Here is a 66,876-nt window from a genome sequence, read left to right on the forward strand (position 1 = left end):
GAAAGAAAAATTCTCAAACTATTTAAGTAATAGAAAGAGTGAAAAACAAAGACTGATTTTATGCTGATCAGGAATTTAAATGTAAATGAACTTCAACATGTTACATCAAAGTTCTCATTCAGAAATAAATCACAATAGAGGCACCAAGGCACTGTCTGGAAGTGGTCATCCAAGATTTTTTTCAAATTTTATGCATCATATCTGACTTATCTGCTAATGCAAGTTGAAAGCCTTTGTTCTGATTTTTAAGTTTTTAATTATTATCTTGACGACTGTCTGGTATGGGGATTGTCCTGATTTTTTTTAAAATTTTATTGAATCGTATTGACTATACATATTTTGGGGGTTCAGCATTGACATATGTTAATCAAATCAATATTACTAGCATATGTATTGTTACAAAGAGTACTTATTCTTTCTTTCTTTTTTTTTTAAAAGATGACCGGTAAGGGGATCTTAACCCTTGGCTTGGTGTTGTCAGCACCACGCTCACCCAGTGAGCCAACCGGCCATCCCTATATGGGGATCCGAACCCGTGGCCTTGGTGTTATCAGCACCACACTCTCCCGAGTGAGCCACAGGCCGGCCCTCAAATCATACTTATTCTTTATGCCCCTTGTCCAATCTCTCCTCAGCTCCCTCTCTGTCCCCCACTACCCCCTTTAATTACCCTAGATTTCTTCTCTCCTTCTGAAAGAGTAATGGTTACTCTGTTGATTTGTTGCCTAGATGATCTGTCCAGTGCTGAGAGGTGTATTCAATATTATCGTAGAGCAGATGCTTCTTCTGTCACTCTGGAATGAGCTTTGTTGAGAGATCCTTTTCTTTAACATAAAGTATACCATCTTAACCATTTTAAGTGCACAATTCACTAGTGTTAATTATATTCACATTGTTGTGTAACCAATCTCTTTTGCAACATGCAAAACAGAAACTCTATTAAGCAGCCACTTCCTGTTTTCTCCTCCCCCCAGCTCTTGACAACCACCATTCTACTTTCTGCTTCTATGAATACGATCTAGAAATCTTCTGTGAATATGATCTTGATACCTAGTGGACTCATACAGTAATTGTCTCTTTGTGACTGGCTTACTTCACTTAACATCCTCAAGGTTCATCCATGTTTTAGTATGTCAGAATTATCCTTCCTTTTTAAGGCTGAATAATATTCCATTGTATGTACATGTGCATTCTGTTTATCTGTTCATCCATGGGTAGACATTTGGGTTGCTTAAACCTTTGGCTATTGTGAATAATGCTGCTATGAACATGGGTGTACATATATGTTTGAAACCCCTTCAATTCTTTTGGATATATACCCAGAAATGGAATTGCTGGATCATATGGTAATTCTATTTTTAATTTTTTGAGGACCCACAGAACTGTTTTCCACAGCAGACATACCATTTTACATTCCCACCAACAGTGCACATGGGTTCCAATTTCTCCACATCCTTGCCAACACTTATTTTCTATTTTTCATAATAGCTATCATAATGGATTTGAGTTTGTCTTGGATTTTAGGACTTATAAATAAGTGTGTTTAAATTAACCTAGTGTGGTTTGTGAACACACTTAGAATAGTTATCTGTACACAGGGTAAACTCTATGTTAACTCTGTTAAATAAATGCACAAATCAGTAAAATTTGCAAGTGGAAAATAGTCTTAATACTGTAAGTTATATGACCATATGGAAATTGGTTTAACAAAGCTTTGAATAAAATGCTGCATTAGTACCAAGAAGTGGCAACTCAAACTTTAAGGGTAGGCTTCCTGATAAAGAGTTTGGGTATGTTGCTTCCCCAAAGCTCATGTCAAAATCTGGTCAGCAGTGTGGCAGTATTAGGAGTTGTTTAGGTCATGGGGGGTGGATCTCTCATGAATTAATGTCCTCCCTGGGGGGAAAGGGGAGGGTAGTGAGTGAGTTCTTGTTCTGTTAGTTCCCATGAGAGCTGGTTGGTTAAAGGACCCTGGCAACTCCCTCTCTCCCTCTCTTGCTTCCTCTTGCCACGTGACCTTGCACCTGCAGGCTGCCTGCTGTTTTCCACCATGAATAGAAGCATCAGATGCAGATGCCCCAGAATCGTAAGCCAAATAAACCTCTGTTCTTTACATATTACCCAGTTTCAGGTATTGTTATAGCAACAGAAACGGACTGACACACTTCCCTTGACCTTTAAGCTTGACAGATGAGTAAGACTACCCAGGAAATGGCATTCCACATAGAAGAGGAAACAGCATGTTCAGAGGTTCAAAGTCATGGAGACAGAAAAAAGAAAATTTTTAAAAATTCAGTATTGCTGAAGGTGCCAGGCATTGAAGCTAGTGCCAATTATTCCAAGTGAAGGTGAGATTTTTTTTTTTTTTTGTCCTTTTTGAGACCGGCCGCACTGCGCTCAGCCAGTAAGTGCTGTGAGCGCACCGGTCATCCCTATATAGGATCCGAACCCACGGCGGTAGCGCTGCTGCGCTCCCAGCACCGCACTCTCCCGAGTGCGCCACGGGCTCAGCCCAAAGGTGAGATTTTGTCTAAAATATTTTCTTTATAATTTTTAAAAATGTGGTGGCTTCATTTCCTGTAATTGTTGAGTGATTATTAAGATTTATGCTGTTTCATGGTGGAGTTTAAAGACCTACTTTGACTCCCTCATTCATGTGAAGAAATGAAACACAAAGGTTGTAATGACATAACTCAAAATCCCACAGTTCAGAGGCAGACCTGGAAGTGAAACCTAAATCTAGGGTTTTCTCCACTATTCCCAGAACTTTACTAAGTCTCTTATCACCCACTTTCAGCCTTTTAGAGTTACAGGACTTGGGAAAAATATGGTATAGTTAGTTTTGTAGAGACTAAAAAATTCCCTTGCATTACTGTAGTATTTTATTTTTTCCAAAGTGCTTTCATGAGTATTATCTCCAGATGGTGTTACCATGTGCCTCCTCTGCCACACATCTTAATTTTCTTGAACAAGAGCACTTTTGTTCTAGTTCCAACAGTTTCTCTCACACTGCTCTCTAATAAAAACAGTCTGTAAAGTTTAAATAATCCCAAGTCCCAACCAAAAGTAACTAAAACTCAATTGGAAACAGATACACTATGAATGCGGGAACACCATATTTATTAGGTCAATAATTCATTTTTAGCAATACAAGTACAGAATATATCACAATGCTGTTTACAAACATACTTAGTATGGTTTAATAGTTACAAATAATGGCGGTACTACAAGTCGGTGAGAATGGTATGAAAAGGTCATTCTGACACAATGAATAACTGTCTTCAAAATTTTATTAACGACCTTAGATATTTCTATAGAAATTACTGTGGCACTATTAGTGGGGATTTTCATGTAAAGACTGTTAGTGATTTGCTTTTAATTGTTCCATTAAGAGCTTTTTATTTTGAGCCTATTAAGCTAAAATCCCCTGTTGCTTAATAAAGTATAAAAATAGTACTGACTTGGTAATATTTAATAAAATGTAGCATTCATTCACATCATAAAAGTAGAATTAAATTGAAAAGTTTTAGTTACCATGGCAACATATCTTCCCATAAAAGGAATATACAGAAATGAGTAATGTTACACAAATGGTACCTGCAATGGTTTTTTAGTGATCCAACACTTAACTATGCACTACAAACCAAGTTTTCTAGATACCTCTATATAGCATATATTTTTAATCTTAAATTTTACTTTTGAAAAACATGTGCACTTCAAGAAACTCACTAAGGCCACTCATGCTATAGATACCTACGGTTGCAATTAAAGAATAGTATTATTTAATAAATCCTAAAGCACACTCCTTCAGATCATCAACAGGGTAAAACCAGTTTTCTGCCTAAAACATTCCTGAGATTTCTGGACCAAAAAACCACTAGTGTTCAAGCTAGAGATTAATCCAAATGTCATATTAAAAAAATAAAAGAATTTCCTGGTAACTGAGGTTTTTCAAAGCCAAGAGGTGAAATATTTGTTAATCTTTAAAGCAAAAATAAAACTTTTTAAAACATTTGTACTTATAAATAAGTATTTTTCCAGTAGTAATTTTGCCATCTAGAAAAAGAAGTTTCAAAGCAGCAAAGCTACAAATCCTGGGGAAAACATAAAAATAAGAGGCGGTTAACAATACCTGTTACTTAGCAAATCATTCTCTCAATTTGTAAAGTTTTGGCCAAAAGCTTCAATCATGTTTTAGGCATGTGTTTACTATGAGCTTTCTATTTGCCCTATAAGGAGCAGCCTCTGCACTTAATTTTCATTAAACTATAAACTCCTCCTAATAGGATAGGAACAAAGGTCTTTGTCAAATCCTTTGTTTTCACTTATAACAGAATACCTGGGCAGGGGTTACTACAAAGCAATAGTGAGATCATTTTTAATCAAGCAGAAACAGATTTGATGGCAATAGGGCTCCTAATCCATTGGGCAAGTCAGCTTTGGGGACCTATACAGATTATGCTCTAAAAAACCCAACTGGCTCTATTAAACTGAATGCAGGAGTGACTAACCAGCTGTGTGTCACATGCAAGTGTTAACAAAGCTTCCTGATGCACCCAACTTGAGTAGAACCAAACTTAAGAAAAAGAGTGTGTAGAAGAGAAGAAAAAGTCAGGGAAGGTTGAGACCAAAGGCCTCTTATTTAACATTACTTCGCTGAACCTCCAGAAAAATCTTTAAGTTGGCTAGGGTTTCTTTACACACAACACCATTATATGCAAAAAGTTTCTGCAAGCTATTGGTTATTGCAAAGTAAATTTTATTTTTCTTCCTTTGAGTTTTTTTAACACCATAAATCATGGTGGCATGATTTCTCTCTAACTTATCCTAAACACCCCTACTAAAAGGATAAATCCCACACTTAAAATTATTAGGGTATTCTTCATTAGAACCAGAAATAATAGCATAGTAAGTCATATCATTAACAGAAAATGGCAATCTGTTTTCTTAAACTTTAGTGTATGTATTAAATCAAACTGTATGGATTTAGAGAAAACTACATTAAAGCAGTGGTGATAAGGAGAAACTGCCAATAATGATGTTAAAAAAATAAATAACTGGTTGCCATTTGACAACATCACCCTGTGATCTTAGGCTTCTAAATATCATGTTGCTTTATCACTGAGTGTGAGCTAAGTTCAGTTCAAATTGAATTAAGGAGAATAAGGCCTTAAGTCATTTGCTTGATTTTATCCTAGGAAATCTTATACATGCACAAAAACAAAAAATATATAAATTAAAAAAAAAAAAACTTCATATGGAAACATAAGTTTCAAAATATTTATTGAAAAACAACTTACCATACCACAAACATACCACAGGACTCTAAATAACCAATAAAAGTATACAAAGCCTATCCTGAAAATATCTTTGGAGGTATTAAATATACAGGCCCATGAGGATAGAGCTGAGTAATTTTAAAATGTTAGTCCTTGGTCACACAAACTATTTGGTAACTAATAAAGAGGTGCCACTTGGCATTAGATTGCAATTAACTGGAAGGGGGAACAGCTTTATAAACTGCGGGTGTGCCAACTTACTCTTTCCAAAATTTAAAAAGAAAACAATTAATTTGAGGAATAAACCCAGGTTTCTAAATCACATAGTTATCATTTTAGGGTGTGGACGTGTTTCATCTCTTTAGGTACATCCCCCAATCGATCCCTCCTGGGAACTTACATGCACTGGTTCATAACTAATAAGACTGCAAGTAACAATTTTAAACAAGGTGAGAGTTGGGGAAGTTCAAAAAAGTGTTAAGACAGCTTAGATTTCTCCCCCTCCCTACCAACATGCATGTCAAATGAAAACAAAATACAACACACATCCATTCACCCACACACTACCCCAAGCATCAGCCAGGAGCAACATCTTTAACAGCAAAGTCATGAACCCCTGAAAATAGGGGGGAAACCCAGGTTCTTAACTATAGAGGCGCCAGATGGGCCACTATAATAAGAATTGAGGTAACAGCAAAAGACCTTTTTATTTCGTGGATTGCTACATGTCACCCAACTTCTCAAATTTGATTATTACCTCAACATTAAATAACTGGACTGGCTTAAAAAAAAAAAAAGCAAAACTGAATAAATTCAAGTTGGTAAAATAGACATATCACTGGGGGATCTTTCCATTTGACTCCTGGATTTCAAACAAAATGACCCAGTTGTACTATTTTTTATTTACAATAAAAATGAAGGATTTTCTAAGAAGACTTATTTTTCAACATTAATCCCCACAAACCGTACAGTAACCTAAAATTTCCATCTGGACATGAGCTATTTCATGATTCTTAGCCAATATACTTGTTAATTGCATTGATTATTAGTGTAACATTTAAAACGAGGGGGATGGCTGCAGCAGATATTTATAGACTTGCTTATGGCATTTCCATCTGTGTACCTTTGACTAAAGATATGCCACTGAAATTGCCAAATTTCCCTAGTTTGGTATCTACTACATGAACATAATTTTTGCATTATCACTTTTCATTATACATCTACATGAAATATTCTACTGAGAAATGTATATGCAGGGGCTAAAATAATAATCTAAAGCCTCTGGTCCAAGTACCCACCTTCTACCTTAGGCTGGTCCTTTTTTGATCCTCCTGGTCCTGTTAGCAAATGCTATCAGAGCATCTTGCATTGTTGTACCAAAAAAAAAAAAAAAAAAAAAAGTTAAAACTGCTAGACTATCAGATTCTCTATTGCTTACAGATCAACACTGGTCCAGTTCAGATGAATCTGACAGTCCTTTAAGCCTTGTAATATAGTTCTGGAGTGGTTGTATCCACTTCTCTAGGTAAGGTAGCCAAACCTAAGTCAGAATGTCCCATTTTTCTCAGTACTTCTGATAACTTTTCTATACGGCATATAAAGATTTTCCCCATAAAATTTCTTTACAGTACAATATTGAATACCTCCACATGGAAGAATTATACGTTAAAAAAAGTTGTTGAAATCATCCTTACAGAATAAGAATGCAACTCTTTTAAAACTCTTAAATAGTTTTATTTAGGGTTCTTTTTTTCTTTCGGGCTTTCTGCAAAATGAGTTATTTTTTAAAAAGAAAAAAAAAATTTCCTGTTAGTTATACTAGGTTGAAAATGTGGGCCAGACTACTTATACATGCGGTACATGCTGAATATAAATGAATATATGCTTATTCCTACGGACACTCTGCAAGATAGGGATCACCCAAAATAGGGTCTTCAATGGACTGGACCAGTGTTTCAATATAAATTCCAGCCCCCCAAAAAACAACATGGTTTTGATTTCACAGTATGAATTCCCTGGAATCTGGGAAAAGATAATTGGATAACTGAGGTCCTCCCTCAGCAGCTCGGTCCCTCTACATTCTGAGAAATCAGGAAGGACTGCACGACTTCTTCAGTGGACTGGGGGCTGGTATTGACATCTTCAAGAGCATCGGTCACTGAATACTGTCGATCTCGCAACCGGTTCCAGTTAGACAGAACATTGTGATATTCAAACACTTTCTCATAATTTCCAATGGAGTTGTAAAGTTTAATGAGACCTCGGTAATCATATTCTAGTCCACTGTAGCCTTCACCAAAAAGCTTCTTCCCTGAAAGTAACCAAACAAAAAAAGAAAGAAAAAGTTCAAATAATGAAATAACAAGTGGTTTCTACAACACGAACAAAAGTTCAATTCTTTAAATAGGGTGGCTTGGTTTTATTTCCCTGAAAGTAGTAGATACAATTCTTGTATCAGTGCCCCCCAATCCTGTCCCACCCATGAACTATCTCTAAGACTTAAGAAAAAAATTTCTCGTCTAAAAAAGTTGGCCTTACTAGAACAGAATGACAAAACTTCATGGTTTATAGGGACTGATTTAAAGAGATCTCAAAGTAAAGAAAAATGGCAGCAACAACAATAGAAAAATAAATTTGCACAAGGCTATTCATTGCAGCAGTGTTTGTAACTGCAGAATAATACAAATGAATGAAAATACACAGGAGAATGGTTCAATCAACTGTGGCACGTTCACTCAATGGGCAGCTGTAAACTGAAAAGGAAACTGTCAGCTCTCTATGAACTGATATTAAGTGAATTACAAAAGAGTATCTATAGTATGCTACCTTTTGTATAAAAAAGGGAAAATAAGAAAATATTTGTTTGTTTGCTCATTTGTGCAAAAAGATATACAGAAAGGATAAAGCAGAAAGTAATGAGAGTGATTACCCATAGTGGATAGGTGAGAACTGGGTAGAAGAAATTAGGGAAAAATTATATATCTCTGAGCATATCTTTCTGCATAGTGCTGATTTCAGACTGTTAATATTTCACATCCTCAAAAAATTAACAAAACAAACAAAGATGGAGGGGGCAAAATGTAATACAAACAAACAAATGAACCTAATTTGTTTTTCAAATGAACAACACATGTAACCAACAAAGGGACTGTCATATCCACTGTCTATAAGTCAGTAACAAAATAACAAGATGGGGGCTGGCCTCTTACTCAGTTGGTTAGAGCACAGCCATATAACCCCAAGGTCAATGGTTTGGTTTCCCATACTGGCCAGCTGCCCGCCCCCTCCGCCAAAAAAAAAGAATATGACAAGATAATTCAACATAAAAATGGACAAGAGTTTTAACAGGTACTTCATAAGATGACGATCACAACATATTTTGTAATAGCCCTGAAATAGAAAAAACCCAAATGTTCCAAATGTCCATTAACAATGTAATAGATAAATAATGGTATACTCATCCAATAAAATGTTATACAGCACTAGAAATTAACAAGTGACACTGATACGCAACTACACAGATGTATTTCACAATAAATGTTCGGCAAAAGAAGCCAGACACATAAAAATATACATTATATTACTCCATTTATGTTAAAGTCAGGAGAAGGGAGGGGAAGGGAAGTGGGGGTAATAATTGCACAGTTTATAAAATAACTACTTTTGACTTCACCACTGACTTCAACATCAAAAAAGCACTTTTAGTGAAGGGTTCCAGATGGTTTTTGGGTGGTTCTTGGATATCTTTTACAGCTTTAAACCCATTTAAATCTTAGTAATAATAGTTCCCTTATACAACTTATAGACATGTTGACATATTGATCTCTAATCAATTGACTTAAGAAAATTTAAAAGTAACATACCAATTGCTATAGATCGCAAATAAAGTTTCTCAGCATTTTCATACTGATTCATGTCATAATTATATAAAGAAGCCAGATGTCCCACTGAAAGGGCTACTTCATAATCTTCTTGACCAAGAAGTTGCTCTTTAATCTGAATTGCTTTGATGTGCATTTCTTCAGCTTCCTGAAAAATAATTATGCCAAATCAATCATTAGATTATACTTATTCCTTATGTCAACAGTTCTTACCCAATAAGCAAGGTCCTTTTAAACGCCAAAGACATCTTATGATTGCCATGAGGTAATCACATCAAGGAACATATACTATGTTATTTTAAAAAGTGCCTATGGGAAGCCTTGCTGGTTTTTGAAAACTGCACATAGTTGATGGTAGTAATAGTGCCCTATGACAAAAGTGATAAAAGAAAACTTGTTCTGGTAATAAAAAATTGCTAGAAGAATTTAACAACATAGAAGAAATTAACAAAATTGTTAGAATTAACAAAACATTCTAAAATGAAATTATTTCTTTTAGTTGACACATTTCAAAATTTAATTGGACCTTGTTAAGAAACTCCATATCATATGTTAACTTATATAGGCATACACTTCATTTATTTTTTTTGAGTTTTGACAATTTTTATTCCAACAAACTAAAATTATGTTAATTAAGGGATACACATATAGAGTGATTTTCAGGTAAAAACGAACATCTTAGGCAGACTCATTCTTTCCTTACTGTGAATTGAAAATGGACAGTATTAAGAATTTATGACCCAAGGGGCAAGCTGGTTAGCTCAGATGGTTAGAGTGTAGTGAAGTTTAACACCAAGGTTAAGGGTTCGGATCCCCATAACAGAGAGAGAGAGAGAGAGAGAGAGAGAGAGAGAGACACACACACACACACACACACACAAATTTATAACCCAAAAGCCTAAAAGAGAATTAAAGTTAGTAATTTTTATTACTACAATTTATTACTACAATTAATAATACTTGCAATATCTGACATTTCTTGCATACCTACCAACTGCCGGGCATACTGCTAAGAGATGTACATACTTAACTTACCTAAGAACTATGTTTGAAGTCTAAGTAAAACAATCATATCAGCCTTTTCAGTTCGAAACGTTTTTTTTTTTCATGGTTCTGATTTTTAAATTTTATTTATATTTTGATTATGCTGTTTTATACTAGCTATTTTCTCAATTCATTTATGGAATAAGAAAGGAGTATAATAAATGTATACTTTACTATTTAAAATTACAGAAGATTTATTATTTCAGATTTATTATGTAAGATTTTACATTCATGCATCATTTAATGATGGGGATATGTTCTGAGAAATGCTTCATTAGGTGAATTCCTCTTTGAGTGATTATCATAGAGTGTAGTTACACAAATCTAGACTGTACAGCATACTACACACCTAGGGTATATGGTATAGACTATGGCTCTGAGGCTACAAACCTGTATAGCATGTTACTGTATTGAATACTGCAGGCAACTGTAACACAACGGTATCTGTGTATCTAAACAAATTTAAACATAGAAAAAGTACAGGAAAAATACAGCATTGTAATTTTATGGGATCACTGCCATATATGCAGGCCATCACTGACTGAAACACTGTTAAGCACCACATGACTGTACTTTTAAAAATTATTTAAGGTTATTTAGAGACAAAAATATAGTAAAACATGTTTCTACCTTAAATTTTCTCATTGACTGATAAAGCCTTCCAAGGTTTCCATAGTGTTTTGCAGTCTGTACATTAAATTCCCCAAAAGCTTTTTTAGCTAGTTGGAGTGAAGACAGGTGCAAATCATGAGCTTCTTGAAGCAGCCTCTGTTCAGTTTCCTTATTATGACAGTCGATTGCAATCTCCTCTAAAATAAGTGCTGAATAAAGAAAGTATTAAATCAGTGCACTTCAAACCATTCACTAAAACTAATCAAAACATTAATTTAAAATTAAATAATACAAATGTTTATTGAATACATGAGGGGACTTCAAAAAGTTTGCGGAAAAATGAATTAAAAGATAAAAATAAAAATATAAACTTTATTTCTTAGGATAAGTTCCATAATTTTAAGACACTTTTGTTAGTGATGATACCAGCCATTTAGTCCATCCCTAAAGAACTGAGGGTCCTGGGAATTTAACCATGTCAATGCAGTCTTTTTTTTACATTATTCACTGAAGAAAAATGGGTACCCTTTACAGATTTTTTTTTTCCTTTTTGTCTTTTTTCGTGTCCGGCAACGGATCGCAACCCTCAGTGTCGCGCCTGTCCTGGACCGGGACCGGCAATGGGATCGCAACCCTTGGTGTTGCGCCCGCACCTCGCTCAGCCAGTGAGTGGGAACGGTCTGTATGTGGGATCCGAACCCTCGGCCCGCCGCGCTCCCAAGCGGCGCACTGTAGCAGTGCGCCACCGGGCCGGCCCTACAGATTTTTTAAGATTAGAAAACACAAAGAAGTCAGAAGGAGCCAAATCAGGACTGTAAGGTGGATGCTTAATGATTTCCCACTGGAACTCTTGCAAAATTGCTCATTTGATGAAAGGAATGAGCAGGAGCACTGTTATGGTGGAGAAGCACTCTCTGGTGAAACTTTCCAGGGCATTTTTCTGCTAAAGCGTTGGCTGACTTTCTCCAAAGACTCTCATAATAAGCAATGTGATTGTTCTTTGGCCCTCCTGAAAGTCAACAGCCAAAGTGCCTTGACCATCCAAAAAAGTTGTTGCCATGACCTTTGCTCTTGACGATCTGATTTTTCTTTTTTTTTTTGGTGGCTGGCCTGTATAGGGATTGAACCCTGGACACTGGTGTTATTAGCACCACACTCTAATCAACTGAGCTAACTGGCCAGCCCCCTGCTTTTACTTTAACTATACATAGCACTTCCACCTCTGGGTAGCCACTGCTCTGATTGTGTTTTGTCTTTAGGATTGTACTGGCAAAACCATATTCACCTCCTGAAGAAATGCTTCAGGATCTTGACCCCACTTGTTTAAGATCAGCATTGATTCCTGTACAGGCCAGCCACCAAAAAAAAAAAAAAAAATTTCCAGTGAAAACTCTGCTTTCATCTGCAGCTGATCTGGGTGCAGCATTTCAGCACCCACTGGAGTGGAAAGTTTGCTCAACTTTAATTTTTCAGTTAGAATTGTGTAAACTGAATCAACTGAGATGTCTATGGTTCTATGTTCATGCTGTTAATCATCAATCCTCTTCAATTAGGGCATGAACAAGATTAAAAATTGATGTCTCTGCTACTGCAGGCTTCGTCTTCAATATCATTTCTTCCCTTCTTTTTTTTTTTTGTCTTTTTCCGTGTCCGGCAACGGATCGCAACCCTCAGTGTCGCCCCCATACCGGACCGGGACCGGCAATGGGACCGCAACCCTCGGTGTTGCTCCTGCACCTCGCTCAGCCAGTGAGCGGGAACCGGTCTGTATGTGGGATCCGAACCCTCGGACGGGAGTGCCGCCACACTTCCCAAGCGGCGCACTATCCAGTGCGCCACCGGGCTGGCCCCATTTCTTCCCTTCTTAAAAGGAATTATCCATTTGTAAATTGCTGATTGTTCTGGGGCACTGTCCCCATAAACTTTTCATAGAGCATCAATGATTTCACCATTCTTCCCTTCCACCCAAGCTTCATCATAAATTTAATGTTTGTTTTGCTTAAATTTTAGCAGAATTCATGTTGGTCTGATAGCTCTTTCCAAATTGTCTTATTCTTCTTAGTTCTTTAAACTAAATCTTGTTTAGACATGTTATAACAAGTTAGCACAAGTTAGTTTTGGTGCAAAAAAATTTTGTAACCCACACATAGTTTTTTTTCATAATATGTATTTTCCAAGAACGTTCTGAGGACCCCCGTAATATTTATATGTGAGTATGGTTTTTAATTGGTCAAGATCAGCCCTCCATATACATGGACTGGCATTCACCAATTCAACCAACGAACTAAGAATTGAAAATGTTTCGGGAAAAAACCACAAACAATAAAAACAAATAAAAATAACAAAATATATAGTATAACAACTATTTACTTAGTATTTACATTGTATTAGGTATTACAAGTAATCTAGAGATTATCTAAAGTATGTGGGGAGGATGTGCATACGTTGTATGTACTCACTACACCATCTTATATAGGGACTTGAGCATACATAGATTTTAGTATCCAAAGGGTGTCCTGAAACCAATCCCCTCCCCATACAGAGGATAATTATATTGTCCTTTACTTTTTTGGGGGGGGGGCATTCTATTTTGCATGGCATAATTAATTCCAATTTAAGAAAAACAATGGAATACATCAAATTATTTTCCAGAATTAGCTTCTACTTTAACAGGCTGCTATACTTTCATGACGTGAATTTGTTTTTTAAAGTAAATTGAAGAAGAGGTGAATTTTCTAAACTTATGAAACTGTGTCAAGGAGTACCTAAGTACTTTTGAAAGTTTTGCAACCACACTTTATAAAGCATGACCTTTAACCAAATACATCTAAAAGAACTGTTTTCCTTCTATTCACTTGACCAACCAAATCAGGAAAGAAGGCATTTCAATTTCAAAGATGCACTGAACACTTTCATTCCATCTAAAGCCTTAAAAACATGTTCTTTTACCAGTAATTTTATTTCATGGAAAATTGTCTATGTGCACAAATGTAAATAAGAGAGATATACTTCACTGTAGTGTTATATATAATAGTAATAATAATAATAAAGGTGAGGGTAAATACAATAGTAAAAAAATACCTACATGTATTGAAATAGAAAAATATTTGTTATATTAAGTGAAAAAATCATTTATCTTTTATTTTTATTATTTTATTCATTTATCTTATTTTAAAAAAGAAAAGTCTAGGACCAGCCCATGGCTCACTCAGGACAGTGTGGTGCTGATAACACCAAAGCCAAGGGTTCGGATCCCTATATAGTGATTGCTGGTTAGCTCACTTGGGAGAGAGCGTGGTGCTGACAACACTAAATCAAGGGTTAAGATTCCCTTACCGGTCACCTTTAAAAAAATAAAATAAAATAAAAAAGAAAAGTCTAAAATAATCTTCACCAAAATTTTGATTTGGGATTGGTGGGATTTGGGGTAGCTTAATTTATTTTTCTCTTTTGTATCTAACTTTTAATTTTTGACATTAATAACGTATTACTTGTATAACTTAAAAAATGCAAATCAAGAAGGAGAAAAAAAAGACAGTTCCAGAATTAAGGTAAAACTTACCCAAAATGCACAGAATTACTTTATGGGTAACTCAATCATGTTAGCAAACTAAATTCATTAAATAAAAGAGCCTTGGTGGTGGTGATTAGAAGAAAAGTTAAAATAAGAAAAGGAAAAAAGTATTTGAAAAGAGCCTTACAACATTTAGGATAATGTGATATGACACTCAGTTTAAGACCTGTGTGCAATAAAGCTGAAACTATAAAATTCATCTTCAGTTTTCTATCCATGTTATTGTGGAATCATTTGCATTATTCCTCCATGCCCTCCTCAAAAGAAATTAATGCATGCATGAATAAATGAAAGAAAGACAGAAGAGACACAAGAAAGAAATCCTGGTTTACTAAGCTTATATGATAGAAGCAAACCATCTTTCATTATGAACCACTGGAAACCCTTAAGTGGAGCTGCATGAATGGGCCATCTTAGTAATAATAGATATAGTCTAATCCTGTGCTACCATCTCTGAGAAAAGGAACACCCTTATTTTATACCACGTATCATTCAATTAAAAAATATCTGAGACTAGGTTACAAAAGGTACCTTTCACCCTCTTTGAGGAAGCCAAAAGAAGATGATCTTCAGGTAGGATGTGGGTAATGATACCAATAGCTCTTTCTGCATGAAATCTGCAATACAGATAGATATAGTCTGCCATTTCTTTTTAGTTACAAATGATTTAAGCATTTGAAAAAATCACAATATATAATATAGTATTTATAGAAAGTACTTCTAAAACTATCTGTGATAAAGGACCAGCTTTTTGTTAGTTTTAAATTTCCAATCTGTTGTGGAACAAACTTTTAACACCCAATGGATTCCCTCCCACCTCTCTCAGAATAAAATAGGAAGCCCTTATTATTGCCTACAAGGCTCAACATGATCTTTCACTCTGCTACCTCTCTGACATTATCTCCTGTCATTCTCAGATCACCCCCTCTCTTTCACACCTCCACAGGCTTAGCAGTTTTCTGAACATGCAAAGCATGCTCTCACCCTCATACTTGTTTTACCCTCTCTCTGCAATGCTCTTCCCCTGAATATCCACATGGCACATTGCTCATTGAACAGGCCTTTCCAGACTGGACTACATAAAAGTCTTTAAAGAAAAAAAAAAAAAAAAAGGGCTGGCCAGTTAGCTCAGTTGGTTACAGAGCAGGGTTGATAATAACACCAAGGTCTACGGTGCAGATCTCCATGCCAGCCACCAAAAAAAAAAAGTTCCTAAAAATATCTACCATCACTCTCTAAACTCTTAAACCTACTTTATTCTTCTTCTCAGATGTACTCTCGCCTGAGATGTTTGGTTATTTGTTTATGGCCCATCTCACCAAATTAAAAGTAAGTTATCTATTTTATCTGCCAGTACCTTTCAAACAACTCCAAAACCCCTACCCAGGAAATCATTAATTTTCTCAAATCTGTTTTCCAATTCACTAATAATTCTCTCTTTAGTTGTAACTAATCTGCTATTTAACTTGTCTACTGAGTTTTAATGTCAATGACTGTTTTTCATTTCTAGCTATTTACTTTATTTTTTATAAATACTCTTCTCTTACTAAGATGTAATTCACATAACCACACAATTCACCCATTTAAAGTGTACAATTCAATGGTTTTTAATATATTCACAAAGTTGTATACCCATCACTACAATTAATTTTACAATATTTCATCACCCCAAAAAGAAACCCATGCTCATTAACATTCACTCCCTATCATTTCCGTCCAACTCCCCAGCTAGGTAACATCAATTTACTTTCTGTTTCTATGGATTTGTCTATTCTGGATAAGTCACATAAATGGAATCATATAATATGTGATCCTCTGTGACTGGCTTCTTTCACTTAGCATAATGTTTTCAAGGCTCATTCATGTTGTAGCATGTATCAGCTGTTTTATTTTAGAATCTGCCTTTTTTCTTTATTTTCTCTCCAAAATACTACTGATTCTTTCTTTTATATAAGGGTTGGCAAACTTTTTCTGTAATGGGCCAGATAGTAAATATTTTAGTTTGTGCTGGCCACACATTCTCTGCCCCAACTATTCAACTCTGCTGTTAGAGTGTACAAGCAGAAATAGAAAATACATGAATGTATGAGCATGGCTATGTTTCGATAAAACTTTATTTATATTTTACTCAAACTATTTGCCAATCCATTTTATAATAGCTAATCATTTAAGAATATGTGCTTTATAGTATCAAACAAAGAAGTTTTGTTAGCTAAAGTTCTTAAGGCTTTAATAATGGTACTGTTCATTATGTCTGTTGACTCTCCTTACACATTTTGTAATTTCTGACAGTGAGTTCATTTTAGTTAGAGCTAGATCCATGAGATATCTGTATGGTCAGGATTGACAGTTCATTACTTCCAAGAGTTTTGCATTTTCTCCCATAAGGCATTCTAGGAGAACTGGCAGCCCCAAGGTATTTTTTAATGTTTTCCTCAGTCTGGGGGTTCCTGCATGCATGATTCCAAATCTCAAGAGTGGTACAGGTCTGTAGTTATAAATTTCCCTGTGAGGATCCTTTTTTTGTTCAACTGTTAGCCCAAGTTCAGATGGACAAGTTTCCTTGTCATCTCTCTGTCAATGGACAGATTTTTTTTTTCCCTAGTATGTCCTTTCCCTATTGGTGTAGTTTTGATCTTGGCTTCATGTGAAGGTTTCAGTTCTAACTCACAGCCTCCTGTGGGCTAAATGTCTCTTAAACTCAGGATTGTTGCTCAACCAAGGTTACAGAAACTTCTCAGCTTTCTCACAACCCCAGAGCAGTTTTACCATAGTTCATGCCTAACTCTTTGGATTTTAGTGTCAATTATTGGCCCTTGGGGATTTCCCCTCTCTCTTGCACACTCATTTATGCATTTAAAAAAGATGTAAAATGATATTTTTAATACCAATCACCTACCGTGCCAAATACACTGCATGCTTAATTAACTGTTCTGCCTTCTTAAATTCACGCTTTACTACACAAGCCTAAAGACAAAGTGAAAAATTGTTAAATAACTCTCAAACAGTTCATTAGTGTGCTAAAATAAGTATGTTCCAACTATGATAGTCAATAAGAAAAAAAAATCTTCAAACATAAACAGAAGTGTTCTACTTGTAATTTCTTTCCTTGGAAAATTATAAAGTTAAAAATTTTGAAAGTCCTTTCCAGTGCAAACCTGGATGGCCAGTTTGCTCACTGGCTGAGCGTGGTGCTGACAGCACCAAGCCAAGGGTTGAGATCCCCTTACCGGTCATCTTTAAAAAAAAATAAATAAATAAAATAAAATTAAAAAGATGATTGTTACATTTTTTCAGTATTTCTATGTTTTTTGAGGGATAAGTTTCCAAGTTATTATGTATGTCTGTTAGCCAGAGACTATTACTCAAAGAAACATTAATGAAGGAAATGTTCAAAAGATAAGTCATATTCTACATGAAAATATACAAATCCCAATATTAAACCCTACGTTAATTCTAAATAAATGGCCTATAAATTGTTATAATTTTAAGTGATTTCAAGAATATTTTAGGCATTCTGTTAAAGCTCCAGGAAGACCAATTTAATCCTTAAAATACATAAAGGACTATTAGGGGAAAACTAAAAAACAGTACTTAATCCTTCACTGGAAAGGAATGGAGAACTTACAGTGCATTGTCAAATTTCCCAGAGCTATACTGGTGAACATAAGAAGAATAAGCCAGGTCTTCATGAGCTGTTGCTACATGGATATTTTTGCCACCAAATACTGACTGTCGAATGTCAAGGGCTGCCTGAAACAGTAAAAAAAATTGATACTACTGTAAATCTTTACAAAATACCACCTAATTAAACATCCTAATAATTTAAACATATATTCTATACATCCAATCCCATAAATTTTGAAGCAAGAAAGTCCTGCTGCATTTAAATCATAGTAGAACATTACAGTCACCTGGAAGGCCTGATTTTCTGAAGATGGAGTCAGACTTAAAAGGTAATGGCTTAATAATAATTATTCCTATGTCTTGGGAATCACATCAGTGTTTTTTCTCTATGCCATTCTTTAAAAGTGAACTGTAAAATCAAAAATACCTCATCTAGAGCTACGGCATAATATGTTCATTTACCTAAGACTGATTACGATAAGGCCTAAAATGACTGCTATTTGCCCTCCTAGCTATTACAAACACAACTACAGTGACACTTACTACATCAACCACATAGACAAGCCATCATCTGAGCAAATGAAAAATGGAAAAGTACTCCTAAATATAAGCCCACAACCCAACAATTCCTTCCCAGAATGATTCTCTTTAATTCCTAAAACATTAACTTTTAAGCCTTCTAGGTTATATTTAGTAAAATAATGGTGTGCCCTATGGGGTGGGGGGAGGCCTCAAAGAGTTATTTTTAGAGACTGGTTTATATACTACAAACAAATACAGGTCAGCAAGTCAATTTAGGTTGAAAGAGAAAAAGGGTAACCATTAACATACCTGATAAATTGCCACAGACTGACAGATATTATCTACATTGAGTAAGTAGAACCCATAATCTAGCAGTGTATCAGAATATTTTGGGTGTTTGGATCCAAAATGATCCCTATAAAAGGATACAAAACTATTAGGATAAAAAGTAGAAAGACAATTTAAAATGATATTTTTAATACCAATCACCTACCGTGCCAAATACACTGCATGCTTAATTAACTGTTCTGCCTTCTTAAATTCACGCTTTACTACACAAGCCTAAAGACAAAGTGAAAAATTGTTAAATAACTCTCAAACAGTTCATTAGTGTGCTAAAATAAGTATGTTCCAACTATGATAGTCAATAAGAAAAAAAAATCTTCAAACATAAACAGAAGTGTTCTACTTGTAATTTCTTTCCTTGGAAAATTATAAAGTTAAAAATTTTGAAAGTCCTTTCCAGTGCAAACCTGTTATAACAAAGTTACCTTACAAAGACAGTATATTCCCATCCTTATCATTAAAATGAAATGGTGGAGGGAGGGTTTACTATAGTATTTTCTAGGGTACTGGAGTGGCTTACAACACTCTTTTGTAGTTTTTATTTAATAATTTTTAAAAGCATAGAATTTCAAGTCTTCCTATTATTTCTTAAAATATTTTGAAACATAAGGATAGCCAGTAGTTTTTTAAACTCTAAATATCATTTGCATATAAAAATATAAATATTGCATAAATATTATGCTGTCTGTATATTAATTCAGAATATTTGGATATTCATTTAACTAAAAACATACTAATGTCTCTTTTATAGCTCTGATGGTAACCCAAATATGGGGGTACTTTGAAAAATTCGTGGAAAAATAGAATTAATAGATAATATGAATTTTGCTGTTTACTTGCTCTAAAATGACTAATTTAATAAAAAGTTACAACAAGCTGTCTTGCTGTGAATGCAATACTATGACTGAAAGATTTAATACTACTCTATCCTTTAGGAGAAAAGTGATCAAATCCCACACAATTTTGGCATAAGAAATTCAGGCTGCTATATAAGTTTAAGTAAAACAAAAATAAACTCAAGTCAGAATAGCATCAAAGTACTACTTTGAACTGTACTTCAGTGAGCTGAAACAGTTATAGAAATGAATTATTTCACAGGTTTTCTTGGCAAAGGAAAATTACCTAAAGTCTATGGGAGATAGTTCTACTTAGAAACCAGGTTCCTAGGGCCAGCCCGTGGCTCACTCGGGAGAGTGCGGTGCTGATAACACCAAGGCCATGGGTTCAGATCCTATATAGGGATGGCCGGTTAGCTCACAGGCTGAGCGTGGTGCTGACAACACCAAGCCAAGGGTTGAGATCCCCTTACCGGTCATCTTTTAAAAAAAGAAACCAGGTTCCTAAAACGGAGCACAGAAACTTAGAAAACAGACCTTGTTAGTCTATGGAGTATACAGTAACTAATATGTTAAATAATTGGTTAACTATAACAAATTTAAAGCCTGACGATTTATATAATTCACTTAGTAATTTTAACATTATATTCACCTTAGAAGCTTGTCTTAAAACATCCACCACGACTTTGACTGGTAAGCCTGCTGTGATTTCTTTCATTGCTTCAATGCACCATTTATATGCCTAAAAAAATAAATATTACAGAAGAGACAGAACTGTGATAAATCAGATTGACAGTATTTAATGAAATGATTGCAGATTTTTCCTGCAAGCTTTCAAGTATTTAAATAACAACACACACAAAATATTTACACTTAAATTTTCTCTCAGAGGCTAAATTTTCATGCAAGTATAAATTTGTTACATCATTTTTTTCTCTTAATATCTACAGCTTGTCTGAATCAAACCTTGAGGATATGTAACACATGTTTGGGAAATCAGAAGCATGTTCTCTCTTGCCCAGAAGCCTTTGCACATAGTGTTCCCTCTGCTTAGAATACATCTCCCCTTCCTCCAGCGTCTTAACTCACATAACTTGTCTTTAGGTTTTAGCCCTAGATTAGGTTTCTTGTATTTTCCCATACTTTCCTTCCCCTACTGTAACACTTTTTTTTATATCTTGATTTTATATATCTTAATTTTTTATATCTTAATTGCCTGTTTGAGTTCTTACTTTGTGCTATTGTTCTAAGCACTTTATGTGCATTAACACATTTAATTTACACAACCGCTCTAAGAGATATGTACTGTTATGGGAAACTGAGGTGCAGAGAGGTTAAATGGCAGGCAATGTGCTAGCACATCAGATAGTAGTGGGAAACAAAACTGAAAATGTCCTTTCTCTCCTAGTGCTTAGTGGGAGAAAGGGAAAAAAAAGGGCAAAAGAAATTATTTTGGATAGTGATAACTGCTATAGAGAAACAATATTACAAAGGATCACAACGAATGGGGGGAGAATACATTAGACAATATGAGAAAATAAACATTTGCTCTTTTCTGTAACTTCCCTCTTGCATTTTACCTAAAAGATATTTAGAAACAATTCTGATGCAAAAATAAAATAAAAACTATTTACCCAACTCAGATTTAGGCCAAAAAACCTGGTTTGTGTTTCTAAGATACTAAATAAGCAGTTTTTGTTCCAAAGTAATAGGTATATAATCTTTAGAATTGTGGTAGACTGTAATGCTTTGCTTTTTTTTCTTTTTTTGATGACTGGCTGGTACAGGAATCCAAACCTGTGACCTTAGTGTTATAAAGCTGCATTCTAACCAACTGAGCTAACCAGCCAGCCCATATTTTAAAATATCTATTGCCCCCATCTCCCTTCCCACTTTGGGAAGGATATACTTCCCTTCCACATTAAAGAAAAACGTGTGGCCATGTGATTTCCTTCAGCCAATTAAAATATGAGCAGAAGTAAAATGTGCCATTTCTGGGAAAAGGTTCTAAAAGCCAGCATTATTTCCCCCATGATGTTTCTGCCTCTGCTCCAAAGCTGGTAATGTTCCAGAAGATGACCTAAACCACAACGGGTCTTAATCAAAGTGTAGATATAATGTTAAGTATAGCCACAGCTGTCCCAAGATAGGGATACAGCATGAGCAAGAAATAAACTTTTATTGTTCCAAGCCATTGCTATTTTGGGGCTGATATCACCTCAGCATAGCCTAGTTTATGCTGACTAGTATAAGAATATAGTAATATATCATCAAACTATATCCTCAAGATCTGTGTACTTTTCTGTAGACATCAATGAAAAGTTTATTTATAATTAAAAGAAACATCCACAGACTTAAACATTCCTCATGAATGTCCTGAGAGTAGCAAAGACCATGAATAAGGCATAGTATAAACCCCTCAATCCAAATGTAGAAAGAAAATAATTGTTAATTAAATTGTAACAGCCTAGTAAAGAAAGAAAAGTGGAAACTGGTAAGTAAAGGGTACTTTTTTTGTTTTTTTGGTGGCTGACCAGTGCGGGGAACTGAACCCTTGACCTTGGTATTAAAGGGCTGTATTTTAACCAACTGAGCTAACAGCCAGACCCTGAGTAAAGGGCACTTTTGTTCCACTGAGTACACTGGTGGGTCTGGACATATTAAGGTGGGCCTGGAGCTGAGCAGGGAGTAAAGAATGGCAAGATATGAATCACCCTATGTAACAGAAAGAAGAATATAGTTTCAGAGAGGAGTATGAGAAATAGGGGATAAAAAGAAATTATGAAAAGAGGAACCAGAGATGGCTAAAATGAGTTTCCATGCAGAGGTATAAAAAGATGGTGGGAGAGTGTGGTGCTGATAATACCAAAGTCAAGAGTTTGGATCCCCATACTGGCCAGCTGACCCCCCCCCCAAAAGGGGGTAGGGCACCTGAAGATTTTTTAAGACAGGCATTACTTAGTCAATTCAGTGTTGTTAACCTTACTCTAATTTTCAGTAAAGTTGGCTATCCGCACAAAGGCGTTCTATGAATGGGTTCTGTGTTTTCTGTGTGTGAAAATTACACAAAGGTGCCAGGTGCTATATCTGGGTTGATAAACTATGGAACAGTTATCACACACAAGGGGCAGCAAAACAATCCATCAACAGAATGAAATCAGTAGACATAGAAACTCAGCATCAAAAATAACAAGTACATACATAAACTTCCTGAAAAATTACAAGCATCCTGATAAGGATTTTACATTTTTTACATGTGGGTCTGATGCATTCTTAAATAAATATTATATGCAGGATGATCCTAGCATCTGGGCTGCACAAATTTCACTTTACAATTATTCTAAAATTTTCTGGTTTCACTTAAAATTATAATTTTCCTTTAAATGTGGAATATATATATTTATATTAAGGAGGCAAAAAACAAGATAGGAATAATTTTAAAATCTGAAGGCTAAATGAAAGCTATCTGACAACATGAAATAATCATGATATTCTTCCATAAATAAAAAAAGAAGCAAAGGAGTTAAACACACATAGATCACTTCTCGTCTATGTGTTTATTAGCACCAAAGCATTCATTTAATAGTATAAAAGCCAGGAATTAAGCTCTTTCTCATATGGCAAAGGAAAGAAAGGAGCAAAGCAATGCTATATGGTATAAATAAAATCTAGCTTCCCATTAAAATGAATGTCTTCAAGTTATGAGAGTTTACCCAGAGCTACACATCCAATCAAAAGTATCTGTTAGAGAGGTTCAGTTAACAGAGCATAGAGCATGCCCATCAAAACAGAGACATTTGGTCAAAAAACAAAATTGGTCCTAAAGTGCACACATACATATCTAAAATCCATCTCACAAATACTCCTTTTGTCTGATTTTAAATATTCCATTACAAATGTGTACTGCTTTAATTAAACCTACTATATGACAATGATATCTATAAGACAAATAACAGAAGAGTATTTGCTTTATCCTATTTCACTGGTACTTACTAGTCATAATTAAATGTACCTCAAAACACTTACTTCATCATAGTGACTTTTTGCAAATAAGAGTGCACATAGCTCTCCATAGAGTGCAGCTTTGTTTGCCTGCTGGCCATGTTTTGACAGTTTATCCATATACGTCTGAGCTAACTTAAATGTTTCTTCGCCCAAATGATATTTGCAGTTTCCATTTCGCACATGAAGCAACCTGCAAAAACACAAATAACAGTCCTCTATTTTTTATATTTCCAGCAAGGTGGACCAAATAACCTCTTATAGATCACTATGTAGCAACTAAGTGACTTAAGGTACCTAGGTGCAAGAAATGAAGACAGCATTGGAAAACAACTGTCTGGCCCAAACGGGTTGACTAATGCCCATAAGGAAGTACATGCTCTTCTCAGAATGCTTCTCATGATTAATCTCATCTAACTTTGATTCCCTATCTTCTCAAAATATTTTGTATACTTTGTGTTCTCAGCATGTGCTACAATTAAAAAAATAAAATTTATTTTTTGTTCCAACTCCAAAAGTAATACAATTTCAGTGTAAGAAATATGGAAAATAATGAAGAAAATAAAAATCAACATGATAAAGTATTACCTACCATTATCTTCCATTCTTATTTTTAATATATTTGATCAGTTACCACTGATTTCATGATGCTTCATAAATGCTCAATTTTTCTTATCTTTCTAATAAGATAACTGAAAATAATAGTAGTGTCAGTGACTTCTTTTTATCCTCTACAGTGGAAAATAGAGTTCTTTACACAAAGTAACTATACAACCATGCTGACTATTTAATAATATGCAAGAGTAGTAAAATGCTTTAGATCAGACTGAAGTCTAGATAGCACAGACTTACAACACAGAATAGTGTTACAACTGGACAAATATTTTTGTGTCTATTATAATGATGGCTAGAACATTAAGTCCATGTATGGGGCCAATACAATTCTCTGAAAATGCTCAGCCCCAGAAGGAACAGAGGTATAAAACCCCTTTAAAAGAAAACCAAGTATGGAGGGGTTTTTGCATTCTTCAGGAGTATAAAATCAACACATACTTAAAATTTATTTTTACACCAAAAACAACAACAAATCAATAACCTAAAACGAGAAAAAAAAAGAATCAGTCTTCTAATCCCTGTCATTCCTCTGTAGAGTCAGGGAAAACAGAGAAAATAACTTCAAAAGAACCAGGACTAATCAGTAACATGGTGAATACTATACAATGCCAGTGTGTATCCTCTCGACACTCACCATACAGTTATCTGTTTCTAGAAAAGAAAGTCCTCAAGCAAAGTAATATACTAAGGTTAATCCAAAATTCTGGCATATCCTTCATAATATCAAATTCCAATTTAAAGCTGAAATGAATACAATAATTTATAAGTTACTCTAGAATGATGAGTGGATTGGATTTATATTAGGGTACTTCAAAAGGTTCATGAAAAGATGGAATTAAAAAAGAATATGCTTACCAGCCACGTGCAAAAACAAACTAATCTTGGGCCGGCCCGGTGGCGCACTGGATAAGTGCGCCGCTTGGGAAGCGCGGCAGCGCTCCCGCCCGAGGGTTCGGATCCCACATACAGACCGGTTCCCGCTCACTGGCTGAGCGAGGCGCGGGAGCAACACCGAGGGTTGCGGTTCCGTTGCCGGTCCCCGGTCTGGTACGGGGGCAACACTGAGGGTTGCGATCCATTGCCAGACACGGAAAAAGACAAAAAAAAAAAAAAAAAAACCTAATCTTTCCATGAACTTTTAAGCACCCTCAAGTGGAAAAAATCACGTTTTAGTATACAGACTTTTCATGCTAACATAAGTATACTCACAAAGAAACAATGTCACCTGTCAAATTGCTAACCTGATGACCAAGTAGTAGTTTGTCATGACCTCCGTCAAAATGGAAAATAAGGGCTGGCCCAGTGGCGCACTGGAGAGTGCGCCGCTTGGGAGTGTAGCGGCGCTCCCGCCGAGGGTTCGGATCCCATGTGGAGACCAGTTCCCGCTCACTGGCTGAGCGCGGTGCGGGCGCAGCACCGAGGGTTGCGATCCCGTTGCCGGTCCCCGGTACAGGCGCAACACCAAGGGTTGCGATCCCGTTACCGGTCAGTAAAAAAAAAAAAGACAAAAAGGAAAAAAAAAAAAAAGGAAAATAAACCATACATAAGAAAACAGAACTCGGGGCCGGCCCGGTGGCGCACTGCTATAGTGCGCCGCTTGAGAAGTGCGGCGGCGCTCCCGCCGAGGGTTCGGATCCCACATACAGACCGGTTCCCGCTCACTGGCTGAGCGAGGCGCGGGAGCAGCACCAAGGGTTGCGATCCCGTTGCCGGTCCCGGTCCGGTACGGGCGCGACACTGAGGGTTGCGATCTGTTGCCGGACACGGAAAAAGACAAAAAAAAAAAAAAAAAAGAAAACAGAACTCAAATCTAGGAAAAGATTAGGAGTATGAAAAAATAAGGTAGTCCAGATGGTAATGATTTGAGAGACTCTGATAGTCCAGTATTGACTGAGCACCTACTATGTGCCAACCCGTTTTCTAGATGGAAAGGTGTGGTGGTGAACAAGAGAGAAAGAATCCATGACCATAAGAAGCTTACATTCCAGTAGGGAGAAGGGTGTTAGGGTAAGCAGACACACGTAACAAGTAAAATGTTCATTTAAGGATAAATGCTATGAAGATAATAAAAACAGGGTATAATACAGTCAAGAGCTTCTTAAAGGAGGTACTTAGGGTAGACAGGGAAGAATTCTCTTGAGGAGGGAACATTTGAGTTGACTCCTAAATAAGGATGACTCAGCCATCTAAAAATCTGGGGGGGAAGCATGTTCCAAATAGAAGAAACAAGAAGTGCAAGGGCCCTGAATAAGGGGGAAATAATCTTGTATAGTCAGAATGGAAAGAAGGCCAATGTATCCAGAATATAGTGAATAAAGAATTATGTAAAGAGAAGTGGGAAGGGAGAGATTTTTTAAAGAAAGACTGTATAGGACCTTGCTGGCCATGGAAAGAAGTTTTGGTTGTAAAAATAAGTGAGGTGATTTGATTTATGCTTTAAAACAATGCTAACAGAATCTCCTAGATGTTAGAAATGTTCTATACCTGTGTTGTTCAATTTGTGGCCACTAGCCACAAGTGGCTACTGAGTATTAGAAATACGCCTAGTTTGAGGAATCATTTTAAATTTTAACTAATTTAACTTTAATTAATTTAAATAGTCACCTATGGTTAATAGAAATCATATGGGATGGTGCAACTCTAGAAACATGCTCTGGCTGAGGTGTGCAGAATGAATTACAGCAAAGCCAAGAGTGGAAGCAAAGCAACCAGGACAGAAGATATTACAAAGGTCCAGGAAAAAAAAAAAAATCCTGGAGAAAAAAAAGCGTTAGTGTTAGAAATACAGACTTGGGAATTCCAGTCAAGATGGTGGAATAGGCAGTCCCCAGTGTCACTCTCTTCCACAAATCAACCAATTTACAACTATAAAAATGTAACATCAGCCAAGCTGGGGACACTAGAGCTTAGGGAAAGAGGAGGAGAGACCTAAGGAGTTCATGAAGGTGGGAAAAACCACGATGAGACAAAGAAAAAACTGCTCTGAGCATTTCAGGCCACTGCCGCTTTAAGGCTCGAGCTGCTGAGCGCCCAGAGCAGGAGCCGACAAAAGCCACAGCTGTGCCCTTCAGATGGACTTACTTGGAGGCGGCAGGGGAGAAGAGGACCTTGGTGGCCCCCAGGACAGCAAGACCACTAATAGGGTTCCTGTGGACCCACGCAGGAGCGAGGAGCTACAACAACTGAAAAAAAAGAGCCATTCAGAGGCCGGTGAGTCATTGCAAGGGACCAGCCCAGGGCCTGTCCCATGGAAAGTGTTTGGAGCATGGGTGGTGGGGGACATGGGCCAATCGGGAGAACACTGGGACACAGCAAGGACAGCTGATCTGCCCCCCAATCAGTGCAGGACCACTCAGAGGAGACTGGTCAGGAGTGCAGAATTGCATGGGGTGCAGTTTGATGAAAAGATTCAGGCCTAGATCAGAGTTTCTACACAACGCAGGTGCACCAAGTCTCTGGAGAGACAGAAGTACCTATAAGGTCAACCATTAAACCCTGAGCTACACAAAAAGCCTTCCCTAGGAAAACAGCAGCAAAACCATAATTTAGCCCAACCACTCAGCTAAAGTACTGGTTCCCACAGGAAGTTCCCCTGTTTTAGAAGTAAGCAAAGGACAAAAAATTAGTTCCAGCCCAGGAACACCACCAGCACCTTGGGGCCTGCCAGGGGACATGAGGCATGGAGCCAGGAATCGGACCCCTGCCCACAACCACTCACACTGCCAGCATTTTGGGGCCTGCCCAGGGACCTGAGGCATGGAGAAGGGGACTGGACCCCCCCTCCCACAACTGGGGACCTGAGGCATGGAGAAGGGGACCAGACCCCCCTCCCACAACCAGACACACCATGCCAGCACCTCAGGGCCCTGCCTGGGGACCCAAACCCCCTCCCACAACCAGGTACACCATGCCAGGGCCTTGGGGCCCGCCCAGGGACCTGAAGCAGGGATCTGGGGACCAGACACTCCTACAACCAGGAACACCACCAGCAGAAAGGAGCATGCCAAAAACATCACCTCTATGTCAGTGGCCCACCACAGCCACCACAATAACTATGGCTGCCGCGAAAGTGGCTAGACACCACAACTACCATGCAGATGGTCCACCAGCCACTGGAGAGCACTGACACAAGGAGAGTCACCAGCAGAGATAAAAGAGGACGTCACTCTCCACAAAGCCCATTTCAGAGTGACAGAAGAAGCATCTGCTCTATGATAACATTGGGGTACCTGATCACACCTCTCAGCATTGGACAGATTACCTAGGCAACAAATCAACAGAGTAACCATTATTGTTTCGGAAGGAAAGAAGAAATCTAGGGTAATGGGAGCGGGGAGAAAAAGGGGGATGGGGAGAGATTGGACAAGGGGAATAAAGAATAATTACGATCTGTAACAATGCATATGCTAGAAATATTGATTTGATCAACATATCTCAACGTTGAACCCAAAAAATATGATAATCAATTTTGATTCAATAAAAATTAAAAAAAAAAAAAAAGATATATGATTTGATAGTTTGCCAAATGGCTGAATGAGAAAAAGGAGAAACCCAGACAAAGGCTGTCAATTTAGAGAATGAAAAGAACAGTTCTTGCTTCTCATTTCCACAATGCTAAGAATTGTACTCCCAATAGCCTTCATTGTAAATATTCTCCTAAAATAACAAATTCTAGAAATTATTTAGTAATTGGCACATGATGAGGTAGCAAACTAAACATTTTATGCCAGAAAAGCACAGCCTGATATTTTCTCCAGTTCCTGCTGGTTGTCTATTGAAATAAAAGGGCAAATTAAACATATGGAGACTCTAGGGTTTGTGTGTCCATCTGGGCTGACACAAAGCAAGATGCAGGATCCAGGGAACTTTTGGTTCAACTGACAGTCTAATTTTGTCTCAGCACTCAGCCTAAGGAAAAGACAAGTTTTCAAGGTTCTTCAAATGTGGCGCTACCATGGAAGCATATTGTACTTTTATGACAATATAAAATCACATCTACTTGATCAACAGCTATTGTCAAAAACAAATACTATTTAATTGGATAAAATATTCATTCTTTGAAATGGAAAATATACAAATGTATAAGTCCTTAGTTTGCGAATATATTTACTAAAAGATTGAGCAAGATGACTAGTTAGATCCTCATTACACATGACAAAAATAAAATACACAAAAAGCAAACTTAAAGGAAACGAATCTTGGGCTGGCTGGTCAGCTCAGCTGGTTAGACCATGGTACTGATAACACCAAGGTCCAGGCTTCAACTCCTGTACGAGCCAGCTGACCAAAATAAAAAAGTAAATAAAAAAAGAATTTCTTTCCTTCTTAGAAGTGTCTTTTTCTAAGAACTAGTTAAAAATTTGGGGAATAAATGATAAATTGAAAGGGGAGGATTGGATAATGAAAATAAAGACTGGAACGGGTTTTTAAATTTTTTATTGTGGTGAAATGCATACAACATAAAATTTGTCATATTAACAGTTTTTAACTGTATAATTCAGTAGCATCAATTATATGCAGTATGTCATGCAACCATCACCACCACCCACTGCTAAAACTTTATCACCCCACACAGAAACTCTGTAACCAGTAACAACAGCTTCCCATTCCCCTTTACCTTCCAGTCCTTGGTAACCTCTTAATCTACTTTGTCTCTATAAATTTGCCTGTTCTAGATATTTCATATAAATGGAATCATAGGGCCTGCCCCGTGGCGCACTCAGGAGAGTGCGGCGCTGGGAGTGCAGCGACGCTCCCGCCACGTGTTCGGATCCTATATAGGACTGGCCGGTGCACTCACTGGCTGAGCGCGGTGCGGGCGACACCACACCAAGGGTTGCGATCCCCTTACTGGTCACGAAAAATGGAATCATAGAGCATTTATCCTTTTGTGTCTTACTTATCTCAGTTAACATAAAATTTTCAAGGTTCATCCATGTTGTATAGCATGTATCAGAACTGGCAGAATAACCGTATGTACATTGTATATATATGCCACATTTTGTTGATCTATTCATCTATTTTTCTACCTTTTGGCTCTCAGTGAATAATTCTGCAGTACATACGGGCGTACAAATAACTGAGTCCCTGTTTTCAATTCTTTTGAGCATACACCTTAGAGTAAAGCTGCTGGGTCATATGGTGATTCTGTTTAGTCTTTTGAGAAACTGCCAAACTATCACACAGCAGCTGCACCATTTTACATTCCCACTGTGTTCCCAATTTCTCCTCATCCTTGCCAACACTTATTTTCTATTTTTTGTTTTTGTTTTTTAATAGTAGCCATCCCAATAAGTGTGTAGTGGTATCTCATTGTATTTGATTTGCATTTCTCTAGTGACACTGAACATCTTTTCATGTGCTTATTGGCCATTTATATATCTTCTTCAGAAAAATGTCTATTCAAGTTCTTTGCCCATTTTAAAAATTGTGTTATTTGTTATTGACTTATAATGCTTGATACATTCTGGATACTAGATCCTTACCTCTGTGTAATTTGCAAATATTTTCTCCCATTCTGTAGGAGAAAATTGTCTTTTCACTTTCTTCATAACGTATTTTGAGGCACAAAAATTTTTTATTTTGATGAGGTCCAATTCATCCATGACTAGAGATAATTTTACTTCTTCCTTTCTAATACGGATGCTTTTAATTTCTTCTTGTCCAATTGCTTTAGCTAAGACATCCAGTACAATGTTGAATGCCATGAGTGAGAGCAGGCATCCTTGTCTTGTTCCTGATCCTGTGACAAAAGCTTCTAGTTTTTCACTGAGTATGATGCTAACTGTGGGTTTTTCATAAATGCTCTTTGTCATATTTAGGAAGTTCCTTTCTATTACTTGTTTTCTGTACATTTTTTATCACAAAAGGGTGTTGGATTCTGTTAAATGCCTTTTCTGTATTAACTGAGATAATCATGTATTTTCCTTCATTCTATTAATGTGGTGTATTACATCAAATGATTCTCTTATGTTGAACCACCCTTGCATTCCTGGGATAAATCTCATTTGGTCATGGTGTAAACTCCTTCTAATATTCTATCGGATATGAATTGCTAGTATTTTTTTTTTTTTTAAAGATGACCGGTAAGGGGATCTTAACCCTTGACTTGGTGTTGTCAGCACCACGCTCACCCAGTGAGTGAACCGGCCATCCCTATATGGGATCCGAACCCGTGGCCTTGGTGTTATCAACACCGCACTCTCTTGAGTGAGCCACGGGCCGGCCCGAATTGCTAGTATTTTGTTGAGGATTTTTGCATCTATATAATATTTGTAGGAGATATTGGTGCACAATTGTCTTCTTGTGATGTCTTTTTGGGCTTTGGTGTCAGGGTAATGGTGCCCTCATAAAATGCGTTAGGAAGTATTCATTCTTTTTCAACTTTCTGAAAGAGTTTGAGAAGAGCTAGTGCTAACTCTTCTTTAAATGCCTGGTAGAATTCACTAGTGAAGTCGTCTGGTCCTGGACTTTTCTTTGTTGGAAGGCTTTTGATTACTGATTCAATCTCTTTACTTGTTACAAGTCTTTTGAAATTTTCTATTTTGGCGGGGGAGGAGGGGAGGCCATCTAGGTAATTTGTGCATTTCTAGGAATTTGCCCATTTTACCTACACTATCTAATTTGTTGGTGTACAACTTTTCATAGGATTCATTTATAATTCTTTTTATTTCTGGAAGGTTGGTAGTAACATCCCAAGTTTCATTTCTGATTTTAGTTATTTACATCTTCCTTCTTTTTCTTTTTGACAGTCTCGTATGGTTTTAATTTTAGGTCTGGTAGGAAATCACTGTGAGATGTAGCATACATTGTTGGCTCCCTAACTGACAGCCATTCTCCCCTCCTCTTGTTTGTGGAAGAGCCCTGGTTTTGTTCAGGCATCGACTCCTTTCACATAGGACTCAGGAGTAAATCATGATTATTTTAAGGGGATCATAGTATAGGGATACCATTTTCCTTGCCAGCGACTAATTCAGAGGTCAGCAAATGACCTGGCTCTGACTAATAAGCCTCAAGGGTAGGTATGATAGATGGATTCTGAGAAAGTTTCCCTGTCTTTAAAGACAAAAAAATGATGATTCAGAAGAGAGTCTTTCTTCTGTTGGACAACATGGAATCTGCACCTGATACCTTAAACTACTGCAGCAACCTTAAAACCACTGGAGAGTGAGCCAAAAACAAAACCAGCTCACAGAGAATAGATAGCAGAGTTCCTTGATAATCTCTATGAATTCTGAATTAACCTGCCCTGCAGGCACTCGACATTGATTATCTTTTAGCAAATTCTTTGTATTTTTAGGGTATATTGTTTATTTAGGTGGTTCCTATCTTCTTTGCATAGGTTTAAGACCTTTTTGTGAATTATACATTCTATTATCAATATCCCTTTTGTATCAACTAATATTTTTAATTCTGAATTCTTCTTTATTGTTAAAATTATTGTTTTGGGTTGTTTCCTTTTAATAATATATAACTAGATTTAATCCTTTAACCCTCTTGGCAACTGCTATCTTTATGTAGAGGAATTGAGCCTATTTACATGTGTTGTGATAATAATTATATTGGTTTCAAACTTTTCATCTTATTTTTCATATCTCATTAATCAGTTTTTTTCCATTTATCATACTTAAATTATTTCCTCTATTCTTTCTGCTTATATCTAGCAAGGTCAGGTTTCCAATCACTCTTACCCCTACTCCCACCCTAACTTGGAAGTTCTATCTCACTTTTCCATTATACAAGTCATTATATATCCATCCAACGTGATAACATTTTAAAACTTTTAATATTTAAATCTTCTGTTATACATATTTTAAATCTAAGTTAAATTTTCAATATTGCTTTTTCTCTTCATAATTTACAAAACAACATTATTCAAACTATTCACCTGTATTTTAAACATTTGTCTTTATCATCACCATATCTGCTTACTGAGTCATCTGACAGCTCTTCAGAATAAAACATTTTCGCTGGTTTTAAAATCAGAACTTCTGAGGGGCTAGCCCACTGACTCAGCTGGTTACAGCACAGCTTTATAGCCCCAAGGTTACAGGTTCGGATCCCCGTACTGGCCAGCCACCAAAAAAAAAAAAAAATTCAGTACTTCTGAGTGTGTATGACATCACCAGAAATTTTATCCATAGCTACCAGAAACCACTGGCAAAGCACTAGGACTGCTGAGCTTTTCCATTCCTCCTAACCCACTTTTCCTGTATCACTTTTCAAAGTAATCTTTTACAGGCCAATTAATGAAGATATCCAATACTTAACAACTGTAAGGTCAGGACCTCCAGAATAATTCTAAATCTGTTAAATTTCATTACTTCTTTAAAAAGTAAATTCTCCAGGTGGTCTCTATGACGTTAACACTGACCAAAGTTTTAGGTCAACATTTTTCTTCCAAATAGTACTTTGTTGTTCAAAATAATAGACTTCTAAAGACATCATATAACAAAATAACTCTCCGTACTGAGATGATTTTGGGGGGAAAAACACTCAACCTTATCTTACATTTATGAATATATGGTAGGCTGGCTGGTTAGCTCAGTTGGTTAGAGAGTGGTGTTGATAACACCAAGGTCAAGGGTTCAGATCCCTGTACCAAGAATATGTGGTGACTAAGATTTTCTGTTTTATGTTATTTCTAAAATTTTTATTTCATCTCAATTTAGGGGGAAAAAAATCCTTATTTAAGACCTATTACAAATTCCCACAGTTTGTTCTTCATTCTCTTCCTACCCCATTTACATGTAAAATATATATTACAATATTTGTTACTTATCACTGTTTCCAGACAGCCTTTTCCTATTCTGAGACCTGTTACTGTTGATCTTTTATGTGGTTAAAGAAATTCTTCAAGGATTTCCTCAGATAAGTACATGGAGGCATACTGGGTCTTTCTATATTTGAAAATTCTTTCTTTTTTTTTTTTTCCTTTTTGTCTTTTTACGTGACCGGCAACGGATCACAACCCTCAGTGTCGCGCCCGTACCGGACTGGGACCAGCAACGGAATCACAACCCTCGGTGTTGCGCCCGCACCTCGCTCAGCCAGTGAGCGGGAACCGGTCTTTATGTGGGATCCGAACCCTTGGCGGGAGTGCCGCCGCGCTCCCAAGCGGCGCACTGCAGCAGTGCGCCACCGGGCCGGCCCCTGAAAATTCTTTCTTTTGCCCAAAAAGTTGATGAGGTATAGTATTTTCTCAATAACTGATATACTGCTATTTTCTTCTAGCTTCTAATTTCTATTTGTCTTTGGATTTCATGAAATCCAACTGCCTGGACTCACAATTCTCTTTCAATCCAGATTCAAGTCTTTCCCCACCTAGTTCAGGAAGTTATTTTTTTCACTTAAAAAAAAAAAAAAAAAATCAAAGTTGTACATGTCTATGGTTTTACAAGGTAAGAAATAATAGTAAAGTATTTAAAATAAAAAGCAAGTCTGCTCTGTCCCACCACCCTCATGAGCCCAAAGGCAACCTCTGCTCTCTCCTCTGGAGGTCTCACGAGAACTCTTGACCTTAGACAAAGCACGCTTACATGGATTGATTAATTCCAGAGAAAAGGTTAGAAAAAGGAGTTGAGGACATGCTTTTAGGTTGTCCTCTTCTAAAAATGCACCAATATAGTAACTGTGGTTACTTCTGTGCAGTAGGGTTACAGATAACATTTATTTTCTTCTTCAAATTTTTCTGTATTTTTTAAATTTGCTTGGCAAGGAAATATATAAGGAGGAAAAAAACAAAGCTATTAAACAAAAAATAAGAAAAGGGAAACAGGCAAGAGTCTCCAAAGAATACAAAAGGACTGAAAATGGCACCAGATTTAACTATAGAAAGGCCAGGAGGTTCTCTGACATTTGCTCTATAATGTTTTGATGCCGGTCCCAGATTAGAAATTGGCTTTGTGATATTAAACTAAAAAAGACATTCTTACTCTTGCACCAGGCTCAAGGCCCCTGGGATTGGCCAAAGGATTTCGTTAGTATCTATTCTGCAAAATGCTTCTTTTCCACTTCAACTAAACGGTCAACTAATACCCCAAATTTCTTTCTGCCTTATAAAAAGCTAACTTAAGCTTTTAAAACTTTGAATTTTAAGGGCTAGCCCGTGGCTCACTTGGGAGAGTGCGGTGCTGGTAACACCAAGGCCACGGGTTCGGATCCTATATAGGGATGGCCGGTTTGCTTATTGGCTGAGCGTGGTGCTGACAACACCAAGCCAAGAGTTAAGATCCCCTCACCGGTCGTCCTTTAAAAAAAAAAAAATAAATAAAAAATAAAAATAAAATAAAAATAAAAATTTGAATTTTAAAATTAAAACTTTTTTTTCTAAAAATATTAAGTAGATGACAATATTATATATTATAAACTATATTAAACACACCTGTAATGACTGAGAATTTGGCAATTATACTTGTGTACAGGCAAACTTGATTCTGAAATTTCAAATTCCTAAGGACAAAACTTCTTGTCTTGGCACACAGGCAGTAAGCTGTGTATTTTTTTTTTTTTCTTTTTAAAAATTATTTATTTATTGAATCAAAATCAATTATATATATTTTGGGGGTTGAACATTGAGATATGTTGATTAAATCAGTATTACTAGCATATATATTGTTACAAATCATATTCTTTATGCCCCTTGTGCAACCTCTCCCCTTCCCCCATACCCTCCCCCTCCCCCCTCTAATTGCCCTAGGTTTCTTCTCTCCTTCTGAAAGAATAATGGTTACTCTGTTAACTTGTTGCCTAGATGATCTGTCCAGTGCTGAGAGATGTGATCAGGTCCCCCAATATTATCATATAGCAGATGCTTCTGTCACTCTGAAATGGGTTTTGTGGAAAGAGACATCCTCTTCTTCTCTTTGTCTCTGCTGGTGACTCTTCTTGTGTGAATGCACTCCAGTGGTTGGCGGACCATCTGTGTGGTGGCTGTGGTGTCTAGCCACTTTTGCAGTAGCCATGGTTATTGTGATGGCTGTGGTGGGCCACCCACGTGAGGGTGCTGTTTTTGGCATGCTCCTTGGCACTGGTGGTATGCCTGGTTGCGGGATGTGTTTGGTCCCCTTCTCCATGCCTCTGGTCCCTGGGCAGAGCCCGAGGCACTGGCGCCATGTGCGTGGTTCTGGGAGAGGGGTCCAGTCCCCTTCTCCATGCCCTGGGTTGCTGGGCGGGGACCAAGGTGCTGGCGTGGTGTGCCTGGTTGTGGAAGAGAGGTCCAGTCCCCTTGTCCATGCCCCAGGTCCCAGGGTAGGCTCCGAGGTGCTGGCATGTTGTGCCTGGTTGTGGGAGGGAGGTCTAGTCCCCATCACCATGCCCTGGGTCCCTGGATGGGCTCTGAGATGCTGGCATGTTGTGCCTCATTGTGGGAGGGTGGTCCGGTCCCCGACCCCATATCCCGGGTCCCTGGGTAGGCGCCAAGGTGCTGGCTCAGTGTACCTGGTTGTGGCAGGGTGGTCCAGTCCCCTTCTCCATGCCCTGGGTTGCTGGGCGGGACCCAAGGTGCTGGCGTGGTGTGCCTGGTTGTGGGAGAGAGGTCCAGTCCCCTTCTCCATGCCTCAGGTCCCCGGGTGGGCCCTGAAGCCCTGGCTCAGTGTGCCTGGTTGTGGGAGAGAGGTCCATTCCCCTTCTCCTTGCCTCGGGTCCCCGGGCAGGCCCCAAGGTTCTGGCATGGTGTGCCTGGTTGTGGGAGGGTGGTCTGGTCCCCTTCTCCATGCCCCGGGACCGTGGGTGGGCCCCAAGGTGCTGGCTTGGTGTGCCTGGTTGTGGGAGGTGGGTCCAGTCCTCTTCTCCATGCTTCAGGTCCCCAGGCTGGCCCTGACACACTGGTGCAGTTTGTCTGGAAGTAGGAGTGGGGTCCAGTCCCCAGGTCCAAGCCTCCAGTTCCCACGCAGGCCCCAAGGTGCTGGTTGTGTGCCTGGGGTGGAACTAATTTTTTGTCCTTTGCTTCTAACACAGGGGAACTTCCTGTGGGAACCAGTACTTGAGCTGTGTGGTTGTTTAAATTGCTACTTTGCTGCTGTTTCCCTAGGGAAGGCTTTTTGTGCAGCTCAAGGTTTAATGGTTGACCTTATAGGTACATCTGGCTCTACAGAAACCCGGTGGATCTGTGTTCTGTAGAAACTCTGATCTGGGCCTGAGTTTTTTCATCAAACTGCACCCCATGCAATTCTGCGTTCCTGACCAGTCTCCTCTGAGTGGTCCTGTGCTGATTGGGGGGCAGATCAGCTGTCCTTGCTGTGCCCCAGTGTTCCCCTGATGGTCCTGTCTCCCCCACTGCCCATGCTGCAAACACTTCCCATGGGACGGGCCATGCACCGGTCCCTTGTGATGACTCACCAGCTTCTGAATGGCTCCCTTTTTGCATTTGTTCTGGCTCCTCACTCCTGCATGGGTCCACATGAACCCTATTAGTGGTCTTGCTGTCCTGGGGGCCACCAAGGCCCTCTTCTCTCCTGCCGCCTCCAAGTAACGCCATCTGAAGGGCACAGCTGTGGCTTCTGCTGGCTCCTGCTCCATGCGCTGATTATCAGCTCAAGCCTTAAAGCAGCCGTGGCCCGAAATGCTCAAAGCAGCTTTTTCTTTCTCTCATCGTAGTTTCTCCTACCTTCATGAACTCCATAGGTCTCTCCTCCTCTTCCCCTGAGCTCCAGCGGCCCTGGCATGGCTGATGTTACATTTGTATAGCTGTAAATTAGTTGATTTGTGGGAGAGACTGATGCTGCAGACCGTCTATTCCGCCACCTTGATTGTATCTCTAGTAAGCTGGTATTATAAATGGTTTTGTTTCTTAGTCCAGACAATATTCTAATTTCACATGTGCTTGTTCCAAAGATAGCCAAGGTAGTCACTGTATATTGTTAGTTCCCTATTCAATATCCCCCACCCCTTCTTCCTTAATGTAGACTCATGAGTTCATTCAGGGTAGCAATATGCACAATTAAAAATGTTTTGCTCCCCAGACCATCTTATACAGGTTGGATGATGTGAAGAATGTGTCCCAATTTCCCAATTTAAAAGGCAGTTAGCAGGGCTGGCCCGTGGCTCACTTGGGAGAGTGCAGTGCTGATAACACCAAGGCCACGGGTTTGGATCCCTATATAGGGATGGCGGGTTTGCTCACTTGGGAGAGCGTGGTGCTGACAACACCAAGTCAAGGGTTAAGATCCCCTTACTGCTCATCTTTAAAGGAAAAAAAAAAAGGCAGTTAGCAAAGAGATAGGGTTAGGTTTCTGGGAAAGCTATTATTTTTTAGAAAAATTTCAAAAAAAGAAAAGAAAAGAAAAGAAAAAGCAGACTCGGCATGAACCTTTTCCCCTTCCCCCTTCTCCCTGCCTATAACACTTGGAACCATAATAATGTGAACAACTTGCCAAAGGCTAAAGATGATAAACTAGGAAGAAGAGAACTTGCCTTGGTCCTGTGAGAAAACTAAACCTTTTGGTTAGGGCAAAGCAAAATTTATATAGGAGCCTTCAAATTAGAATAAATGTTAGGAATCTGGGTGAAATAAATCTTCTGATTTTGTACATAAAAATCAAGCACAAACAAAAATAAAATGCTTTATCTTTTGGTTAAGACTACTATAAATCTATAACGAAATCATATAAAATGGCTTTTCTGTTCCAAATTAACTAGTTCATGTACATAGAAATACAAAGGTACTTCAAAAAGTTCGTGGAAAGATTTGTACTATCTTTTAACCTTATTTTTCCACAAAATTTTTGAAGTACCCTCATATTTAACTAACCCCCCTCCAAATACCATATGGAATAGTCTATCTTCGTAGGAATAGGAGACTAGAATAGGCAGAAGAGGAAAGAGGACACAAATTACTTTTATCAGTACCACAAATTATAAGCCAATCCCTTTATAGTTTCTATACACAAATATTTCTATAATCTATCATATACTTCTAAAGTATATTTGGGAAATTATCATAAGGTTCTATAATGTTATTTATAATTATGCTTACACATTACAAAATTAACTTCAGAATTTGAATGTTTCCCTAACTCAGGTAATCCCTGTATAAAACAGGGCATTGACAGCCTCAAAAGACTGAAATCCTGCTGTTTTTTTTTTTTTTTTTTAAAGAAGAAGAGAGAGCTTTACTTAATTTTAGCTTAAATCAATGGTTTTATAGAGCAATCTATATTCTCACTCTGAAGGGGTTCATATTTAATCAACCCATCTCTAAAATACCTAGAAAATATGACGCTTAATTCCATAAAAATAGAAGACTGTAAATTCAGTAAATTGACCCAACTTTAGTTAACTTATGACAAGGAATTTCTGATGTTTTATTTTTTGACTTTATTTTTACTCTCCTTGAGTGTTATATAAAAATTCTTTTTAAGAAATGTCACATCAAATTGGGGGATACAGAGAGCACCTATACAAAAACATCTAAAGTTAAATATTGCACATGTAGAGAAAATTAGAATAAAAGCAGCATTACTTCTAAATTTGCAGGCTTTTTCTTTAAAGCACATCTGAAAAAATAAATAAATAAATGTATCTTCAAAGAAAACTCATAAGTAAAATACTAATCTTGTTATGCACAACTATGGAAATGTAACCAAAGAAGGAGTAAAAAATAAAACCCAAGAAAAAAACATACATTTCTCGAGGGTCCTAGCACTGAGAGCTTAGCACAGTTCTTAGTACATAAGTATCCAATAAATACTTGTTGAATGAATGAACAAGGAAGCCGTATGACAAAGCAAAAATGTATGTAATATACACATTCTGGTTCATAATACTCAAATCTAAGCTAAGATGTCTATAGCACGTTAACTATTATATTTTGGAGATGGGAGACAGGAGGCCAGACAAGTAAAACTATGACACATAAATATCACCTCAGAGATTTATTCAAATGTTGGAATATACTTAGAAGAACTAAAACTATAAAAGCCACTAAATACCACTGCAGCACATAATTGTAGGATGTGTTCCAACTTACCTTACACAACATTCTACTGCACGAAACCAATGAAGCATCTCATCATGCAGAGTACATAATTGAAGGCAGGACAGAAAAACCTTCTCAGCATCACTGTACCAACCTGCATCTGAAAGAAAGCCACCTAAAGAACAAGAAAAACCAGGAACTTTAATCTGAATAAACTTAATCTTCTTAGAATAGCAGCGTATCACAGAGGATACAAAAATAAAAGAGATGGTGATGCTTACTCATCTCATTTTTTAGCAAGAAATTAATTTAGTGTCCTCCAACAGTCCTAATGTACTGGCCATTATTTCCTCAGAATACTGTCCACCTTTTTTGAGGATCTTGACCCATAATAATGGTTAACATTTAATACATTTTTACTTCACCATGTAAACCACTTTGTACCGTGGTAACCACTCCGCATGAATTCTCTCATTTAATTTTCACAACACACCTACCATTTAAATGCTATTAGTGCCCCAATTTAATAGACGAAAAAATCTGAGGCACAGAGAAACCAAAGTTTACAAACTATTACAGGTCTGAGGAGGTGCCCCGTGGATCTGTGATGCTGCTAGGCTGGTACTGGTGCCTTGGAGCTCTGCAAAGGGGGTCCATGGGTCTAGGATCTACATTCCCTAGGAGGGGCACCTGGCTGGGTGTTGCTGGTGTCTCTGAGGCCCCGAAAAGATTAAATCGCATACCATGGCATATAGTAAAAACAGGTAAAAAGTTGGTGGCAGGATGACATGGTAGAAAGATATGTGCTTTGGAAACATATAGACACAGGATTCTAAACTTAGTTATACTATTAGCTATGTGACTTGAACCAGTTACTCAACTTTTCTGAGTCTGCTTCTCATTTATACAATGCTATTAATACCATCACTTCACTGGAATGTCATGAGGATTTGGAATGATACCATTAAATGCCTAGTATAGTTAATGGTTAATAAATCATACCTAGTTCTTCTGATGTTTTTCTCATAAACTCCTTATGTAGACATTGGAAAATTCCCGGAGGAATCTTTTATTGTTAGCAGGTTTAATTCTGAGTCTATTAGCAGGAAAAAACACTCCTCTATTTTTACCATTACTTACCTAAAACAAAGCCAACCTGAATGGCTTTTTCCTTTACTGCAGCATCTGATTCTGCTATATAAGAGCACCGTCTACTGAATGAATAGGCCAAGACTGAAGCAACTTTAACACCATGATCCATCAAAGCCTGAAAACAATGATGAAGCAAATGTCTGAAAGAGAGGAAAAGGTTATTTTATAGAGGTAACTTATTTTTGTCCTTTTAGAATGTGCTAGCTACTTCTCTTTTAAATAACAGTATCAGGGCTGGCCAGTCACCTCACTTGGGACAGCATGGTAACACCAAGGTAATTATCAGGTCAAGGCTTTGGATCCCTTACCAGCAAGCCACCAAAAAACAAACAAACAAACAAACCTTAAATAACAGTTATCATTATTTTCCAGAATGAAATAAGATAAAAAGTGTTTTGCCTTATGAATTATGAGGCTATAATAATTTCAAATTTAGTCTAATATCTCTACTCAGTGGATCACTGAGTGATCCTGTAACACTCCGGAAAAGTACACAGTGTGTAAGTTCATGGCAATGAAGGACGAAACTAACTTTTAAAATCAGCTTGAAAAACCAAATTATAATTCAAAAATAAAAAGATAATTAAAAATGGGCAATGGATTTGAATAGACATTTCTCTAAAATAAGATACACAAATGGCCAATAAACATAAGGTAAGATGCTAAACATAATTAGTGATTAGGGGAAGGAATGCAAATCAAAATCACAAGATACCACTTCATACCCAATAGAATGGCTACAGTAATTTTTTTTAAAGTGTTGGCAAGATGCAGAAAAATTGGAACCTTCATACATTGGTGGTGGCAATGTAAAATGGTGTAGCCACTGTGAAAAAGTTTAGCTGTTCCTCAGTAAATTATACATAAGGTTACCATACGCATATACCCTAGGTATAGACCCAAGAAAATTAAGAATATGTCCATACAAAATCTTGCCCATGAACATGTATAGCAGCATCATTCATGACAGCCAAAAGGTGGAAACAACCCAAATGTTCCTCAATAGATGAGTGGATAAGCAAAACACAGTATTATTCTTACAATGGAAAATTATGTGGCCATAAAAAAGGAAAGCAGTTTTGACAGAAGCAATAACATGAATTAATCTTGAAAACATTATGCTAAGTGAAAGAGTCAGTCAAAAAAGACGATGTATTGTATGACTGTATTTATCTAAAATATCTAGAATAGGTAAATCCACAGAATAAATAATAGTAGATTAATGGTCAGCCAGAGACTGAGGGTAAGAGGAAATAGGAAATTACTGTTAACGGTTTCTTTTTGGGGTGATAAAATGTTCTAGCATTAGACAGTGGTGATGGTTACAAAATTTTGTGAATATACTAAAAGCCATTATATGGTACAATTTAAAATGGCAGATTTTATAGTTATGTAAATTATATCTCAATAAAAAAATATTTTAAAAAACCAAAATTGTAGGGCCGGCCCGGTGGCGCACTGCGCTGGTGCGCCGCTTGGGAAGCGCGGAGGCGCTCCCACCGAGGGTTCGGATCCCACATACAGACCGGTTCCCGCTCACTGGCTGAGCGAGGCGCGGGGGCAGCACCGAGGGTTGCGATCCCGTTGCCGGTCCCGGTCCGGTACGGGGGCAACACTGAGGGTTGCGATCCGTTGCCGGACACGCAAAAAGACAAAAAAAAAAAAAACAAACCAAAATTGTAAATAGGAGTTGCTGCTTTGAATAAAGGGAAAAAAATGTCAAATTACATTCTTTTAGTTCCACCAATATATAAAACACTTAGCAAGAGATTTGGACTTGGTGAAAGATAACTTAAGAGATTAAAAAGAGGTATTCCACTAAATCTTTACAATGGCCATGTTCCAAACTGCATAAAATTCAAATCCCAGAAAGCTAACCTCTCCGTAGAGTAAAAATGCTTTTTGTTTCTGTTTTTTTGTTTTTGTTTTTTGGTGGCTGGCCGGTACAGGGATCCCAACTCTTGACCTTGGTGTTATCCCAAAAGCTTCTTTATACCAAAATTGAGAAGTTCTCTTCTATTATTTGTGTATAGACTAATTTTAATTAGTCATCTAACCAAGAAGTTTCTCTATAGTCTTAGTACACAGACCACATTTCAAAGTTATCCTTTAACACCGAAATCATGCTATTTATGTACCTGTTTATTATCTCATCATTCTTCTCTAAATAATAACCTCCATGAGAAAGAGACCCTGCAGATCTTGATCACTACTGAACCTCTAGCATCTAGAACAGTACCTGGCACAAACTAGGCATTCAACAAGTATTTATTTAATTTGTTGAACAAATGAAACAACTGAGTAATGTTCATATTAGAGATCAGCAGTATTTTGCAAAATTATCTTATTTTCCTAGAAATGTAGGTTCGGAAAAAGAAATGGTGATTAAAGTAAATTTAGAGAAGAAATGCTAAAGAGAACAGAAAGTACGATCAAAGGCCAGATCATTTCTATTTGGCTCCCACTATATAATACCTACAATGGGGAAGATAAATTCAGTCTCCCTTTCTTGAACTCAAAAAGCTAAACTGCCAGAGTATTAGCTTTCCAAAGGGGATGGAGGCAAGTGGAACAAATTCTCTCCTCTTTGTCACCAAGTTCATTTGTTTGGCCTGTACAACTACTGTGACAACATTTTTATTAAATTCCATATCACTCTGGATAGCACTCCTCAAGTTGTAAGTCTTAAAATAAAATGCTTTAAAATTCTACTTCTAGGAATATATCTGACACGCATGCATATGTTCACCAAAAGACATGTACAAGAATGTTCACAGCAGCACTATTTATAATAGCTAAAAACTGGAAGCAACCCAAACATCCATCAATAATAGAATGAATAAATAACAGTATATTCATACGACAGAATACAATACATATATAGCAATAAGAATGAAAAAACGACGGTTGTATATAACACAAAATCTTATATAAAGTTTTAGAACTTTACATAAAGAGAATCATACAGTATGAAGATTGTGTTTGGCTTTTTTTTTTGCTCGATATTATGTTTATGAGAATCACCTATGTGTTGTAGTTTTTTCATTTTCATTGCTGTGTATGTATGTTATTCCGCTGTATGGATATATCATTATTTATTCATTCTATTATAGATGGACATTTGGGTTGCTTCCAGTTTTTAGTTATCATAAACAGTGCTGCTGTGAACATTCTCGCAAAACGAATCTAGGGGTTACCCTGGGGTAGAGGAAGTAGTGACTGAAAAAAGGCAGGACAGAGTTTCTGGGGATCTGGTAACAACTGCAAATAAATTAACATAACACACAGCAAAATAATACCAGGTGTATGAAGAATCCAATTTGAGACAGTTTCTCAATGAAACAACTTTACATATCTATATTAGCACTGTACTTATGAAGGCAAAATTATTTTACCCATTCTAAGTTTTCTGATATGATCACATTTAAGAAATACTTTCCAAAACACATACGAAATCAGTAAAAAATAAATGTTACTTAAAAATGAATTTATGGAAAACAGTATGGAGGTTCCTCAAAAAATTAAAAATAGAATTACTGTATGATCCAGCAATTCTATTTCTGGTATCATCAAAGTAATTGAAACAAGAACTCAAAGAGATATTTGTATACCCATGTTCACAATATTATTATCCATAGTAGCCAAAAGATGGAAATACCACAAATATCATTTTCAGACAAACATATAAACAAAATGTGGTATATGCATGTGATGGAATATTATCCAGCCTTAAAAAGGAATGAAATTCTGACATGCTACAACACAGATAAATCTTAAAAACATTATGCTAAGTGAAATAAGACAGACACAAAAAGACAAACATTATAGGATTCCACTTATATGGGATACCTAGAGTAAGTAATCAAACTCATAGAGGCAGAAAGCAGAATATTGGTTGCCAGTGCCTGAGGGCAGGAGGGAATGGGGAGTCATTATTTAGTTCTTGTTTGGAATGAGGAAAAGGCTGGAAATAGATGGTTGCACAACAATGTGAACATACTTAATGCCACTGAACTGTACGCTTAAAAATGGTTAAAATGGTCAATTTTATGTTATGTATATTTTACTATTTTTTTAGAAAATTATTTACCTTTTATCCAAAGCTCTCAATACTTTAGCAAAAACTTCTAATTCACAAAATTCACTGCCCAGTTGACATAAGCGTCCCTGTTGGTAAAGCTGAAATTTAAAAAAAAAAAAGATTTTAAAAAGTTTTAACTTAATTTTAACTTCTACTTTAATGATATTTGATGGCTATAATTTGATGGATTTAATACTTGATGAGCTTAATGAATATGATTCAGTAAGTATGACTACACAGCAATATCAGGAAAGATGCTAACACTAAGAAAAATGTAACACCAATTTAACAAATTTCTACAACTTATACAAAAACATTTTAATACTTGTATATAATTGTTAAGAATTAACATTTATAAAACACTTAGAACAGTACCTGAAACATGGTAAGGACTACAAAGTGCTAAATTACATATTTTTAAACATAAAAATTGTTATATTCAAGAAACTTATGTTCAAGAAACTGTTAACTTTTTTCCTTAAACAAACTGGATAGTTAGTGTAAAACTGTCAAAATAACAGCAAGGATAATGTCCAGAAAACACAGCTTGATCAATATGTTCCACTAGGGGCTCTTCAGACCACCTTAAGAATCTCAGTTTGACACTTCACAAACTATCAGTAGAGTGTGTGTGTCTATAGTAATCCAGGATGTAAGGATTCCTAATCATGTCATAATCATTTACACATTCTAACTGGCTTTATAACTGCTATCTAAAATAACATTTTAGTAGACGTGTTAAATATTTACCTCAAATAATACATGCGCATCGTTAAAAAGAGATAAATACTATTGCTCTTTCACTCACCAGAATTTCACCAAATGCTTTTGAATTTACCACAGGATAAGAGTGAACACTTTACTCTTAACATCAGATTAGCATACAAGGCAATGTAGTTTTTTGGGTTTTTTTGTTTGTTTGTTTGTTTGTTTTTTAAAGATGACTGATAAGGGGATCTTAACCCTTGACTGGTGTTATCAGCACCACACTCTCCCAAGTGAGCCATGGGCCAGCCCAAGGCAATGTAGTTTAATTCCCAACAATGAAAACTTAGAAAGGTTTAGAAAAAGATATAAAAGAAAGTTGAGTCCAAAACTATGGTCTAAGAATAACTATGAAAAGTAACACAAACACAAGCATGCACACACATACACACACAATGAAACTCATGTATCTATCTCATTTATGTTTGGAACTCTATCTTTGATTGTCATTAAACAGCAAAAATCTTCAGAAACAAAAATGGGTTGTTATCAAGGAAAAATGATCATGATACATGAAGTAAACAAGTTTCCAAAAAGTTTGAGTAATATAATTCCACTTTTGTTTTTAAATTGTGTATCTACATTATTATATTGCATACATATAAAAATCTGAAATGACAGTCAATAAAATGTCTAATCTACAGTACAGAATTTGTATCTCAAATCCTCTACCTCCCCTGTCATCTGGATTACTACGAGTTTGGTAGAACTGGTCTCTCTCACCATCTGTTGTCCCCCTCTAATCAACTGTCCACACAGTAGCCAGAATGATCTTCTAAAAATGTAAATCATATCATGCCATTCACTTGTTTAAAACCTTTCAATGGCACCCCCAATACACTTAGAACATAATCCAAACCTTTAATGTGACCTACAAGTTCCTAAAAGTCATCTGACCTGTGTATCTTCCTCACTTCATCATTTACCATTCTTTCTCCTGCCCCCTACATTTCTGTCACCTTAGCTTTCTTTTTAGTTCATGACTTTTGCACAAATATGCTGCTGCCTTCACATGAAGCACCGGTACCATGATTCATTGCCTGGTTAATCTGTAACTCACCCACACTGCCCCAACTAATATACCACTTCCCATAGAGACATACCCCTGACTCCCCAATCAAAATTCTGTTCCCTGTTATACTTTCTCACGACACTTTATTTTTCCTCCACAGAAGTACCAAGACATGCATGCATGCATGCATTCACTTAAATGGTCATTTGTTAAATTACATCATTCCATTACACTTTACACTCTGTGAGGTAACCATAGTCACCACTATATTCCCAATACCTAGCACTGGGTGTACATTCAATATTTTCTGAATCAATAATCCAAATTGCTAGTTATCTACTTTAGATGAAACTCAGAATTTCAGAGGAAACAAACAAACAAACAGGGCCGGCCCGGTGGCGCACTGCTACAGTGTGCCGCTTGGGAGCATGGTGGCGCTCCCGCCGAGGGTTCGGATCCCACATACAGACCGGTTCCCGCTCACTGGCTGAGCGAGGTGCGGGTGCAGCACTGAGGGTTGCGATCCCATTGCCGGTCCCGGTCCGGTATGGGCGCGACACAGAGGGTTGCGATCCATTGCCGGACACGAAAAAAGACAAAAAGGAAAAAAACAAAACAAAACAAAAACAAACAAACAAACAAACAAAAATCAAAACAGTCTCTGGGCCGGCCCGGTGGCGCACTGGATAGTGCGCCGCTTGGGAAGCGCGGCGGGGCTCCCGCCCGAGGGTTCGGATCCCACATACAGACCGGTTCCCGCTCACTGGCTGAGCGAGGCGCGGGAGCAACACCGAGGTTTGCAATCCCGTTGCCGGTCCCCGGTCCGGTACGGGGGCAACACTGAGGGTTGCGATCCGTTGCCGGACACGGACAAAAGACAAAAAAAAAAAAAATCAAAACAGTCTCTACTCTGGAGTTTATAATTAGAAAATCAAGTATAAGGGCCAGCCTGTGGCTCACTTGGGAGAGTGTGGTGCTGATAACACCAAGGCCATGGGTTTGGATCCTATATAGGGATGGCCGGTTAGCTCACTTGGGAGAGCATGGTGCTGACAACACCAAGTCAAAGTGTTAAGATCCCCTTACCAGTCATCTTTAAAAAAAAAAAAAAGAAAGAAAGAAAGAAAGAAAGAAAAGAAAATCAAGTACATAGTTTTGTTATTCTATCTTTATTAAAACTGTCCAGATTCATCTGGTTGGTAAATTTGACACTAAGAGGAAAAACCCCAATTTCACATAGTTACTACCGTCTCTCCAATTAGACTACAAGTATTTTAAAGAGAAAGACGTAGATTTAGCAGGCAGTCTTATGTCCTGTCTTTACAGTACTCGGCATAGAACAAGCTCATGCTATAAACTCTGAGAACAAATTTGATGAAAACTTAATAAGCTAGAGTCATAAAGACCAATAAATTACCAGCATCTAGTGGAACAGCTACCTTAAATTTTTAATTGTGAGAAAAATCACAAAAATGGAAAAATGAAGAACAAATTATAAATATAGCTGGTTAAATTTATAGACAAAAATAGATGTTTCCTATCTTAACATCTGATTTTTTTTTTTTTTACCAAGTACTCTGTCATATTTGTTATATGAAACTCTTAGCTTACTGTACCTGTTATATCTTCATGATTTTTCACATCAAAGGCAAGAATATTACAACTAGGAACAGTCTACTTAATATTCGTTTTTACCAACTTAATAAATATCAATCAGTGTAAGGCACTGTGCTAGGTTTTGGGAATATAGTGTTAACTATGGTGACCATGTAATTAAAAGGTAAATGCATTCTTCTAAAAGTAAACCAACATTTACATTTCTTGCTTCCTATTAACATTTTTATTTCTCAGCTGCTCTTCACTCACTAGTTCTATGTCATACTTTTTTTTTTTTTTTAACAACTGACCATGATACAAATGGAAGCTCAAAACGAAAATCTAATTAGATGTAAGGTATAATCAATAGTGATAACCAGTCATTCATAACTCAATATACAACAGTGATCTGTGTATCTGGGATAAGTTTTTCAGCTTCTCTTCTTGAAGCTTCACTACCAATCTGTGGTGAAAATTAGGCATGTATTCATGAGGCAGTAGGAGAGGGTAGTATGGTTAAGAGAACACATTCTGCCTCTTAAGAAAACTCGGGCCGGCCCGGTGGTGCACTGGAGAGTGCACCGCTTGGGAGTGTGGCGGCGCTCCCGCCAAGGGTTCAGATCCCATGTGGAGACCGGTTCCCGCTCACTGGCTGAGCGCGGTGTGGACGCAACACCGAGGGTTGCGATCCGTTGCCGGCCACGAAAAAAGACAAAAAGGAAAAAAAATAAAAAAATAAAAAAGAGAACACATTCTGCCTCTATTAAGAAAACTCGGGCCGGCCCGGTGGCGCACTGGAGAGTGCACCGCTTGGGAGTGCGGCGGCACTCCCGCCGAGGGTTCGGATCCCATGTGGAGACCGGTTCCCGCTCACTGGCTGAGCGCGGTGTGGACGTAACACCGAGGGTTGCGATCCCGTTGCCGGTCCCCGGTACAGGCACGACACCGAGGGTTGCGATCCCGTTGCCGGTCCCCGGTACAGGCACGACACCGAGGGTTGCGATCCCGTTACTGGTTAGTAAAAAAAAGACAAAAAGGGGAAAAAAAAAAAAAAAGAAAACTCATTCTGTATTCTAGATAACCAACTTTAAAACATTTGTTTCCTCTGATTTCAGAATTTCATATGCATTTTTTAAAAAATTAGACAATATAGAGAATTGTGAGAGAAGAAAAAAATTCACTCTATTTTACCATCTAGAGAAAAATCACTGTCAATATAATGAAATGGCACATTTCTTTTCAGTCCTCTTATTAATTTGCAGGAGTTTTTTATGTATTTCATAAACTCTGATCCTCCATTATGTAAGTTAAAAACATTTTTTTTTCCATTACACATTTTTAGGTTTTTAAACCTGATTCCAAGAAATATTTTTGGGGTTCTTACTAAGTTTATGCCGAATATATAGACTTACGGAAAAACTGTATCTTTTAAAACTCTGGATCTTCCAATCTAGGGATAAAATATGTATCTTCCATACTCACTGAAGACTTTTACATCTCTTTTTGGATTTACTTTTTGGCATGCTTTTTATTGTTATTTTACGTAACACATAATCTTTCCTATATTGCATATAGAAAAAAAATTGAATTTGAAATTATAAATGTGTAATCAGTCCCCTTACTGAATTATCTTGTTGCTATGGTTTTTTCAGTTGATTTTGCTTGCTGGCTTTTTCTTTATTCGAACTGCACTGGTTAGCACTTCAAGAATTTTGAATATGTAGTACACAGTAAAAGTCTTCACTTAAAAAAAGAAGATACTGTTACTAGAAGATACCTTACTATAGTCCTGATTTTAACCAAAATGTCTTAAATGTTTTACCACTATCCATTTTTATTTATATATATATTACCTTTTGATTAGGTGATATGTTCTTAGTGTCACAGAAGTATCTATATGTATTCCTTTTTTAAAACTTAATGGAAGAAACGTTGGATTTTTCCATTACAAATGAGTTTCCCTTATCCTATTAGTATGATAAATTATATTAACAGACTTGGTGATTAGCATTTGCTATTATTTTGTCTAGAATTTTTGCCTCAAGATTCACAAATAAGGTTTTCCTTTTGTTACTATTTTAGGATTAGGTATCAGTGTTATGTTGGCCTATTTGTTTTTTTAATTGGAAGGAATTAGGATGGTCTAGAACAATTTAAATACCAATAGCATCAACTGTTCTTTGAATATACCAAAGAAAGTGTTTGAAGTTGGTGGAAGTTATTTTTGTTTGCTTGCTTGCTGGGGGAAGAGGGAAACAGAGGGAGAAATATAGTTTCTTAATTTCTCTTATGGGTTTTTTTTTGTGTGTATTAAGCTGTTTCTATGGTCATTTTCAATAAGTTTCAATAAGTTTTGCAGACTGATTAACAAAGCATTACACAAGCTACTCTACATCTGAAAAAGCTATTCTACAATTCAAAAAATTATTTTTCTCCTTTCCGTTGTATCTATGGTTGTTTTCCCTTTCTCACTCTTAATTTGAGAATATGAGCATTCTCCTTTTTTTTTTTTTTTTGCCTTGCCTTTGCCAAGCTCTCTCCTGTTTCTTGATTTGGCTAGCTAATGGATCAACTAATTAGTTGAATTATTATTTTTCTTTTTATACAACTACTTGGACTTACTTCTCAATCATTCTGACAAAAAAAACCAATTTTTTTTTTAAAAGAATATCAGTACTCAGGCTATTCCCCTTTTAGTACAACTTTATGTCCCAGATACCTTATTCTTAAAAATTCTATTTTACTTTTCTTTTTATATATATTTTTTCTGCTTACCAAAGTAATATATCGTCATAAAAATCCAAGTATTAAAAAATACATAGAGGAGGGCCGGCCCGGTGGCGCACTGCTACAGTGCACCGCTTGGGAAGTGCAGCTGCGCTCCCGCCGAGGGTTCGGATCCCACATACAGACCGGCCGCTCACTGGCTGAGCAAGGTGCGGGAGCAACACCGAGGGCTGTGATCCCGTTGCCGGTCCCGGTCCGGTATGGGCGCAACACTGAGGGTTGCGATCCGTTGCCGGTTACGAAAAAAGACAAAAAAAAAAAAAAAATACATAGAGGATATTAAACTAAAGAGCAACTGCAATCCTATCCCTTAGAATTTTGTACCATTAAAATCTTGTTGCGTTCCTCTGGATTCTTTTTTCAATGCATATACAGAAATATATATATATTCCCCCACTTTAAAAAAATAAAAATAAAAACCCACATTAGGGCTAGCTGGTTAGAGCGTGGTGTTGATAACACAAGGTCAAGGGTTCAGATTCCCATACCGGTAAGCCACCAAAAAAAACCCCCAAAAACAAACAAACAAAAAAAACCTCACAAAATTGTGCTGTTCACACTACTTTGTAACAAGCTTTTTTATTCTCCCCACTTGCTCTACGCTCAAGCTTCTCTACCTCAGTATACACAGAATACTCAGTCTTTATAAACGCAGTATGATATTCCATTTCTGATTAGTCTATAGTTATTTTCAATTTTTTACCATCATAAACAATGCTGTATTGAACATCTTTGAATAGAATTTTCTGCACACTGGACAAGCATTCCTATAGGAAAAATTCTTAAAGGGTATGAGTGATGATTTGAATTTCCCAACCTTGACAATCTGATAGGTGAAAACTAACACTATTTTTAAAAACTTTATTTAACATACAAACAGAAGAATGCACAACTCATATTTTAAATATAAAGTGCAATAAATTTTCACAAAATGAACATGCATGTAACCAACATCCAGATCATGAAAGAGAGTATTATCAGAATCCCAGAAGCCTTACCTCATCCCCTGCTTAGTCACTATCCTCCAACAGTAATCACTCCTAACTTCAACACTTTAATTTTGCTATTCCTGAACTTTATAGAAATGGAATCATACACTGTAATTCCCAGTTTCCAAATTGTGCATCAAGGTGTCCTGGGGCACTGCAAGATATTTTATATTTGAGGGAAAAAATATCCAACTGTGATTCATCAGCATTACACTATGCCAACTATATTACTTTCAATGATCTCTTATATTTATGAAGATGTGTTTTCAGTGCTTGCTCCGATAGAAAGTAATGTGCAAAAATCAATATAGAATAGGAAATGAGGGTGGTGGTGTCCAGTCTGACTCCACAAATATCCCATTACTAAGTAACTGTGGTTGTTTAAAAATGAAATAATCACATTGTTTCAATTTTTGTGTATTTTTCTTTTTAAAGATCTTAAGTTGATGGGACATAAATATTATTTAGTCGTCTGGACCTGACTACTTAATAAACAGAACTTTTAGGTATATCTTTTGGCCTGGGGGTGCTGTGAACGAAGTATTGTGAAGGGAGAAAGTTTGGAAGCCTCTGGTATACCTGTGACTGGTTTCTTTCAATTGCTATCATTTGTGAGGTCTATCTGTATTGTTTGAAGCAACTGTTGTTCATTCATTTTCATTGTATAATATTCTACTGTATGACTAGCACAATTCATTTATTAATTCTCCTACTGATAGGCATTTGGACAGATTCCACCTTTTATCTATTATGAATAGTGTTGTTATGAACATTCCTAAGTGTATACATCTTGAAGTGGAATTACTGAGCTATAGGGTATATATATGTTCAGTTTTAGTAGATAATGCTAGTTTTCCAAGATGGTATATCAATTTACACTCCCACTAACAGTGTATGAGTGTCTTGAATGCTCCATATCCTTGCTAACATCTTTTTGTTTTCTCATTTAGTCATTCTGATGGGTATACGATAGAACAGAATTTCTCTGAAGACAAAATGGGGTTGGAGCAGCTTTTCTAAATGTTTGATTGGCCCTCTGAATATTCTCTTTCTGGATGCCTATTCAAGATATTTCCCTGCCCCCAAAAAACCACAAAAAAACCCACGGTTTATTTTTCTTTGCTATTAATTTGTAGCTCTTGAGGTGCAGGATGAGTGCTTTGTCAGATACATGCACAGATATCTTCTATTCTATGGCTTGGCTTTCCACTCTCTTAATGATATCTGATGATACATAGATGCTCTTGATCTAATAATATAGACCAACTTATTAAACTTTATATTTAGCTGATTTTGTATCCTACTTAATCAATCTTTGCTGACAAAATGAAAAAACTTTTTTTAAAAAGCTTTTTCATTTTTCACACTTTGGTCACCAATCCATCTAAAAATGATTTGGGGTCATGGTATGAGTTAAGGTCAAGATACTTTTTTTCTCCCATAGATACATAATTGACCAACACCATTTATTTGGCTTTCCTTTCTCCATTGTACTGCTATGTCACTATTATCATAAAGCAGGTGACAGTATATGTGTCAGTCTGTTCTGGACTGTTTTGTTCCATTGGTCTATTTGTCTATCCATGTGCCAATAACGTATTATCTGAACTGCTACAGCTAGGTATTTTGTGCTGTAAGTCCTCTAGAATTTCTTTCTTTTTCACGATTGCTTTGAATTTGAATGTGCATTTCAGTTGAACATACTTTAATGTTCACTGGCCATTCATATTTCCTCTTCTATAAGTTGGCTGTTCAGTGGACACAAATTGGTTGCCTTTTTCATACTAATTAGTATTAGATCTTTCTATATTAGGAAACTTGTCCTTTATTTGTCAAATGTTGTCATATGAATAGTCTTTTTTAAAATGTGCTTAAAATTTTTACCCCTATTTTTTCAACGTACTCCTTTCTTATTTTGCTCCTGGGTTTTGGTTTCATGCTTAGAAAAGCCTTCTCCATACCATGATGGCATTACAGTTGGCAAGATACGTAACAAGGGCTTTACCCTTGTTACATATGTTTGACATTTTAAAAATTTATAAATTAAAAATAATTTCTTTAAAGAAGAAATTTCAGTCATTTCCCACTGCAAAATATTGACCCAATAATTTATTCTGATATTTTTATGACTTCAATTGCCAAATTTAAATCTTTAATTCATCTGGAATTCATTTTGGTATACGGTATGAAGTACAGGTCTTTTTCCTAAATAGCCAGTTGCCCGGGGCATTTTTTAATATTTCCTCATTGATCCGAATTATAACAGTCTCATAACTTCATCATATAGTGAATTCTTAAATATGCTTTGATTTCTTTCTAGACTGTCTACTATGTTCTATAAATAAATTTCTCTCTCAGCTGTTCAGGTGCCAATGCTACACTGTTTTAAAATATGTAGCTTTCCAATATGCTTGAGTATCTTAAAATGCACATCTCTCCCATGTATCGTACTTCAAAATTTCCTTGGCTCATATATTATAATTCCTCCAGATGAACTTCATATTTCATCAGTTTTCTATACTAAATATAATTCTGAGATTCTCGTTCAAATTGTGATAAATTCACAGCTTAAACTGCAACAAGATAACATATTTATAACATATTACCTTCCCATCCAGATACATGATTTGACAAGCTATTTATGTTCTTTTACATCCCTTCCCCCATAATTTTTTTTTTTTTTTTTTTAGCAGCTGGCCAGTGTAGAGATAGAACCCTGGACCTCAATTGGTGTTATCAGCATCATGCTCTAACCAACTGAGCTAACCAGCCAGACCCCCCCACCCCATAAAGTTTGAGTTCTCATCTTACTGATCCTAAGAGCTATTTATATAAAAAGAATATTAAATTTTTGGTTTTCAAATACATAGCAAATTTTTTTTCCAAGTTGTTACCAGCTAGTTTTAAATGATTCTTAGAAGATTGGTTGAGGCTATACAGTTACATAACAGAAATATACACAGAAAAAGAGAAAATTAATTCTAACCCTAAGGTGTTAATTAGTATGATTTTCAGCATGACACAATAATTAAAAAACCAAAATCATTAAGTTTAAGACTGAAAACAATAAATAGAACACATTACTGAAACAATTTGCCTATGCAAAACTTATCTCTGCTGCGAACCTTGTATTTGAAACGGGACACAAAAAAGACCATTCAGCAATTAAAAGAAAAACAAAAGATAATAAAACTGCATTCTTTAAAGAACTCAGGACCTCACTCTATTTGCTTTCACTTTGTATACAATTTTACAATTCTTTCAAATCACCCTACCCACGTTTATAACCAAATGGCTGAGTGCCATTGGAGAAAAAACATTCAGAATCAAAGCCATTATTTTGTAGGATATCGATTTTTGTTGAACCATCTATATACTGTCTGTCAAATTCTTTGCAGATTTTAGTCGGCTTCCCTTCCCATATTCCTAAGTAGCAATTTCCAACTTCTGTTTGGCCTTACTACCTAAAAGCTACCACTCCTACCCTTTACCCTCAGCAGATGATCTCACCTCTTAATTTGTGACAAACATTCCTTGCAAACTTACCTATAGACACTTTATATCTTTAACTCTTTCCTTCTGATCTTAGAGAAGTACTCTTTCCCTAACTTCAATTTAAGACTAATACCTTTACACATGGAGAAGGATGAAAGACCAAAAAAGGAGAAGACTCACTGATTAATGATCCTGCTCAGGATTCTGCTCCATAATTTATTTCCCGCCTCATCTGTCTATTCAATTTCTTTTGGTTTCTGCTATTCAGTCACAAATATATTGTAATGTTTTCCACTCTTTAAAAAAAAAAATCACTTCATATTTTACCTTTTCTACTTAAAACTCTCTCTCCCTTCCCTTCCTAGGGAGCAGTTAACATTCCAACTTCTTCACCTCCCATTAATTCCATAAACTCCTCTCCTAATACTTTGTACCTTCATCTGAAGCTACTGACAAAAATTAACAGTGACACTGGACTACACTAATCAAGAAGGATGGGGAAATTTTTGATCCCACAAATATTACAATTTTGTCTATGACTATGCCTATTGATGGAAATTAGGATTCCAGGAGGGATCTATCTGATTATGAGTTTCTCCTTGAAGAAAATTGGAAACTATAAACATAAGCCCCCTAAAATATTCACAAGTTGGGCAGGGGATGAATACCTTACACTTATGTGTATATTTAAAGTGCTTAAAAAGTATAGTATCTTATATCTATGTTCTGATGCAGTGTTTAAAAGGAAGAAAAATTCCTTCTTGTATCTCCATTAAAGACTGGAGTCCTGTGATTGACTTTTACTCTATCTACTTCTATAGGAACTAATAAAAAAATTAGTTCTATATCTTTTAATAAAATAATTTACTACCTCAAGATATAAAATCTTTCTAAACCAAAAAGCAAGGTACTCAGGAACTAAATATTAGGATTAAGGGCTTGAGTAATGTAAGTTACTTAACTTTCTCACCTATGAAACAGTGTTATACTCTACTTCACAGTTTAATTACAAGGATTAAACAAGAAAACACATGTAAAAGCACTAACACAGTTCCAGGCACATGTCAAATACCTTCCTTCACCTTAGCACAGTGCTATACTCCCAACAAACATTGATTAAGGGGTAAAAGTGTACCAAAAGCAGCAACATAAGATTTTGTGAACTATGTGAAACAGAAAATGGGACAAAAGCACTCAGGATATAGAGGGGGGAAAGTGCTTTTTCTATTCTCTTACACAATAATCAACATAGAATACTTCTGTGACCAGATGCGTGAGGGTTGGGTTCCACCCCACCCCCCACCCCCTGCCTCCACACACACCAAGCAAATAGTACTTCAGCAGCAGACCCAGCTAGGTATCCTCCAGTTCAATTCTGACACTACCAGAGACAGCATCAAATCCCACAGGTTGAGGGCTCAGTCCCACAAAACTGCCCCCGACTTCTGACTGTTTTACCTGTGCTTTTGACCGTCTGGCTATAAATCAGGGTTCCCATGACCCCCTCCTTGGGTTCAATTAATTTGCTAGAGCAGCTCACAGAATTCAAGAAACAATTACTTATGTTTATCATTTTATTATAAAAGATATTACAAAAGATACAGATGAAGAGACATGTAGGGCAAGTTACTTCTCTGGGGGCGCCACCCACCCCCACATGTTCAGCTATCCTGAAGCTCTCTGAACCCAGTCCTTCTGGGTTTTTACGAAGGCATCATTACAGAGACATGATTAATTAAATTACTGGTCACGGGTGATCAAGTTAGCCTTCAGCCTTTCTCCTCTCCCTGAAAGTTAGGGGTGAGGCTGAAAGTCCCAACCCTCTACTCAGGCCTTGGTCTTTCAGGGAACCAGCCCCCATTCCAAAGCTACCTAGGGGCTGCCTGTCTTCAGTCAACTCATTAACATACAAAAATACATTTAACGCTTTGGAAAATCCAAGGATTTTAGAAGTTGTTTGCCAGGAAATAGGGACAAAGACCAAATACCTGTTTCACAATACCACAAGCACCATCTGTTCATACTCACTAATAATAATCTTCAAATAAAAAGCTTCAATTAGAAGTGAAAGTTACTAGAAGATATCCAAGTACTTTGAGGGAATTCGACAAGTAAATGTACTTTGATAGATTCAATTCCCAATGATTTCTTCTAAAAAGTATACAAAATTACATGATTTAATAAAATGGGCAGAAATAGCACACAGAAAGCTGGAGTTTCCCAGGCTGAGAAAGACAAATCTAAGTCATACTCTCTTGGGAGGAATATAACTTAAATGTGCAAAATTTCCTTAGACATACACAAAAGTAAATCAATGTATCAAAGGGATTTGGAATTGAGGGAGGTTTTACTCTAAATCCCAAAATAGCAGTAAGCATGACCAACGTGAATCTCCAAATATGGGGGGGGGGGGCCGCATTTTAATTATTAGAATTGGTGCAAAGCAACTGGATTTAGTAGAATGCAGCACGTCAGCTGCTAATTCTGAAAAAATATTTTGGGGGTGAAGAAAGTGGGCAATATTCCCAATAAAACAACTGCCATAAAACACCATACATATATAAGAATATACACATCTGTTAAATATCAGTTTACACTATTCCAGCCAACTTACAAATCCAGAGAAAGTATTTAAGATCTAAAAAATAAATAATACTCTACTTCTGGTCACATTCTGCATGGATGGCTACTGTAAATTAGGAGTTTTCCACGCCAATTCAAAGCAAGAAGGAAAGAATAATAAAGCCAGTGTTCACATTCAAATGTGGGGGAGAGGAAAAGGGAGTCTCCAAGTCCATAAAGTTCTCCTCCCTTCTCCAAACACTGCAAACACTGTCCACGTCTAAAGACACTTATCCTTGAAACTCCTTGGAGAGTTACTTGGAGACATTCTGTTCAGATTTTTGAGGGGGAGAGATTTAAGAATGCTGCAAGATTGCAACTTTCAAATACATGGACATAATTTAAATTCTAAAGTATTTTTTCTTTCAGGAAAGATTTCTCCCCTTCCTTTTCAAACAGTTGATCAACACTCCCACATGCAATCCCCAATTCAACCCCAAGTATAAACGAAAGGAAAGCAAAGCTTTAAAGAATATTCAAACAAAGCGCACAGACTATTTCCAATAATCCCTAATTCCCTCCCGATTGGGAAGAGAAAGGAAAAACGAAGGAACATAAAGCACAGAAAAACACTTGGTGAAGGCGGAGAGATGAGAAAAGTAGGAAGAGGGGTGGGGGCGGGCAGACCAAAAAGTCCAGCTGACAATGACATTTAACTGGGGGGAGAGGGCGGAAGACATCCCGAGGATACTGGCTGCAAGAAAAGGACTTGGTGGGACAGGGACACAAGAGAGGAAGTCCACGCAAAGGCCTACCCAAGGGGGCCACTGTGCAGAAGGGAACACCGACAGTGGGCAAGACGCATGAGGAGATAATAAGGAAGACCCAAAAGCTTAAGAGACAGAGGATGTGGAGACAGGGTGTTTCTATCCGGGCAACGAAGACCCCACAGCAGACGTCTCGGGAGGTGATCCTGCTACCAGTGGTGAGCGGTTAACCGCGGGGGTTCGCAGACGTGGAAGGGGGTGCGGCCCCAGGGGTTGTGGCAGGATTGCAGAGAGCAGGCCCACGGTCCGTACCTTGTAGTAAACATCGAACTGGATGTTTTCGGGCAAGGAGCGGATGTCTCGGCGGGAGCGGATGTAGTTGTCCACGACAGCGGAGATGGCGGTGTTATAGAGAGTCTCTGGAATCCACTCTAGTTCCACGGCCGCCATCTTCCTTCCCTCCTCCTCCGCCTCCTCCGCCTCCTCCTCCCGAAGGCCCCCGCCTCCCTCCGTAGCGAACCCCTTCTGCGGCCCCTGAGGATTCGGAGGGCACGGTAGCCACGCGAGCACACAGTAGAAGGGCGCAGCCGCCCTGGCTCCTCCCGGGGCGAGCTGGGGGACAGCGGCAGTGGACGCAGGTCCGGGTGAAGAACGGGACAGGGAGAACCGAACAGCAGGGCCAAAGCCTCACATTCCGGCTTTGAGAGGAACCCGGATTCCGTCCCAGCGCGATCGCTGCAGGGGCGGGACTGCGTGTGCGGCGTCATGACGTCAGCGCACGCCGACGCGCTGGAGGGAAGGAATGCGGCGGGCGAGGAACTTGGGAAGAAAGGAGCGTGATCCCTCGCGTAGAGAACTTACTTCCCTGGGGCACCCGGGTTGGGATGGACAAGGGTAGGCTTGTTACTCAGGGACAAATGATTACTGGGTTTTCCGAGGCACTTGGGCGTATCGGTTCCTTCAGCAAGTCCTGCCTCGGACGTTCTTAGATACGGATTCTTTTGAGGCTCAGGCAGAAGTTTGGTTCGTCTCCCCCACACAAGCGCACAGTAATCGGACATTGAAAATTATGCATTCAGGGAATTCACATTACTTTAAAAATCCACCCTTAGACTCCGGTCCCTAACCCAAGTTAAGAACCAGGAACTAGGTAGGGGTCAGGATGAAAGGGAGACTTTATTTTCATTGTACATATAACCATTTGCACCTTTTGAAGTTTTCTCTATGTTTCTTTGTCCGAATAAAATTTACCAAAAGAAAAAAAGAAAAAAGAACTCCTCCAGAAGAATTTGGTAGAAAGGTTAGCCTGATTATGGAATTACAAATGGTAATAAGAGAAAAAAAGCTAAATGGTGGCTGTGACAGGACTTAGTAAGACAAATGAAGATTTCATTTTTTTCCCAGAGTTGTAGTCCCGGCTTCAGGGGGTTGGTGAATAATTGGGAGTACGTGTTTCAGCTCCTTTCCTTACTCAGGCTGAACATCTGCTATTGATGTAATTAAATTTTTTTAGGTCTGCGGTTTCAACGCCTTGATGCAACGTCCTCCTATTCTAGGAATTTAACAAGGAAATTACTAGCCGTAATTGTAGGTGACATTGTCAATCTCACAGTCACACTACAATAATGTAATTCCTGAAGACAACAAAAATAATGTCCTAATATTTAGAGCTAAAGGAATTGGAAGGGGTTCTTTCAGTTTACCCTTTGCCCTGGTATTTCAGTGTTGAATGATTAAATAATTCAATAATGGTAAAAAAAAAAAAAAAAAAAGAAAAGAAAGAAAGAAAGAAAAAGAAAAACACGTAGTTTTCTTCAGTATATACTCTACAATCCATGAATTTAGGAAAGCTGTAGTTGGCCTCGAGATAGGGCTGCCAGAATTAGTTAGTAAAAAAATACAAATGCTCCATTACAATTTTTTTTTTTAAAGATGACCAGTAAGGGTATCTTAACCCTTGACTTGATGTTGTCAGCACCACGCTCTCCCAAGTGAGCGAACCAGCCATCCCTATATAGGGATCCGAACATGTGGCCTTGGTGTTACCAGCAACACACTCTCCCAAGTGAGCCACGGGCTGGCCCTTAACCAATTACATTTTAATTACAGATAAACAATGGATGATGATTTTTAAATGTAAGTATGTTCCGTGCAATAGATTTACCCTCTCTTTGTGAGTCACTTGAGTGCATCAGTTCCTTCCAGTCTTGCTTCAGGAATTCTTAGACACTGACTCTTTTGAAGCTCAGGTAAACATTTGGATACACTCCCCACAAAAATACATGATTATCCATTATCTGTGCAAATATTGCACAGGACTTAGACTAAAAAATTAGTTGTTCACCTGAAATTCATATTTAATTGTGTGTCTGTATTTTATCCATCAGTCCTACCTCAAAGGATCCATGAATCCCTGAAATTGCACATGTTCTGGAACATTTTGGCCAAAGACCTGGACTTAGGTCTTGTAAACAGGTGAAGTTGTGGCAGACACACATGCAGTGTTGATTGTTATATGGACCTTATATGCTGATAGGCAGAGTTAGACATTTAAAAAAATGTATGTAGACACAGAGGGGACTCTGGATGAAAGGGCCTCTTGATCCCTTCTTCATTCCTTTAATAATGAAAATTATTAAAATGTGTGTGACGGACTAGGAGGCCCTAACCAGGAGCAGACAGACTGCCTAAAGAGATAAGGCTCCTGAGAAACAATTCACCATGAAAGTTAGAGGAGTCAAAACCATTAGGCTGGCATCTATACAAAGAGTCAAGCGTGAAAGGAGAGCATTGGCTACAAAATTAGAATCTATTTGCAGGCTTAGACCCTCAATAACTGGCTAAATAGAGAAACCTGTAGAAACTAGGCCATTTTTGTTCTGGACTGTCATCAACTGCGGGAAGAAAGGTCTTTCATAGTTCCCCACGGAAGTGATAAGGCCTACCACAGCTGGAGTTTTCTTTTTTTAATAAAAGATGACTGGTAAGGGGATCTTAACCCTTGACTTGGTGTTGTCAGCACCATGCTCTCCCAGTGAGCTAACCGGCCATCCCTATATAGGATCCAAACCCATGGCCTTGGTGTTATCAGCACGACACTCTCCCGAGTGAGCCATAGGCTGGCCCACAGCTGGGATTTTAATGCAATAATTATACTATGCTTTTCATATTGGGGGCTATTGCATAGACTCTGAGTTTCCAGTGGCCAGGGCCAGATCATAAAGGGGCTTGTATGTGATGCTAATTGCCTTGGAGTTTATCTTGGAGATGATAGAGAGTCCTTAAAGGGTTATAGGCAGGGAAGTAAAAGGACCAGATTTTTGTTAGAAAGAAGATGGCAATAATCTATGACCAATAGAGAGAGCCAAAAGAAGATCTAGAATCATGTACTCCAGCTCCAGAAGGGTCAAATACAGAAGAGGCCTGCTAAACTATCATGGCCACCTATACGTGACCTCTGTGTCACAAAGTTACCCCTACAGTCCACCAAATTCTTTAAGCCTTGACTTTAGTAGCCTCAAATTTGGCAGGTGGCCTTGCACCACATAGAGATATCTGAGACATGAACCTGGTCCAGAAAGATTCCTGTAAATCCTAAGAGGCTGTGATACACATTAGGACAACTTTTAAGTTGCAATTTTTTTGAGGCTTCCTTCATTGAGAGATGGGCTCTAGGTAAGTTCCCCTTGAATCTGGGTGGACTGTGACTGCATTGACCAATAGAGTGTGCAAAAGTGATCCTGCATGACTGCTGAGGCTAGATCAGAAAGGCCATGCAGAATCCACCTTGTTCTCACTCTTGGATTCCTAAGCCACCATGTAAAAAGATCAGCTACCCAGAGGTCACCATGCCCTGAGAAAGCCCAAGCCACATGGAAGGCTACATGTAAGCACTCTGGTCAACAGTCCCAAAGAGCAGCCTTTGAGTCATCCCAGCCCAGGTACCAGATGTTTGAGTGAAGAACCTCCAAATAATTCCAACTCTAAGACATTTGAGTAACCCTCAGTCTTCCCAGATGAGGACCCAGGCATCATGGACCTGAGACAAGCATCCCTGCTGTGCTGTCTGAATTCCTGACCCACAGGGGCATAATAAAGTGGCTCACTTTTATCACTAAGATTGAGGTGGTTTGTTATGCCACAATAGATACTGGACCATCCCATTCCTATCACCTAAAGTTCCCATAAATCCATTGCCTTAGTCTCCATAAGGAACCTGTTCCCCCTTAGGGATACGTATTACTAAGCATGTGAATTCATTCATAAAAATGATACAATTCATAGCCTGTGCAGTTAACTTTCTTAACTTTCTAAGGATGGCTCTGCTACACTGTTTAGAAGAGTGAACTGCCCAGCCACAGAGTATCAAAATAGAGACAGTGATTTTTGTCCTAAATCTGAAGAGTCTTTTTCAGAACCTTCCAAGTCTAAATCCTTATTTTCAACACCCATCAGCCACAGACTAACAGCCACATGGATCTCATAAACAGGGTCTTTAAGACACACCTACAGCACCACATATCATATAAGCAAAATGACTGGGTCATTTTGTAATGACCCATGTAACTTTTTTTTTTTTTTTTTAAAGATGACCGGTAAGGGGATCTTAACCCTTGACTTGGTGTTGTCAGCACCACACTCTCCCGAGCGAGCCACAGGGCCGGCCCGACCCATGTAACTTTTAACTACCAGAGATCAGAGCAAGTCTTTGTCAATAAGTTCTGGTCACCTGGGGAAACAATACAGATAGGAAATCCAGCCTACTTATCATCATTCATCACCCATATCTGTAGAAAACTCAAGAGTTTCCCATACATGTCCACAGTTACTGTCCATCTTGTCTTGCCCCCTTTAAATTTACCTTGCTAAGAAGACTTTCTGGAGAGATGGAAATGTTTGGAATACATGATAGGGTGTGGGTTACAAGGGTATATCCATTTGCATGTGGAATCTAGAAAAAAAAAGGTGATATTATAGAGGCCGAGAGTAGAACAGTGGTTACCAGAGATGGGGGATGGGGAGGGGAGGGGAGGGAGAAAACAGAAAGAGGTTGGCCAATGGGTACAAAATTACAATTAGATAGGAGGAATAAGTTCTGATGTTCTATTGCACACTATGGTGACTATGGTTAACAGTTAAGTTTTGTGTATTACATAATAGCTAGAGGAAAGGCTTTTGTATGTTTTTGCCACAAAGAAACAGTAAATGCATAAGGTGATGGTTACATTAACTACCCCAGCCCAGTCATTATACAACATATACATGTATCAAAACATCAGATTGTACTCCATAAGCATGTACAATTACAATGTGTCGATTTTTTTTTTTTTTTTGTCTTTTTCGTGACCGGTAAGGGAATCACAACCCTTGGTGTGGTGTCGCCCACACCACGCTCAGCCAGTGAGCGCACAGGCCATTCCTATATAGGATCCAAACCCGCGGCGGGAGCGTCGCTGCGCTCCCAGCGCCACACTCGCCCAAGTGCGCCATGGGGTCAGCCCACAATGTGTCGATTTAAATAAATACCATAAATAAATAAATAAATAAGTTTACCTTGCTAGATGTGCATTCTGTCTTCAGAATTAATCCAGACTGCTACCTGCAAGGCTTTCCCCACCCCCACCCCCATTCTTGATCTGTACTGTCTTCATTAACATGTACACCATCCCTATTTGGCCCTAAAAAACAAAGGAAAATATAGGCTATCGTTTGTCAATCCTCACTTTGAGGAAGTCCATGTGGAACCTGCCCTGCACAGTCTGCCTACTCACCCTGACAATCTGAAGAAGACAATCAGCATAAAAGGACTGAGTGGTTTTAGACTTGTGCTGCCAATGCTAGTCCAATGTATGGAATTAAGGCTTAAGGATCATTCTTGGAAAGTCAGACATGTAACCAATAATAACAGTTCAGTGTGAGAAATAGTTATGGGATTTGCACAGGATATTACAGGAGTACCAAGGAGGAGATAATGACGTGGTTTTGGAAAGTGATAACAGTTCCAATGAAGTTCACAGGAAAATAACGCTGGAACAGATTTACTTGAACAGTTATCAGTGAGTTCATTTTCACTTTTTTTTTTTTTTTTTTTTTTTTTTTTTTGGTGGCTGGCCACTACGGTGATCTAAACACTTGACCTTGGTGTTATCAGCACCATGCTCTAATCAACTGAGCTAACCAGCCAGCCCCATTTTCACCTTGACATCACACCTGGGTGAAATTTTCTGGAGATATTTTCTTTCTTTCTTTTTTTTTTTTTTTTAGAAGATGACCGGTAAGGGGATCTTAACCCTTGACTTGGTGTTGTCAGCACCACGCTAACCCAGTGAGCTAACCGGCCATCCCTATATAGGATCCGAACCCGGGGCCTTGGTGTTATCAGCACCACACTCTCCCGAGTGAGCCACGGGCCGGCCCTCCCCTGGGAAATTTTCTAATTATCAGCATGTATAAAATACATGGAAAATTGTGAATCAAGGTCAGAGTTCTTCATGTGGGACAATGAAAACTTATGACTTTTTCAATGTGATAGGAACAAGGTAAATTATAGGCAATGTAATATAGTGAAATAATAATGATAACTCTTGAGCCATTTGATAGAGATACGTTTATCCTGTCTAAGTGATCCCACATACCCCTTAATCCCCCCACAAAACATCCTAGTCAAAATATGCAAATAACACAGGTTTTTGATTTAGAACAAGACATGAGGCCATTTTCTAAGCTTAACAACATACTGAGGAATTTTGGATTTATTAAGGATGATGTGTCTATAACATACTCAGGCAGACTTGGGAAAAATTTCAAGACTGCATAAAAATACTTGATAATTGCTAATGACAGATGAAGATAAGAGAGTACAGTTGGCTCTCCACATCTGAGGGTTCTGCATCCACAGATTCAACCAACCTTGGATTGAAAATATTTGGGGAAAAAAATGAAAAATAACAATAAAACAATAAAAAATAATACAAATAAAAACAATACAGTATAGCAACTACTTACATAACATTTACATTGTGTTAGGTATTATAAGTAATTGAGACATGATTTAAAGCATATGGGAGGATGTACATAGTTTGTATGCAAATACTGTACTATACCATTTTATATAAGGGATTTGAGCATCTGTAGATTTTGACATCCTCTAGGGTCCTGGAATCAATCCCGTGTGGATGCTGAGTGACAACTGTATTACCAAAAGAGAGGAAGAATGTATAATTCAAAATAAAAGAGGGCCAACCCGTGGCTCACTCGGAAGAGTGCGGTGCTGATAACACCAAAGCTATGGGTTCGGATCCTGTATAGGGATGGCTGGTTTGCTCAGTGGCTGAGTGTGGTGCTGACAACACCATGCCAAGGGTGCAGATCCCCTTACTGGTCATCTTTTTTTTTTTTTTTTTTTTTTTTTTTTTTT

At 37.7% G+C, this 66,876-nt stretch overlaps 1 protein-coding gene across 1 annotated transcript; it reads right to left on the reverse strand.

Moving 5' to 3' along the window:
• Positions 1 to 5,266: 5,266 nt before the first annotated feature.
• Positions 5,267 to 60,167, reverse strand: APPBP2 (amyloid beta precursor protein (cytoplasmic tail) binding protein 2). The gene is made up of 13 exons (XM_008579902.1): positions 59,772 to 60,167; positions 45,496 to 45,584; positions 41,394 to 41,545; positions 40,305 to 40,428; positions 23,747 to 23,915; positions 20,373 to 20,462; positions 19,033 to 19,100; positions 18,849 to 18,954; positions 18,019 to 18,143; positions 14,922 to 15,007; positions 10,835 to 11,025; positions 9,143 to 9,308; positions 5,267 to 7,590 (listed from the first exon to the last, which is right to left on the reverse strand). The coding sequence occupies exons 1-13, from the start codon at positions 59,907 to 59,909 to the stop codon at positions 7,337 to 7,339; spliced, it is 1,758 nt and encodes a 585-aa protein (XP_008578124.1). The 5' UTR covers positions 59,910 to 60,167; the 3' UTR covers positions 5,267 to 7,336.
• Between the last annotated feature and the right edge of the window lie 6,709 nt (positions 60,168 to 66,876).

Source organism: Galeopterus variegatus, unplaced genomic scaffold (genome assembly GCF_000696425.1).
Source record: "Galeopterus variegatus unplaced genomic scaffold, G_variegatus-3.0.2 Scaffold1977, whole genome shotgun sequence".
In the NCBI taxonomy this organism is placed as follows: domain Eukaryota; kingdom Metazoa; phylum Chordata; class Mammalia; order Dermoptera; family Cynocephalidae; genus Galeopterus; species Galeopterus variegatus.

Coding starts and splice junctions, on each gene's coding strand:
- APPBP2 (XM_008579902.1), bottom strand. CDS start 59,909: ATGGCGGCCGTGGAACTAGAGTGGATTCCAGAGACTCTCTATAACACC. Junction 41,546..45,495: donor TTGAGAGCTTTGGATAAAAG/GTAAATAATTTT, acceptor CCTCTCTTTCAG/ACATTTGCTTCATCATTGTT. Junction 11,026..14,921: donor TTCCTCAAAGAGGGTGAAAG/GTACCTTTTGTA, acceptor TTCTTTATTCAG/CACTTATTTTAGAGGAGATT.